The sequence below is a fragment of the Musa acuminata genome, chromosome BXJ3-1, assembly GCF_036884655.1.
Source record: "Musa acuminata AAA Group cultivar baxijiao chromosome BXJ3-1, Cavendish_Baxijiao_AAA, whole genome shotgun sequence".
NCBI lineage: Eukaryota > Viridiplantae > Streptophyta > Magnoliopsida > Zingiberales > Musaceae > Musa > Musa acuminata.
This window is the reverse complement of record NC_088349.1, coordinates 44,928,975-45,001,063: the sequence shown is the minus strand read 5'-3', so window position 1 is coordinate 45,001,063 and position 72,089 is coordinate 44,928,975. Positions and strand designations below refer to the sequence as shown.

Sequence of the window (72,089 nt, the reverse complement as noted above, 5' to 3'; positions counted from 1 at the left end):
CTAGACTTGTTAGAAACTATGACTAAAAGAAAATAAATATTATTTATTAAGAAGAAACTAGGTGGGTAGGAGAAAATCTAGCTATATTGATAGTGCATATTTAAAATTTGGTATAGAGGAAAAGTTAAAACACAAAAATGGTATAAGAATTGATATTCTTAAGGATCTTAAGAACAACGTTAGAGATATAATTATAATTATAAAATTTGTCTTAGGAGAAGAGGTTTTGAATGTTATAAGTATTTATGCCTCTCAAGTTGGACTAGATAACCAAACCAAAAGATAACTTTAAGAAAATTTTGATGATATCATTCGAGGAATACCTATAAACAAAAACTTACGAGTAGAGGAGATTTGAATGGTCATACAGGAAAAACCTATGATAAATTTAAAGGGGTGCATGGGGCATTGGTTATGGAGAGAGATAAAGAGGGTCGTATAATTTTGGATTTTGCCACCTTATATAATCTTAGAATGTAAATACTTACTTCAAGAAAAGAGATAAATATTTGAGTACCTATAATAGTGGTCACAACTATAGTGAAATAGACTTTTTTCACTAAAAAGTTGGATAAAGTTATATGTAAGAATTGTAAAGTTATACCTAGCGAAAGTTTGGAGAATCAAGTTTTTAGATATTTGTGGATCGTGTTAAAGCTAGAGAAAGAAAGTGTAAAGATTTAGGTAATATTAGATGCATTAAAGGCGAAGATCAAATAATACTTTTTAATGATAACAAGATTAAAGAAAGATGAAAAAGTTATTTTTATAAATTATTTAATAAATATTCCACATAGTTATTAATTTAATGATAAATATTAGTGGTAGATTTAATAATCATAGATTTAAAGGGCCCCTCCAATTGATATTAGTGGTAGATTTAATATATTTAATAAATCTATGATATTATATTAAATCATAGATTTAATATTAGTGGTAGATTTAATAATCATATGTTTTTAAAATAGTGGGAGAAAAAAAATTTGGTGCCAATTTACAAAAATAAGGGTAACATATAAAATTATTCAAATTATAGAGGAATTAAAATCATTAGTCATACTATGAAATTTTGAGGAAAAGTTATCGAAAATAAAATAAGGCTTGAAACAAATATCGTTGAAAATCAATTTGATTTTATGCCTGGAAGATCAACCATAAAAGCTATTTATTTATTAATATAATTAATGAAAAAGCATAGGAAGAAAAATAAAGATTTGCATACGATTTTTATTGACTTAAAGAAAACCTATGATAGGGTTCCCAGATATTTATCATGGTAGGTTTTAGAAAAGAAAGGTGTATCCATTAATTATATTAATGCTATTAAAGAAATATATAATAATGTAGCTACTAGTGTTAAGCTTATAGGGACTGTCTAGTGAGTTTCCTATTAGCATAGAATTACATTAAGGATCTACATTAAGTCTCTATCTTTTTACATTGATAATGGATAAATTTACTAGTCACTTACATGATAGACCTTCATAGTGTATATTAATTTGATGATGATATTGTCTTTAGTTGATAAGAGCCTAAGTGGAGTTAATTATAAACTTGAACTATGGAGGCAAGCCTTAAATGTCTTGAACTTTGTGCATGGTAGACTTCTTTGGACCGTTGTCACCCAACCGTTCAAAGCTTACGAAGTCCATATTTGTATAACGAAGTCCATCTTTATATTTTAAATAAGATGTTTATTTAAAAATTCGCCCCACTAAATCATCATTTCCTTGTAAGTCTCTATGGACTGCACAAGGTTATAGGAAGGTTAACCATTTTGAGGGTAGATAACCGGATACCACATAAGTTAGTATGGGGCTTGGTAAAACCAACTAGGTTTGTGAAAGCTTGCGCTAATAAATCTCCTCCCTCTTCCTTGTCCCCCCTCGACCTCCTCCAGCAATACCTTGGTATATTCTATCATACCATGTATCAGTACAACAGAATAGACTAGACCCATATCAGTTCAACCATAGACAAGCATGGGTCCAGTACCCGAAATTAAAAGCCTTATTATTATTAATTGCCTCTTTATTGATGATTTATGTTTTATTTATATCCAAAGTTATATTATTATTTTTTTGCATCACACATGCTTTTTCTTTTCCTATTACCAATTCAACCTAACATTGACATATGTGGATTTATCGTGTGTTGCAATCTTCTTCACAAAAGGTATAATGTCTTTGTCTAATAATTCAAAATCCAGTTGTATCCTTCCTATGGTGGTTCCATCTCAGTGAATTGAGATAACCTGCATCTTGGCCAATGTTAGCTAACTTAAATGGCAGCATGGTTACTCTAACACCATTGGTTTTCACCAAGTAGCTGCTGATTCAATAACCCACAATGTTCTATAAACCAAAATTATTTAAACTCAAAACATTAAAAGTATCCATGGTCATATATAACAATTCATCTCATTGGACATCTTTGATGCAGGACTATGCATCATTAGTTCCTATTGGTGGGAACATCAGCATAATACATTAAACCAAGGTTCTAAATTTCGAATGATACTGCCTGTACCAGACGGTACGCACCGATCCGCCAGCAGACCGATATGCAGACCACCCCTATCGGGCGGAACGCTTGATATAGCCCCGTATCAAACAATACGGGGTTGTATCGGATAGTGACGGTCAAAATTTCGATCGTTACCGACCTGCAACAGTGCTCCAATGATCAAATTGACCATTGGAGCCCTTTCTCACGGGTTTTTAAACTCATCCTCCCCCCTATTTCACTTCATTTCACTCTCACACTCTCTTAAACTACCTCAAACTCATTTTTTCTCATATTTTCACTCTCCTAAGCTCTACAAAAGAACGATTTGTGAATTCTAGAGAACTTAAAGAAAGCAAATTGATTAATCAATTTTCAGGTGATAAGATAAATCAGTTTGTGACATGTTCAAAAGAAGAAACACAGACAGCAAGAAAATAAAACTAAATAAAAAATGATATATACCTTGATTTCCTTATTGGAGAATCCTGCAAAAAGTCTCCCGTGCCAGTACAAAAGAGAAGTTATAACTGAGTCACAATTGATGGAAGCAATAGTACCAATGTCTGCGTCTAGTTCATTTTCTGACAACTCCTGTATGTATTGCAATAATACTTTCAATAAACAAATTCAGGAACTATGACATACACTGATTGATTCATTCTCAGTTTAAAACAGAGATTTTACTGCCATAGAACTTTTAATACACAAATTCATAACTATTGCATATACTCATTAATTCACTAGTTAAAAGAGAGATTTTATCCAAAATTTCTATACAAGTAACATCAAGTGACAAAACACAGACCTGTATGTGGATAGTTTTATCCCATCCTCCAGCGAAAATTGAACCTCTGTCAATGTAAAGTGCAAAAATTGCACCATCCTGAATTTGCTCCGATTTTACAAGCACATCATTACTCCACACCTGATGACATCAGTTACTAGAATGCCTAATCCTTAATGATTACGACCAATTGAAAATGAGCACAAAGAACTATAAATAAGCACAAAGACAGGCATGCAAGTGCATGGACAAAAAGCATAATTCTATGGTGGACAATGTTAAAGAGCAGCAGTCCAGTTTCCAATAAGGAGCAGAGAAAATATCAGTAACTCCTAAGAAGTACAAGATGAATAAAAAACAAGCAAAACTTTCATGAGAACTAAATACCTCATGAGTCAACACAATCTTTTCATTTACCTTCACACAGACGATAAGGAAGAATGACCAAAATGGTATGGCCATATGACAATGTGATGACAAAGCACATAAAGGAAACATAAAAGTTCTACTAGTTCTGATCTTAAAATTAAAATGGTTCACAATACATCATTTTTGCAGTTCCATTTGTCAATTTCATGAACCTGCATGCTAAAAATTTGTGTCCTTATGACATGTATGAGAAATCTGAAAAGCAATAGTGTACTTGAAGAACAACAGACTTCCAACTCAAGAAAAAAATTAAACAAAACTGTCATTGTCCACTGTCTATCTACAAACTAACTGCAAAATCCTAACAACCAACATGAGGCAGGCTTATTTTCTAATTGTGTTCATTGTAAATTGTGTGAACCACCTCAAACTTTATAGCTAAACAGATTTGTTTGTCTTTTTGCTTGAGTTGGAAGTCTGTTGTTCTTCAAGCACACTATTTCTCCTCAGATTTCTCATACATGCCATAAGGACATAAATTTTTAGCATGCAGATTCATGAAATTGAAAAATGAAACAGCAAAAATGATGTCTTGTGAACCATTTTAATCTTAAGATCTGAACTAGGAGAGTTGACAACAAATGCAGGACAGCCCACTGCAAATGATTGTGCTTAGCACATGGAAATCCACAATCTATTCATTTCAGAAGTAATCTTTTTTGTTTGTTTAGGAAATGATAATATAGGTGTAAATGTATCATGAACTCCCATAACAAGTGAAATAGTCGATTTTCCAAGAGTCAATTGGAGTCACAGCAGAAATCATCACGTGAAGTAATAATAATTTTCCAATTGTTACAGTTATACGAAGGCAGAGTTTTGGCTACATCACAGTATTCACTGTTCAACTTTATTAGAATATACTACAACAGTAGAAGTTCCAAATTATAGTATCAATTTTTCACTAAAAGGAAATGGAAAATTAAATGAACACGTAAGCAGCACTGACCTTTAGAACTCCATTTTCATGGGATGAAATAAGCAAATTGCTCTTGACTGAAAGCGATAAAATAGGGGTTGAATTTCCTGGTGCCTCATCCCCTAAAACTGCCAGGGGGCTGTGGTCATGGAGCCACCATAATCTGATGGTACCATCCCAACTTCCACTATAAAGAAAACCATTAGCAACTGCCAAAGAAGATACCGTTGATTTATGGCCAACCATGGTGAATGAAAGGGAGTAATCCTGGAAAGAAGAGGGGTAAGATACAAAGGTTACTTTCCAATTATAGTGGTACACATCTAACATGCAAAAGGTTGCTTTTTGGAAGAAGATGAAGATAACTAAAGTTCTAAATGAAGATTAACATTAACTTTATCAGAATGTAGATCTAAGCATAAAACCTGCATGGACCAAGCTTTTATAGACTTGTCTCCACTACCACTATAGAGGTATCCTGTTCCTGAAACAGCCAAACAGTGAATGCCACTATAACGCCAATCATTATGCTCATACCATTTCTTCCATGGCTCTTGACCGAGAGATGGACCAATGCTCCAAAGGAAAATACCACTTCCACTGTCACCACTTATGCAAAATGGCTTGTTTCCATCATCCGAAACAAGTAAAGCCGTCACTCTGTGTTCGTGGCCTTTTAAAGATTGAAAATGAGAAAAGTCCTACATGACACAAACAAAAAATTTTAAATAAAGAAGATTGATAACATATTCTCCTTAAGGAAAATTGACAATACCAACAAAGTATAACAGATAAAGGAGAGAAGAATTACAAGGGTGTCCATTTTCTTCAGCATCAGAGTTATTAATTGATTGAACAAGAAACAAACAATGCATATGATGTCCATACTATATATATGTCAATAAGTTGAAAAACATATTGTTGAAAGACATGTAAGACTTGGAAAATAGACCTAAAACCAAGAATGGGGAAATAGATAATATGATGTTAAGATTTAACATGTTACATTTGAATATATAACAAATATTTGTAGAGAAATATTCCATTTATAACATGTATACTTGAGCTCGTATTCCCTGATATCTGTACCTGGATTATCCAGGATCCCAGAAAATCAAGTATATAATCATGGTATTAAGAAGAACACGTTATAATGTCCCAACTATTGGGGTAAGCTACATTGATGTGTTCCTGCAATTGAGCTTTATAAAGGACATTGCTAGTTAAAATAAGAGCAGTCTCTTTTATTATTTCTAAAAAGGTTATCTTAGATCTTCCTCTCTCCCCTTGCACCACTAACCCTAATTGACTCCATCGTCTAATGAGGGCATCAATATGTCTTTTGTAGCTTTCATACCATATTAAAAAATTTCCTTCTTTTATCCCCTACCAAAAGGTCCATAACTACAATTAATTGTTCTTAAAAGAAAAATATTTTTTACTATATTTTTTAGTAACCACAAAAATTCATCTCAACTATAATAACTATTTATACATATTTCCTAAATGCTCAACTGATCGATCTATATAGCATGGGTGAGATTGAAATTCTTTATTTTTTTCCTTAAATCTAGGAAACACACTATATTCACACAAACTTTGATGTTCCTCTCCTCATCTTTAATGTCAAACCTTAACAAATTTGTGCTGGATTTTCAATTAGGCATATATTTATTTATTAACACATTAACATATTTTAATTATTTACCTACATCTCTTCATGATTCTAAGCATCCAGATCCTACCAGAATCAAGAATGAGCTCTTTTAATTCATCAAAGGTCCTAAATTACCTAAATATTCACTCGTTCCCTTGAGGAAACTTTTTTCGTTCATACAAGCTACATATACTCATTTATCATAACTCAGTGACCCTTCCAATAAGAAGACAATTTAACTTTTTTGCCTCATATTTAAAATCCTTGTGGGTCTTTAAAAGTTCAAAGCCAACAATAAATTCAGAATGGTACAAGGACTCAATGAAACGCAATTCCTTTAGTTAGTGCTTTAAATTATGTTTCCTTAGTCTGAACTAAGGTCTACAATGTGCTTCCATATTGTTTATTAATATAAAAAATAGAAAAGGTAAAAAGAATAAGCAAATTAGCATGCTTTCTTCCGCTTTATCGAGAACAATTTCACTATTTCTTTTCTAGACAAGGAGCAAACTAACGGATTTTCAAATTCAAAGTTGCTTCCAACTATTTTTCATATCAAAAAAATCATCATAGGGTCAGTTCTAAGAACTATGGAGATCAAGAAGGTTTCTTCTAAGATAATAAATTCCGCAATTGACTATCAGCCTGATGTCAATCCTTAAACCTGGCAATAAATCCTAACCAAAACATATTTTTGTGAGATATCTGACTGAAAACCTAGATCTGATGAAACAAAGTATATTTCCTAAGCATCTAAAATTCAATGAAAAAATCAGAAAAATATAGAAGAGGAGAGAAAGTTTAGCATTAGGATCAGCATTCATTTTAAACTCATTCTACAGTGGAATGATTATGCTGTTATTTGTCAACTAATAATTGCATCAGAGGAACAACAACAAGAATTTAGCACAGATTATAGAGAAGCTAATCGTGGTTTCCAATAAAGGAATAAAGCATTTCTATCAGATAACAATTGACTATCACGTAAATATACAATAATGCTATCATAGGTTGAGCAGCCTGTAGAAAATGTGCCATGCAAGGAGTTACCTGCAAGGACCACACATTGATTGTCTTGTCAAATGAAGAACTAAACAGAAAGCCCCCTTCAAAAGGAAGATATGTATTAGATAAATTTTAAACTTCAGTATCATAGAAAACTAGCAAAACATGACTAGAAAAAGATTACCTCAAATCTCAAGCAGAAAAATAGAGTTTATAACAAGAAGAGGGTACATTATATATACTGAGTAAGAAGCATATGGTGTAACAAAAGAAAACAAACATAAAACCAGTACAATATCGAACTTTTAACAGTAGAAAATTTTGTTTGTACCTCCAATAGCCAACCCAGTTACACAATCCTTGTGGCCCTGAAGAGACACAGATTTCAAGTGACCTCCATACAGCCCTTTGACAAAGTCTCCATCAATTTTCTCCTGCTGCAAATGCTCCCCATCGGAAACATTTCTCCCTATCATTGCAACATCTGAAACATTCTTAGAAACACTTGAGTTCACTTCCCTTGGGGAAACATTTGGGGAATTTTTATGTAAGGAAAACAAATTCCCAAGAACTAAGCAGCATAAGAAAGTATCTTTTGCTACAAGTCCATCCCAAGGATGAAGATCATAAAGAAAATTTTCTACAAAAGGACGCTGAATGCAGTGCCAAATATCATATACTTGAGGCCGGTTTTGCACCTCATAACTCAAACATGACGTGAGAATATGAAGCAACGGTTCAAATTGAGTGCCCAGCAAAAACATTTCCAACTTAGAGACCACTATAACCTTCCATGCATCATATGATTCAACAAAATTCTCGTGTTTCCCTTTATCAAAGACACAAAACCAACCGTTGAGTACCTGTGTTGCAGGCAACTCATCACCAGTAACAAGTATGACTAAGATGCAGGCCAATGACCACACATCCGAGCCATATCCAAGAGCACCTTTAAATCCACAATTGCTGGCATCCTCATCATACACCTGAAGAAGTACTTCAGGGCTTATAAACACTTGGTTCTCGGCCTCACCATAGTTATCCCCTCCTCCATTGGGTGCACAAGAACTGACAGCTTGCCAAATTTGCCTTCCTGTTAGCAAAACTTTGTTTAAATCAATAAGGCAATGTCCAGACTCATCGAAACAGATGCAGGAAGGCATCAAGCAACCACAGATGATGCCCTGCGAGTGCAAACCCATCACTGCTTCACATAGGTCCAAACTCGTCTTCCCAAATGCAAGAAAGTTCTCAACACTCCCTCCAGATAAAATAAGCTTCCTCTTCTTTTTCAAAACATCTGAAAGGGTTCGATCAAAGCTTTCAGAAACCAAGTAAAGATTAGATCTTTCTTTTTCCGGGTTCATCCAGAACCCGTAAACCCTACAAAGGCCCCGTCTTTCCTTCCAGGTGGCCTCCGCAAGAAAACGCAGTTCGTCTCTCACCCGATCTCCCAATTCATGCATAGCCTCCACCACGCTCGCCGTGTAACTGAGACGAAACCATCCAGGTTCTTTAGACGAAGACGAGGCCGTAACGATTGGCAGAAGACTCACGAGCTGATTCGTGGACGAGAACCAGGGACCGCCGAGAGGCGAGGACATGGTTGCCACCAAAAGCTCGGCCGTTGTACCTTCAGCGGGAACGGGAGAGATGGCGTCCGGAGGCAAGATTGTATATTTCCAGGTAGAGTAGAGGAGGCGTTGGTCCCCGGACAGGGGGGAAAACTGCAGAGCAGAAGACGGTTTGGATTTGGCATCGGACGCGGAAGAAGGGAACAGAGGGTGAGAAGAGGAGGAAGAGATGAGGCGGAGAAGGTCGATGTTTTTGGGAAGCGCATCGTAGCCGAGGGAACGGGGGAAGGGGACGACCTGGTTGCAGGCGGGGCAGCGGACGGCATCGGGGAGAGCGGAGAGCGGCGTGGGTAGGGCGGCGATGCACTGCTCGCAGACGGAGTGGCCGCAGGCGAGGACACGGGGCACCGTGGACCTCTCGTCGTACGGCTCCAGACAAACCGGGCACTCCGGCGACTCCATGACTCTTTCTCTTCCCCGAATGGAGCGGATCAAAATACTCGAGCCTTTCGGTGGTATATATATATATATATATATATATATATATATATATATATATATATATATATATATAAGATAAAGGACGAATTTTCCAAAAAATCCTTTATTAAACATAACATAAAACAATATTATAATAATAATAATAATAATAATATTTATATATTTAAAATAATATTAAAATTCTAATATTTTTAAATATTTAAAAATCTTCAAAATAAATTTGAAATGTTTAGATTACCATCAATTTTTACTTTTAGCTTTTTAAATAGTTTTTTACTGATTTTAGTCCTTAAAAGGTTAAATTTATATAATTTAATGATTCATATAGGTAAATATATATATATATATATATATATATATCTTAAAGAATTGTTTTATGTACTTTTGTTATTTTAATAATGACCTTTCTAGGAAATCGTCCCAAACTTCATGAAAGATCCATTAAATAGGATCTAAATAACTCGAATACAAAATATTAAGAGCTTCAGCAAAAACTGATCGATATCTCCTACTATAATAGTGTTCTAATGTCCTAAATCGCATTAACCCTTGCTGGTAGTGTTCTAATGTCCTAAATCTAGTGACAAAGTCCAAAGCCTCCTTGGCATCAAAGAATTTTCCCTCTTTCATCCCTTATAATATATGTCGAGTAAAAGACCCATCACATTAAAGGACTAATCCTTTAATTCTGTCTATAGCAGAACATCCAAATTGCTCCCCAGTCTACAGCTCTCAGAATGCCCCTCACAATCATAACTTTAATCTAAATAAGAAAATCTTGACAGTGGTTACGAAAATGGGAGTTGTTCTGAAGATTTAGCAACAAGACACCTTAATTGACAAGCCAATCAATCTCCTTCTCACCAAGTATTAAAAAAATAAAAAAAGCAAGTTAAGTACAACTGATTGTTTAAAAAAAATCCATTGCAAAATAGCATTCAGAAAAGACATATTTTAAAGAGTCATTATGGAGGTGACAAACTGGACAAAGAATAATAGGTGGGAAGCCTTCTCCATATCCATTTTCAAAGAAATATTTTAAATTTAGGGGTATTTAACTTCCACACTGCCTTCCAACCCGTCCAAGATTCCTCCTTAGAAAAGTTTTATCTACTAATCATGTTATAGGCATTCTTAGAACTGGCCAGGGAAAGGTTCCAAATCTATTTATCCTCATTGGGCTCTAGAGAAAGGTGTGGATTCTAAAATCTAGCTCACTGATTCAGGGTGAAAAAGTATATTAATGACATGTACGATCCAATGTTGATCCCCAATTAAATCAGCCTCAATGTCAAAATTCCTAATTTCAGTCGTGTTAATGTATGTAGGCCAAGTAAGAAGTTAGTATATTGTCAATCCAGAGTTCTTTACAGATATTAGTAGATCTATGATTTCCAAATGTTAGCAGATCTATCACAGATCTAAGTAGATGTATGATCTAACTTAGTGATTTGATTTGATTACGTGAGTCGAAGTTGATCTTTAAACCAAGATTGAACCACCTTATACTTAGCATTTTTACCCATAAGGTATTCTCTTGATTCATAAGAGAAATAGTTCTTTTGACATTAGGTGTTAAGGAGCCATGCACGATCCCAAAGGTGACCGGGCAAAGCTGTTGATCCACCTCGATCGGGTCCCGACAATAGGGCCGAGCGACCCAAGAAAAAACACAAGACCCTCGCATAGAGGGTCCCACCCTCTCCTATGGCACCCATAAGCGACTGAGGTCCTACATTTAAGAGTTCAGCTCGAGAGCCGGGAGGCTCCCCAACAGCGCCGACATGTGGTCGGGGAGGCTATGATCGATACGAGACTTATGGAGAGGGAAATCCTTGCCATTCATGGCATTGCAAATGGGTGATATTTCCGATGCCCCTCAACACTTCATTAAAGCCTCATTATGAGGGCCTCAAGTGTGTGCAGAAGGTATGAGGCGAGGGTGTGGCTACGAAACAATATTGTCGCAGATCGCTATACCCGAGGATGGCAAAGCAGATCTACTGTTCTCCCTCAAAAGTCTTGATTAACACATTCTTTAGTAATGAAGTGGTGGTGAGTCATCTCATGCCGGGCTCCTTTAACTTTTCCCTGATGCTAACTCGTTCTTAGTTTGTAGCATCATCACTATGTGATGGCTTTCATCAACCGAGTCTGAGACGTCGGTGCTTTAATGATTGATGACCTCTAGGCTGAGGTTAAGAATTTGAAGAAGGGATTGTCCCATGTTGCTGCCACTAAGGTGGAGGCTCTGGTGACAGAGTTGGCAGATGTAGAATGACACCTAGCTAGCTTCGCTAAGCAGTTGAAGGAAGTCCGAGGGAACAACCAGATGATGGAGGATGAGATGTTGTGAATTACTTGGGAGCTAGACTTGATGAAGATGGAAGTAAAGGAGGCACTAGACACAGTGAAGATGGAGGCCCAATCGGCAAAGGAGGCGCTAGACGCAACGAAGGCGGAGGTTCAAGAATACATCCATAAAAGTAAGAAGCTTGTGACGGCATCCACCAGTTAATTGATTTGAGGGAGAGAATAGGTATCCTTCGGATAGGTTTTGTTGAGATCAATATGTTAGGATCAAGAGCGGCACTAAAAGAGAGGGTGAATTAGTGCAACAAAAAACTTTCGTTATTTCAAAAAACTTGTTTCGATTAAAACTAATTCTGATGAAAATAGTTTCAATTCAATCCATTTCAGAAAGAATTTAAACTTGAAAGCTTTCGTGAAAATACAAGAGAAACTAATGTGATTTGCAGTAATGTAAATTGCATAAATAAAAAGTATCAATTTCATAAAGTCTTCGTACGATTAAAGCCGATCTCGGAAGGTATTTACTTGAAAGCGTATATAAACATAGTTAAAGCAAAATAAGGAGGAGAGGTAGTTTGCTATAAAAAAAGGTTGCTTAAAGTAAATATAAATCGAGTTTTAGAGTGGTTCGGTCAATGTGACTTACATCCTCTTTCGGATTCCTCCTTCGATGAGGTCACCAGCATCCACTAAAGACCTTCCTTCACTAGGTAAAGACCGAACACCTCTTTACGGCACTTTTTCCTTTTCCCAAGTTTAGGAGATAAACCCTTACAAGTCTCACTCCTCTTTCTTAGATAATTACAAGGCTAAGAGATGAAGGAGGAGAACTCTAACTTTTACAATACTTTAAGACTCAAGAATTCAAGATTAAGCCAATAGGTTTCATGCCCTTTTATATAGATAAGGGTGAGATTTTTATAGGCCCCAATGACTTCAAAAATGAAGCCAAAAAGTGTCTAATCCTAGATTTCCGGGGTCCTAGCGGTACCACCGCCATTATTGGGCGGTACTACCACTTGACACCTGACACTGAGCGGTACTACCGCTTAATCTGGGCGATACTACCACTTAGTCTAGGTGGTACCACCGCCTGACAGAGCTCGGAGACTGAGCTCTAGTGATACCACCGCCAAACAAGGGCGGTACCATCGATGGCAGCAATAACTATCGGCGGTGCCAACGCCTGATAAGGGCGGTACCACCACCTAGAATTCCTGGGAGATCGAGTCTCCCAAGCAGTGCCACCGTCGGTTGAGAATTTAGGGTCATGATTGGGCCTTGAATCCGACCCAAACCAACATAACTTAGGGCCAGTTGCCCCCAAATTAAGTCCCTTCATAATCCAATACATGGTACCTAGTTCCATTTGGCTTACTTCATCATGATGATATTACTTTAGGAGAATGATACTTATTAGGATGTGATGAAGTATTTTGATGCTTAAATGTAGTAAATGTTCATAACTTTTTGGAAGTATCGTTAAGTTAGGATTGCCAAAAATTATTCCTAAGGTATCAACTTAAGTGGTCCCAACTGTTTCATCATCCCATTGTCTTCTAAAATAATACCCTTTTTTTTTACCAGGATTCCTATGATGTCACAAATTGATCTATCTGTAATAGATATATGATGTCCTAATAGATAGGTAGATACCCTTTCTTCTTCATCTACATGTAAATTATTGTAAAATAGCCTAACAAGTCTATGGTAGATAGGTTCACTTATTTGAAGAATTGAGAGAATGTTTAGATTTGTAAACCATTGAATAGGTTCCAAATCACTTAATTCGTCTAAATCAATATATTTTCCCTTATGAACATGTCTAGATTCTATAGATAAAAATTTTAGGGCATGTTGATTAGAATCGAAAAGTAGGGTCATAATTTTCTTCTAATCTCCTCTTCCCTTTGTCTCTAGAGGATCTTCTAGAACTCATAAACACTGCTATGTGAAGATAGATAATGAGCAAGAGTAGATAATACAAAAGAGAAATCAATATTATTTAGAGAATACCTTAGTTGTGATCTTCAAGAGGATGTAGGAGATTGATCCTTGATCTAGTAGGAAATATGAATTTTTTTTTTTGGACAGCTAGAGGGAGAGAATGGTGTTCAAAGGGGGTTTGGAGCTATTTGGGGGAGTGGAGAATGAGTTGGGGTCAATTCTACCGCCGACCCTAGCTTGGATTTATAAAGGGGTAGGTTGCAGGCGGTGGCACCACTGGCTGGGCAGTGCTACTGCCTACAACACTTGTTTGCTGGCGGTGCTACCGCCTACAATAGGTTCCAGCTGGGCGGTGCTACCGCCAGTCGGGGCGGTGCCACCGCCTACAGGCAGTGAACACTGCTCACAAAATTTACTCATTCATATTCATATCAAAATGTAACATAAGGGGAGTGGATTCATGTCAACACACAAATGCATACCACACGTGCATGATTCATATTGACGCAACGATTCATCACAATGATTAATATCTAAACCTCATATAGAACTCATAAATACAGATGATTCATATCAACTCGTCAAAACTCATAAAAATATATACTATAAGTTCATGATTCATCATTTGTATGCAAATATTGTAAAAACTCGTATGGAAAAATGCATATGGCTCATTGCGCACACTATAAGAACATGATTAAAATGAGTGATCAAAAAAGTCCGAAAGCGAAAATTTAACACATTCATGATCTTGTTAGATAGAATTCGATCTGAAAAAAAAATTATGAGGGATTGTATCCTAGAAATTTAGAAATCCAAAAGAAGTTAGAAAGGGAACTTGTGCATAAGAATTTTCAAGTTTAAGAGATCAAGATCAAGTGTTTATCACACGAGATTTTAAATAATTATTGCATCATGATCTTATAAGTATTATTTTATAACTAACAATTTTAGTTCTTATGATCCCCATTTTATTATTTTGGCTAGAGAGCTTTATGAGTTATTTTGGATCTTTGGTTAAGTCTTGAGCATTCAAAATCAAAGTATCATCTCTTGCTCCTAGCTTATGATGGCATACGTTTTTACAAAAGATGATGATGTTTAGGTACCCATTTGACCTTGGGTGCCTCAAAAATCGATCGGTTTAATTTATCATTTTGCATAGAATTCTTTACGGTTCCTTTAGGAACCCAAATCAACTTGTGTAGACTACACTTCTTAAATGGACAATGATAAGCTATATGTTCAAATTTGTAACAAAAATTACATTTATTTTGGGGTGAAATATATGTACTTGACTCTATCAAAATTGCTAATAAGAGAAGCATGTTCCTTTTTTAAAGAATTATACTTTTAAAAAATTCTACATTCATCAAATAATTAATAAAAAGCACTTGAAAGCTCATTGAAAGTTAAATTTGTGTCTAATGAACTTGTTACCTTATCTCCAATAGTCATTAGTTCATAGTGAGCAACTTGCTCAGTGTTGGTTGGCTCCTCTTCTTCGGAAGCACTTGAGTCATCCCATGTAGCTTCGAGTGCCTTCTTCTTTGGTTGCCTCCTCTTTGCTTGGAGGTATTCACTCTTGAAGTGTCCTGACTTCTTGTATTCACAACATATCACTTATTCTTTTTTAGGTTCAAATTTATTTTTAGTATCATTTTTAAATTTATTTCTTTTATGAATCTTTTGAACTTCTTTGTTAAGAGTGTCAAGTCATCATCAAAGTCCTCATTACTTGAGTTTTCTTTCAAGTGGTCTTCTTGTGTTCTCAGTGCTATGTCATTTCTATTCTTTGGAAGGGTGTCCTCAAGCTCTTCAGGAGCTTTATATGTCATTTCATAGGTCATTAGTGACCCAATTAGTTCTTCAAGATGAAAATTATTTAGATCTTTGGCCTCTTGAATGGTCGTTACTTTAGGATCCCAACTTTTTGGAAAGGATCTTAAAATCTTATTAATGAGTTCAAAATCCAAGAAACATTTACCAAGTCCTTTTAGACCATTGACGACATCCATAAATCGGGTGTACATGTTTCCAATGGTCTCACTCGGTTTCATTCGAAACAACTCGTAAGAATGCACTAAAAGATTAATTTTTTACTCCTTCACTCTACTAGTGCCTTCATGAGTCACTTTAAGTGTGTGCCAAATGTAAAAAGTCGTTTCACAAATTGATACTCGATTAAACTCATTTGTATCTAATGCACAAAACAAAGCATTCATAGCCTTGGCATTTAAAATCAAAGTCTTCTTCTCCAACTTGTTCTAATTGTTCATTGGAAGAGAAGACTTTTGAAAACCATTTTCGACAATGTTCCAAAGCTCAAAACCCATTCAAATTAGGAAGATCCTTAGTCTAATATTCCAATATATGTAATCTGTCCCATTAAACATGGGCGGACGTGTAATTGAATGACCCTTTAGGTTGTCGGTAAATACTATCTCTCTTGGGTTTAAAACCAAATGAGAGTGAACCTTGCTCTGATACCAATTGTTAGGATCAAGAGCGGCACTAAGAGGGGCGGTGAATTAGTGCAGCAGAAAACTTTTGTTATTTTAAAACACTTGTTTCAATTAAAACTGATTCCAACAAGAATGGTTTTGATTCAATCTATTTCGAAAAGAATTTAAACTTGAAAGCTTTCGTGAAAGTGCAAGAGAAGACTAAGGTGATTTGCAATAATATAAATTACACAAATGAAAAGTGTCGGTTTCGTAAAGTCTTCGTATGATTAAAGCTGATCTCAGAAGGTGTTTACTTGAAAGCGTATGTAAATGTAGTTAAAGCACAGTAAGGAGGAGAGGTAGTTTGCTATAAAAGAAAGTTGCTCAAAGTAAATGTAAACCGAGTTTTAGAATAGTTCAGTCAATATGACCTACATCCACTTTCGGATTCCTCCTCCGACGAGGTTACCGATGTCCACTAAAGGGCTTCCTTCAATAGGTGAAGACCGAACACCTCTTTATAGCACTTTCGCCTGTTCCCGGGTTTAGGAGATGAACCCTTATAAGTCTCACTCTTCTTGGATAGTTACAAGGCTAAGAGATGAAGAAGGAGAACTCTAACTTTTATAACAGTTTAAGATCCAAGAATTCAAGATTAAGCCAATAGGTTTTGTGCCCTTTCATACAAAAAGGGTGAGGTTTTTATACGCCCCAGTAGCTTCAAAAATGGAGCCAAAAAGTGTCTAATCCTGGATTTCTAAGGTCCTGGCGGTACCACCACCAATACTGGGTGGTACTATCGCCTGATACCTGACACTGGGTGGTACTACCGCTCAGTCTCGGTGGTACTTGTTGGGAAATTTTGGGGGCGACATCATATGCATAGCGGAAGAACAAGAAAACAAAATCCTCGATTCCCAAAGAGATGTTCGTCGTCGTGCGAAGATTGGTGCGTAAAATCCGTGAAACTTAAAACTGCGTATAGAGTAGATTGTGTTACCTAGGGAGATCATATATCCTTGTTTCATTGCAGATCTTTAGGAGAGAGTAAAGGAGGTCAAGCATCCTCCTCTCTAGCAATGATCCACACAGTAGGGTTGCGACGACGCTCCTCAAATCTCCAGGCCTGCTCTGAGGTGGAGAGGGGGAGGAGAATAGGAGAGGCAAGCAAAGGCTCTAGCCTATGAGACTCTGAATCCCTCCTATTTATAGAGGTCCCCTGTCAAACCCTAATGGGTCCTCCCCTAGTGGGTATTGGATCTGTATCCAATAAGACAAGGGCTCCGTCGGATATCTCATATCTGAACCTCTACTCATCGCAATGCCTACCATATGTGTGTGACCCTCTAGGCCCAATATTGAGCTGGTCGTGAGTCATACCTGTCAGAACTCCTTCTAACTCAGTGAATTATTATCTCTATAATAATTCACTTAACTCATTGACTATGGACGTACTAGGCCACTACGCCGTAGTCCCCATATGATACAGGGGAATCCAATCCATTAGACATGTCTATCCTCAGTTACCGTGTACCTATAGTCCCGCATCCATCTAATATCCCAGAGACCGTATATCAAGCATGGTGCTGTCAGACCCATATGGTTTCTGCTAGTCATAAGTGCCCAGCAAGCCAATCACGTGAGTGATGGCACGTGTGACTTGATACAGAATCTTTTTGCTTATTATATTTTGGCGTATATCACTTTATAACTATTGCATAAATGCATATATATTGTGATGTCCTTGGATTTGTACAATGGGAATCGGATCGTGATGAGATCACGATAATGAGATCGATTCACCTTTAAACACATATCCTAAATAATCCCGGTCATAGGTTACTCGAGAGGGACATCGTGATAACCGGATAGACTGGTGTGCTGTATACCCGTCCATATGATGGATGCAGCTGGTCTCATAGCTGCTCGTGTAGGGACACTAGGGATACAGTACAGGTGCTCATTGGAGAATGAGTTCACTGATTGATCCGCTTACGGAATGCTGGATGGTTGATGATGCCTTATTGTCAGACAACAATTCCGTAGTCCTAGTGGTGTATCTGGTTCTTAGACTTGAGACACCAAGGATGTCCTGTATGAGTGCTCCACTCTTTGATACCAGACTTATAGGTTTGGCTGTTCCCAGATCTAGTACAGCTGGTCATTGAGAGTGGTAGTCGACCTTACGAGGGCTATTGAGTGTCGATAGAGGATCATCCACTCTCGGTATCATGAGAGGAATATCCCATGTGTTCTTGCTGCTAGTCATAAGTGCCCAGCAAGCCAATCACGTGAGTGATGGCACGTGTGACTTGATACAGAATCTTTTTGCTTATTATATTTTGGCGTATATCACTTTATAACTATTGCATAAATGCATATGTATTGTGATGTCCTTGGATTTGTGCAATGGGAATCGGACCGTGATGAGATCGCGATAATGAGATCGATTCACCTTTAAACACATATCCTAAATAATCCCGGTCATAGGTTACTCGAGAGGGACATCGTGATAACCGGATAGACTGGTGTGCTGTATACCCGTCCATATGATGGATGCAGCTGGTCTCATAGCTGCTCGTGTAGGGACACTAGGGATACAGTACAGGTGCTCATTGGAGAATGAGTTCACTGATTGATCCGCTTACGGAATGCTGGATGGTTGATGATGCCTTATTGTCAGACAACGATTCCGTAGTCCTAGTGGTGTATCTGGTTCTTAGACTTGAGACACCAAGGATGTCCTGTATGAGTGCTCCACTCTTTGATACCAGACTTATAGGTTTGGCTGTTCCCAGATCTAGTACAGCTGGTCATTGGGAGTGGTAGTCGACCTTACGAGGGCTATTGAGTGTCGATAGAGGATCATCCACTCTCGGTATCATGAGAGGAATATCCCATGTGTTCTTGCTCAGACAAATCCCTGGCCAGGGTCATTCGGGTTGAGAGAGAAAGAGTTCTCCGGGAGAATCCGATTAGAGCGAGACTCGAGTAGAAACCGTATGGGTCTGACAGCACCATGCTCGATATACGGTCTCTGGGATATTAGATGGATGAGGGACTATAGGTACATGGTAACTGAGGACAGACAGGTCCAATGGATTGGATTCCCCTGTATCGTCTGGGGACTACGGCGTAGTGGCCTAGTACTTCCGTAGTCGATGAGTCGAGTGAATTATTACAGAGATAATAATTCACTTAGTTAGAAGGAGTTCTGACAGGTATGACTCACGGCCAGCTCGATATTGGGCCTAGAGGGTCACACACATATGGTAGGCATTGCGATGAGTAGAGGTTCGGATATGAGATATCCGACGGAGCCCTTGTCTTATTGGATGCAGATCCAATACCCACTAGGGAAAGGACCCATTAGGGTTTTGACACGGGATCTCTATAAATAGGAGGGATTCACAGCCTCATAGGCTAGAGTCTTTGCTTGCCCTTCCTATTCTCCTCTCCCTCTCCACCTCAGAGTAGGCCTGGAGTTTTGAGGAGCGTCGTCGTAACCCTGCTGTGTGGATCACCGCTAGAGAGGAGGACGCTTGACCTCCTTCACCCTCTCCTAAGGATCTGCAAGGAAACAGGGATATACGATCTCCCTAGGTAACACAATCTCTATACGCAGTTTTGTGTTTTTGCGGATTTTGCGCACCAATCTTCGCACGACGATGAACATCTTTTTGGGAATCGGGGATTTTGTTTTCTTGTTCTTCCGCTGCGCATATGATGTCGCCCCCCCCTATGATTTCCCAACAGTGGTATCAGAGCCAGGTTGTTCGTGCGAATGATTGGTTTTGAACTGCGTGTGTTGTGTTTAGGAAGAATATTGACGTCAAAATCGTTGACGCAAAAGCGAGGAAGGGCAGCAACAGTTGCTGCCCTCGATCTGCATGCCTGCAGCCACCTGCAGCCGCAGCCAGGCAGCACAGCGCCGGCGCAGTGCCTGCAGCAGCCGGCCAGCGGTCTGCTTGCAGCAGGTTTGCTGCCGGCGGGGCTGGCAACCCACGGGCAGAGGCGCCGCAGGGCAGCGGCGCCTACCACCGAAAGGAAGCGGCGCCTGCCGCCGCAGGGCAGCGACGCACGACGCCTGCCGCCGCTGCTCCTGCGGGCGAAACCCCCCCCACAGGGGCGGCCGCCCGGCGGGACAGCACCGCCTGCGGAGGCAGCGACGCCCGAAGGGGGAGCCCACCTGTAGCGACGCCTGCCGCCGCTACTCCCGCGGGCGAAACCCCCCCCACAGGGGCGGCCGCCTAGCAGGACAGCACCGCCTGCGGAGGCAGCGGCGCCCGAAGGGGGCGCCCACCCGCAGCGGCGTCGCCGCCAGCGGGCGTGCCGCCTGCAGGCGAGGGCAGTGCCCTCGCCCCGCCGCACAGGCTCCGCCGGCAGGGTGGCGGCGACGGAAGCAGCAGAGGGAATTAGGGTTTTGGGCAAAAAGACAGTTTTGCCCCTGTGAATTTGAGAAATTCCAGTTTCTATCTTTTGTCCAAATTACGAAAATACCCTTAGGAATTGAGAAATTCCCTACATGTCCCTGATTTCAGAAAATATTAATTAATTAAAAGGTTTAGTTGATTATTATTTTTATTATTATCTAGTAGTCCTACATGATGATGATTATTTATACATATGATGTATGATGAGTGGACGGATGATCATGGACCGTGTGATGTGTGTACTTGTGATTATTATTATTGAGGTCTGCGAACCTCCATTATATTTCTCGTTTATTGTCGGGCCTGCGTGCCTATGATTAAGTTGTAATCACATGAGGAGGCGCAGCGGGAGCGTGGAAGCCATAGCGGGACCCACGAGACGGACGATCGTGATGCATGAAGATGTCGACGAAACCGACGAGGACGAGATGGACGATCACAGGGCATGGAGATGCACCGTTGCACACATAGATCTTGATGTGAGTGATTAGGCCTACTGGCTCGGGCCTAATCATATTAGGTTGTGGTCCATGATCATCTGGTGTGATTGCTTATACACATACTAGATATGTATATATATTTGCATGCGATGTAGATATATATTAAATATGTATATGTGTGACATGTCATATTAGGAGACCAAATCATAGAAACATCTCTCGATAATATTAAGTCGGTAAACGTGAGGCAATTAGATTGACCCACGTGGCCTTCCATCGTTATGAGTAGGAACCGAATCCCGGTGTAGGTTGAGTTGGTCGAGTCCCTCGAGACTCACCTATATCGCGATTCGCTATCTTGCTTACGACATAGAGATGTCACCGGTGACCTGAGGGCATGATATGCTTGGTCGAGTCCCTCGAGAGTATATCATCAAATCAGACTCATCTTGTAACGAAGGTGTTGACTTAACCGAGCATCATGGTTGGTCGAGTCCCTCGAGGCCATGGTGATTCGGAGGCCGAACAGGATGGGAATCACAAGGAGTTATGATCGGCAAGAGTTGTCTACCTTTTAGGCTTAGTGTGATTGGTCGAGTCCCTCGAGGTTACACTAAGACGCTGATTGGATCCTGATCCCCACTAGAAGTCTGCCGGAGACTTCCGTTTCACGTGCTGAGGGTGTCGCGTGACTCGTTAGCAAAATAGTGGGAGCATATTAAGATAGAAGTCCATATCTTGATAGTTTATTTCTTGCAAAATCTGCATGTTATTCATTTTTGCTACATCTTTATTTTCAGAAAATGTCGCTTTCAAATCCCTTACGTGGCATACTTGATGTCAACCGCCTCACTGGTCCAAATTATACAGATTGGCTCCGTAACTTGAGAATTGTTCTCACAGCGGAGAAAATCGTGTACGTCCTTGATATAGTGATGCCTACGCCCGAAGAAGGGGCAAGCGAGGATGAGATCGCTCGCTACGTGAAGTACATTGATGACTCCACTCTTGTTCAGTGCTATATGTTGGGCTCTATGACTCCAGAGTTACAGAGACAACATGAAAAGATGGATGCCAGATCCATTCTCCTACATGTCCATAAATTGTTTGAGGAACAGGGAAGGACTCAACGATATGAGATATCCAAGAGCCTTTTCCGCGCTAGGATAACTGAGGGGACACCGGTTCAGAACCATGTCCTAAAGATGATTGAGTGGATAGAGAAACTCACAGGTCTAGGAATGGTCCTAGAGGATAACTTGTGTGTGGACATTGTGCTTCAGTCCCTACCAGATTCCTTTTCACAGTTCATAATGAACTTTAATATGAACAAGCTTGAGGTGACTCTCCCAGAGCTCCTCAATATGTTGAGGGAGGCAGAGAGTACTATTAAGAAAGAGAAGCCAGTTCTCTACACTGGTGAGACCAGAAAGAAAAGGAAAGCAGAAAGGTCCCTTAAGAAGGGAAAGGGCAAGGGCAAACAAGGTAAAGCAAAGGTTGCTAAGAAAGACCCAACAAAGGACAAAGGCCAGTGCTTCCACTGTGGTAAAGATGGGCACTGGAAGAGAAACTGCAAAGAGTACCTTGCAGAAAGGGCGAAACAAAAGCTTGATGAAGCTTCAGGTACATTCATGATCAGTCTCCATTTGTCAGACTCTTATGATAACACATGGGTATTAGATACCGGTAGTGCTTATCATATATGCAATTCGTTGCAGGTTCTGGCAAGGCCTAGGAGACTAGAGAGAGGCGAGATGGACCTCAAGATGGGTAATGGAGCAAAAGTTGCTGTATTAGCTGTTGGCGAGGTCGCCCTACATCTGCCTAGTGGAGCTTTTATTGCATTAGATGCATGTTATTTTGTTCCTTCTATTATCAAAAACATTATCTCCATTTCATGTTTAACAGTTAGTGGATATAAATTTGTTTTTGAGAACAATGGTTGTTCGATATTATTAGATGATAAGATCATCACGAAAGGAACATTGCATAATGGTTTATTTATGTTAGACACCACTCCACATATCATGAATATAAATGTGTCCAAAAGGAAACGAGATGAGTTGAACAGTGCATACCTGTGGCATTGTAGGCTAGGTCACATCCATGAAAGAAGGATTCGAAAGTTGCTAAATGATGGATATCTAGATCCATTCGACTATGTGTCATATGCAACTTGTGAGCCTTGCATTCGTGGAAAACTGACCAACTCTCCATTTAGTGGAACTGGAGAGAGAGCCACTGAGTTGTTGGAACTCATACATAGTGATGTATGTGGACCCATGTCAACTCATGCCATTGGAGGTTACTCCTACTTCATTACATTTACTGATGATTTCTCAAGGTATGGATATGTGTACTTAATGAAGTACAAGTCCGAGGCCTTTGAGAAATTCAGAGAGTATAAGAATGAGGTGGAGAACCAGACTGGAAAGAGTATCAAAACTCTTCGATCAGATCGAGGAGGTGAGTACTTAAGTACAGAGTTTACTCACTTCCTCAAGGACCATGGGATATTATCCCAATGGACACCTCCTTATACACCTCAGCTCAATGGTGTCTCTGAAAGGAGAAATCGTACATTATTAGATATGGTACGGTCCATGATGAGTTTCGCTGACCTACCCATCTCATTCTGGGGATATGCCCTAGAAACCGCAGCTTACCTTCTGAACAGAGTTCCAACTAAGTCGGTGGTGTCTACACCATATGAGATATGGAAAGGGAAGAAGCCTGATCTTAAAGTAGTTAAGATTTGGGGCTGCTCTGCCCATGTTAAAAGACACAACCCCGATAAGTTAGAATCAAGGACAGGGCGATGTAAATTTGTGGGATACCCCAAGGAAACTTGTGGGTATTACTTCTATCATCTCGAGGACCAAAAGGTCTTTGTAGCTAAGAGAGCAGTGTTCCTTGAGAAGGAACACATTCTTGACGGAGACAGTGGGAGAATGATAGAATTGAGCGAGGTTGGAGAACCAAGCTCAAGCACCACTCTACAGCCCGAGTCTGTTCAGGTATCTAATACACAAGTTTCAACTTTACGCAGGTCTGATAGAGTATCCCATCCTCCTGAGAGATATGTGGGACATATTAGAGCAGAGGATGTAGAGGATATTGATCCTCAGACCTACGAGGAGGCTATTATGAGTATAGACTCTGGGAAGTGGAAAGAAGCCATGAATTCTGAAATGGATTCTATGTACTCCAATAAGGTTTGGAACCTAGTTGATGCACCCGAAGGTATTGTACCCATCGGTTGCAAGTGGATCTTTAAGAAAAAGATCGGAGTAGATGGAAAGGTAGAGACCTATAAAGCAAGGCTAGTGGCTAAGGGGTATCGTCAAAGGCAAGGTGTTGACTACGACGAAACTTTCTCACCCGTAGCAATGCTAAAATCCATCAGAATTCTATTGGCTATTGCAGCACACTATGATTATGAGATCTGGCAGATGGATGTGAAAACCGCATTCCTCAACGGGAACCTGGAGGAGGAGGTGTATATGATGCAACCTGAGGGATTCGTGTCCAAGAACTGCCCAGATAAGGTGTGTAGGTTGCTTAGATCCATTTATGGACTAAAGCAAGCTTCCCGAAGTTGGAACATAAGATTTGATGAGGCAATCAGATCTTATGACTTCGTTAAGAACGAAGATGAGCCTTGTGTATACAGAAAGGTAAGTGGGAGCGCTATTAGCTTTTTGGTGTTATATGTGGATGACATCCTCATCATTGGGAATGACATAGGAATGCTATCCACTGTAAAGACTTGGTTATCTAGACACTTCTCCATTAAGGACTTAGGGGAAGCATCCTATATCTTGGGGATTAGAATCTATAGAGATAGATCCAAAAGGATGCTTGGCTTATCCCAGTCTAGGTACATAGAAACTATTGTCAAAAGGTTTGGCATGGAAAATTCCAAAAGAGGTCTCATACCGATGAGACATGGGATATCGCTTTCTACGAGTATGTCCCCAAAGACTCCAGAAGAAAGGGCGAACATGGATATGATACCTTATGCCTCAGCAATAGGGTCTATCATGTATGCCATGCTATGTACTAGGCCTGATATAGCGCATGCTCTGAGTGTCACGAGCAGGTATCAGGCGGATCCAGGCTTGGAGCACTGGAAAGCAGTAAAGTGTATCCTTAAGTACTTGAGAAGGACTAAGGATCTTTTACTAGTATATGGAGGTAATAGCCTTAAGGTTGAAGGCTACACTGACTCAAGTTTTCAGTCTGATGTCGATGATAGCAAGTCGAATTCAGGGTATGTGTACACCTTGAATGGAGGAGCAGTGTGCTGGAAGAGTTCCAAGCAAGATACCACTGCTGACTCGACCACAGAGGCGGAGTACATTGCTGCATCAGATGCAGCAAAGGAGGGAGTTTGGTTGAAGAAGTTCATCACAGATTTGGGAGTCGTGCCGGATAGTGAGGAGCCGATTTCCCTATATTGCGACAACAACGGGGCAATTGCTCAAGCGAAGGAACCTAGGTCTCATCAGAAATCTAAGCATGTTCTGAGGAGGTTCCACCTTATCAGAGAGATCGTGACCCGAGGAGATGTAGCAGTGGAAAGAGTTCCATCCGAAGATAACATTGCAGATCCACTAACAAAGCCATTGTCTCAGATTGTCTTTGAGCGTCACAGGGGTCTGATGGGGATCAGACACATAGGTGATTGGCTTTAGGTCAAGTGGGAGATTGCTAGTCATAAGTGCCCAGCAAGCCAATCACGTGAGTGATGGCACGTGTGACTTGATACAGAATCTTTTTGCTTATTATATTTTGGCGTATATCACTTTATAACTATTGCATAAATGCATATGTATTGTGATGTCCTTGGATTTGTGCAATGGGAATCGGACCGTGATGAGATCGCAATAATGAGATCGATTCACCTTTAAACACATATCCTAAATAATCCCGGTCATAGGTTACTCGAGAGGGACATCGTGATAACCGGATAGACTGGTGTGCTGTATACCCGTCCATATGATGGATGCAGCTGGTCTCATAGCTGCTCGTGTAGGGACACTAGGGATACAGTACAGGTGCTCATTGGAGAATGAGTTCACTGATTGATCCGCTTACGGAATGTTGGATGGTTGATGATGCCTTATTGTCAGACAACGATTCCGTAGTCCTAGTGGTGTATCTGGTTCTTAGACTTGAGACACCAAGGATGTCCTGTATGAGTGCTCCACTCTTTGATACCAGACTTATAGGTTTGGCTGTTCCCAGATCTAGTACAGCTGGTCATTGGGAGTGGTAGTCGACCTTACGAGGGCTATTGAGTGTCGATAGAGGATCATCCACTCTCGGTATCATGAGAGGAATATCCCATGTGTTCTTGCTCAGACAAATCCCTGGCCAGAGTCATTCGGGTTGAGAGAGAAAGAGTTCTCCGGGAGAATCCGATTAGAGCGAGACTCGAGTAGAAACCGTATGGGTCTGACAGCACCATGCTCGATATACAGTCTCTGGGATATTAGATGGATGAGGGACTATAGGTACATGGTAACTGAGGACAGACAGGTCCAATGGATTGGATTCCCCTGTATCGTCTGGGGACTACGGCGTAGTGGCCTAGTACTTCCGTAGTCGATGAGTCGAGTGAATTATTACAAAGATAATAATTCACTTAGTTAGAAGGAGTTCTGACAGGTATGACTCACGGCCAGCTCGATATTGGGCCTAGAGGGTCACACACATATGGTAGGCATTGCGATGAGTAGAGGTTCGGATATGAGATATCCGACGGAGCCCTTGTCTTATTGGATGCAGATCCAATACCCACTAGGGAAAGGACCCATTAGGGTTTTGACACGGGATCTCTATAAATAGGAGGGATTCACAGCCTCATAGGCTAGAGTCTTTGCTTGCCCTTCCTATTCTCCTCTCCCTCTCCACCTCAGAGTAGGCCTGGAGTTTTGAGGAGCGTCGTCGCAACCCTGCTGTGTGGATCACCGCTAGAGAGGAGGACGCTTGACCTCCTTCACCCTCTCCTAAGGATCTGCAAGGAAACAGGGATATACGATCTCCCTAGGTAACACAATCTCTATACGCAGTTTTGTGTTTTTGCGGATTTTGCGCACCAATCTTCGCACGACGATGAACATCCTTTTGGGAATCGGGGATTTTTGTTTTCTTGTTCTTCCGCTGCGCATATGATGTCGCCCCCCCCTATGATTTCCCAACAGTTTCTACTCGAGTCTCGCTTTAATCGGATTCTCCTAGAGAACTCTTTCTCTCTCAACCCGAATGACCCTGGCCAGGGATTTGTCTGAGCAAGAACACATGGGATATTCCTCTTATGACGCCGAGAGTGGATGATCCTCTATCAATACTCAATAGCCCTCGTAATGTTGACTACCACTCCCAATGACCAGTTGTACTAGATCTGGGACAGCCAAACCTATAAGTCTGGTATCAAAGAGTGGAGCACTCATATAGGACATCCTTGGTGTCTTAAGTCTAAGGACCAGATACACCACTAGGACTACAGAATCGCTGTCTGATAATAAGGCATCATCAACCATCCAGCATTCCGTAAGCGGATCAATCAGTGAACTTATTCTTCAATGAGCACCTGTACTGTATCCCTAGTGTCCCCACACGAGCAGCTATGAGACCGGTTGCATCCATCATATGGACGAGTATACAACACACCAGTCTGTCCGGTTATCACGATGTCCCTCTCAAGTAACCTGTGACCGGGATTATTTAAGATCTATGTTTAAAGGTGAATCGATCTCATTATCGTGATCTCATTACGATCCGAGTCTCATTGCACAAATCCAAGGACATCACAATATATATATGCACATGTGCAATAGTTATAAAGTGATATATGCCAAAATATAATAAGCAAAATAGATTCTGTATCAAGTCACACGTGCCATCACCCACGTGATTGGCTTGTTGGGAACCTATGACTAGCAATCTCCCATTTGACCTAAAGCCAATCACCTATGTGTTTGATCCCCATCAGACCCCTATGATGCTCAAAGACAATTTGAGACAACGTTTTTGTCAATGGATCTACAATGTTATCTTCGGATGGAACTCTTTCTACTACTATATCTCCTCGGGTTACGTTCTCTTTGATAAGCTAGAACCTCCTCAGAACACTTCTAATGAGACCCGGGTTCCTTTATTTGAGTAATCGCCCCATAGTTGTCGCAATATAGGGAGATCGACTCCTCGCTACCCGGCACGACTCCTAAATCTGTAATGAACTTCTTCAACCAGACTCCCTCCTTTGCTGCATCTGATGTAGCAATGTACTCTACTTCTGTGGTCGAGTCAGTAGTGGTATCTTGCTTGGAACTCTTCCAGCACACTGCTCTTCCATTCAAGGTGTACACATACCCTGAATTCAACTTGCTATCATCGACATCAGACTAAAAACTTGAGTCAGTGTAGCCTTCAACCTTAAGGTTATTACCTCCATATACTAATAAAAGATCCCTAGTCCTTCTCAAGTACTTAAGGATACACTTTACAGCTTTCCAGTGCTCTAAGCCTGGATCTGCCTAATACCTGCTCGTGACACTCAGAGCATGCGCTATATTAGGCCTAGCACATAGCATGGCATACATGATAGACCCTATTGTTGAGGTATAAGGTATCATATTCATGTTCGTCCTTTCTTCTGGAGTCTTTGGGAACATACTCGTAGAAAGCGATATCCCATGTCTCATCGAGACCTCTCTTGGAATTTTCCATGCCAAACCTTTTGACAATGATTTCTATGTACTTGGACTGGGATAAGTCAAGCATCCTTTTGGATCTATCTCTATAGATTTGAATCCCCAAGATATAGGATGCTTCTCCTAAGTCCTTCATTGAGAAGTGTCTAGATAACCAAGCCTTTACTGTGGATAGCATTCCTATGTCATTCCCAATTATCATGATATCATCCACATATAATACCAAAAAGGTGATAGCGCTCCCACTTACCTTCCTGTACACACAAGGCTCATCTTCGTTCTTAACGAAGTCATAAGATCTGATTGCCTTATCAAATCTTATGTTCCAACTTCGGGAAGCTTGCTTTAGTCCATAAATGGATCTAAGCAACCTACACACCTTATCTAGGTAGTTGTTAGACACGAATCCTTCGGGTTGCATCATATACACCTCCTTCTCGAGGTTCCCATTGAGGAATGCGGTTTTCACATCCATCTGCCAGATCTCATAATCATAGTGTGCTGTAATAGCCAATAGAATTCTGATGGATTTTAGCATTGCTATGGGTGAGAAGGTTTCGTCGTAGTCAACACCTTGCCTTTGACGATACCCCTTAGCCACTAGCCTTGCTTTATAGGTCTCTACTTTTCCATCTACTCCGATATTTTTCTTAAAGATCCACTTGCAACCGATGGGTGCAATACCTTCGGGCGCATCAACTAGGTTCTAAACCTTATTGGAGTACATAGAATCCATCTCAAAATTTATGGCTTCTTGCCACTTCCCAGAGTCTATACTCATAATAGCCTCCTCATAGGTCTGAGGATCAATATCCTCAACATCCTCTCCTCTAATATGTCCCACATATCTTTTAGGAGGATGAGATACTCTATCAGACCTACGTAAAGTTAAAACTTGTGTATTAGCTACCTGAATAGACTCGGGCTATAGAGTGGTGCTTGAGCTTGGTTCTCCAACCTCGCTCAACTCTATCATTCTCCCAATGTCTCCGCCAAGAATGTGTTCCTTCTCAAGGAACACTGATCTCTTAGCTACAAAGACCTTTTGGTCCTCGAGATGATAGAAATAATACCCACAAGTTTCCTTGGGGTAACCCACAAATTTGCATCGCTCTATCCTTGATTCTAACTTATCGGGGTTGTGTCTTTTAACGTGGGTAGGGCAGCCTCAAATCTTAACAACCTTAAGATCAGGCTTCTTCCCTTTCCATATCTCATATAGTGTAGACACTACCAACTTATTTGGAACTCTGTTCAGAAGGTAAGCTGCGATCTCTAGGGCATATCCCTAGAATAAGATAGGTAGGTCAGCGAAACTCATATTGGACCGTATCATATCTAATAACATACGATTTCTCCTTTCAGAGATACCATTGAGCTGAGGTGTATAAGGAGGTGTCCATTGGGATAATATCCAATGGTCCTTGAGGAACTGAGTAAACTCTATACTTAAGTACTCACCTCCTCGATCTGATCGAAGAGTTTTGATACTCTTTCCAGTCTGGTTCTCTACCTCATTCTTATACTCTCTGAATTTCTCAAAGACCTCGGACTTATACTTCATTAAGTACACATATTCATACTTTGAGAAATCATCAGTAAATGTAATGAAGTAGGAGTAACCACCAATAGCATGAGTTGACATGGGTCCACATACATCACTATGTATAAGCTCCAACAACTCAGTGACTCTCTCTCCAGTTCCACTAAATGAAGAGTTGGTCAATTTTCTACGAATGCAATGCTCACAAGTTGCATATAACACATAGTCGAATGGATCTAGATATCCATCATTTAGCAACTTTTGAATCCTTCTTTCATGGATGTGACCTAGCCTACAATGCCACAGGTATGCACTGTTCATCTCATCTCGTTTCCTTTTGGACATATTTACATTCATGATATGTGGAGTAGTGTCTAACATAAATAAACCATTATGCAATGTTCCTTTCGTGATGATTTTATCATCTAATAATATCGAACAACCATTGTTCTCAAAAATAAATTTATATCCACTAACTGTTAAATGTGAAATAGAGATAATATTTTTTATAATAGAAGGAACAAAATAACATGCATCTAATGCAATAAAAGCTCCACTTGGCAGATGTAGGGCGACCTCGCCAACAGCTACTATAGTAACTTTTGCTACATTACCCATCTTGAGGTCCATCTCGCCTCTCTCTAGTCTCCTAGGCCTTGCCAAAACCTGCAACAAATTGCATATATGATAAGCACTACCGGTATCCAATACCCATGTGTTATCATAAGAGTCTGATAAATGGAGACTAATCATGAATGTACCTAAAGCTTCTCCAAGCTTCTATTTTTCTCTCTCTGCAAGGTATTCTTTGTAGTTCCTCTTCCAGTGCCCATCTTTGCCATAGTGGAAGCACTGACCTTTGTCCTTTGCTGGGTCTTTCTTAGCAACCTTTGTTTTACCTGGTTTGCCCTTGCCCTTTCCCTTCTTAAGGGACCTTTCTGCTTTCCTTTTCTTTCTGGTCTCACTAGTGTAGAGAACTGGCTTCTCTTTCTTAATAGTACTCTTTGCCTCCCTCAACATATTGAGGAGCTCTGAGAGAGTCACCTCAATCTTGTTCATAATAAAATTCATTATGAACTGTGAAAAGGAATCTGGTAGGGACTGAAGCACAATGTCCACACACAAGTTATCCTCTAGGACCATTTCTTGACCTATGAGTTTCTCTATCCACTCAATCATCTTTAGGACATGGTTCTGAACCAGTGTCCCCTCAGTCATCCTAGCGCGGAAGAGGCTCTTGGATATCATATATCGTTGAGTCCTTCCCTGTTCCTCAAACAATTTACAGACATGTAGGAGAATGGATCTGGCATCTATCTTTTCATGTTATCTCTGTAACTCAGGAGTCATAGAGCCCAACATATAGCACTGAGCAAGAGTGGAGTCATCAATGTACCTCACGTAGCGAGCGATCTCATCCTCGCTTGCCCCTTCTTCGGGCGTAGGCATCATTGTATCAAGGACATACACGATTTTCTCTACTGTGAGAATAATTCTCAAGTTACGGAGTCAACCCGTATAATTTGGACCAGTGAGGCGATTGACATCAAGTATGCCACGTAAGGGATATGAAAGTGACATTTTCTAAAAATAAAGATGTAGCAAAAATGAATAACATGCAAATTTTGCAAGAAATAAACTATCAAGATATGGACTTCTATCTTAATATGCTCCCACTATTTTACTAACGAGTCACGCGACACCCTCAACACATGAAATGAAAGTCTTCGATAGACTTCTAGTGGGGATCAGGATCCAATCAGCGTCTTAGTATAACCTCGAGGGACTCGACCAATCATAGGCACGCAGACCCGACAATAAACGAGAAATATAATGGAGGCTCGCAGACCTTAACAATAATAATCACAAATATACACATCACACAGTCCATGATCATCCGTCCACACATCATACATCACATGTATAAATAATCATCATCATGTAGGACTACTAGATAATGATAAAAAATAATAATCAACTAAACTTTTTAATTAATTAGTATTTTATGAAATCAGGGACATATAAGAAATTTCTGAATTCATAGGGGTATTTTTATAATTTGGACAAAAGATAGAAATTGGAATTTCTCATATTCCGAAGGGCAAAACTATCTTTTTGCCTAGAAAACCCTAATACCCTACTCCCCTTTGCTGTTGTCACCGCCGCCCCTGTAGGACAGCAATAGTTGCTACCCTCGATCTACGGGTGAGGCGGTCGCTTCTCCGTGGGAGGTTCTACCCGCGAGGTAGCGCCCGCAGGCCGTGCTGCCTCGCCGGGCGGGCGCCCCTACGGGCGGCGCAGCTCCCACGGGAGCAGCGACGGCATGTGCCGCTGCCCTACGACGCGTCACCCCGCGGGAGAAGTGACCGCATGCACCTCTGCCCGTGGGCTGCCAGCCCCGCCGGACGCATGCCCGCTACAAGCAGGCCGCCGGCCGGTTGCTGCAGACGCAGCCCCTATGCTGCCTACCTATGGCTACGCTGCATGCATGTAGATCGAGGGTAGCAACTATTGCTATCATTTCTCGCTATTGCATCAACGATTTCGACATAAAAAGTTTTTCCTAAACACAGCACACGCAGTTCAAAACTAATCATTCGCACGAACAACCTGGCTCTGATACCACTGTTGGAAAATTTTGAGGGCAACATCATATGCACAGCGGAAGAACAAGAAAACAAAATCCCCGATTTCCAAAGAGATGTTCATCGTCGTAAGAAGATTGGTGCGCAAAATCCGCGAAACTTAAAACTGCGTATAGAGTAGATTGTGTTACCTAGGGAGATCGTATATCCCTGTTTCCTTGCAGATCTTTGGGAGAGGGTAAAGGAGGTTAAGCGTCCTCCTCTCTAACGGTGATCTACACAGCAGGGTTGCAACGACGCTCCTCAAATCTCCAGGCTTACTTTGAGGTGGAGAGGGGGAGGAGAATAGGAGAGGCAAGCAAAGGCTCTAGCCTATGAGGCTCTGAATCCCTCCTATTTATAGAGGTCCCCTATCAAACCCTAATGGGTCCTCCCCTAGTGGGTATTGGATCTGCATCCAATAAGACAAGGGCTCCGTCGGATATCTCATATCTGAACCTCTACTCATTACAATGCCTACCATATGTGTGTGACTCTCTAGGCCCAATATCGAGCTGGCCGTGAGTCATACCTGTCAGAACTTCTTCTAACTCAGTGAATTATTATCTCTGTAATAATTCACTTGACTCATCGACTACGGACGTACTAGGCCACTACGTAGTAGTCCCCAGATGATATAGGGGAATCCAATCCATTCAACCTGTCTATCCTCAATTACCGTGTACCTATAGTCCCTTATCCATCGAATATCCCAGAGATCGTATATCGAGCATGGTGCTGTCAGACCCATACGGTTTCTACTCGAGTCTCGCTCTAATCGGATTCTCCCAGAGAACTCTTTTTCTCTCAACCCGAATGACCCTAGTCAGGGATTTGTCTGAGCAAGAACACATGGGATATTCCTCTCATGACGCCGAGAGTGGATGATCCTCTATCGACATTCAATAGCCCTCGTAAGGTCGACTACCACTCCCAATGACCAGTTGTACTAGATCTGGTACAGCCAAACCTATAAGTCTGATATCAAAGAGTGGAGCACTCATATAGGACATCCTTGGTGTCTCAAGTCTAAGGACCAGATACACCACTAGGACTATGGAATCACTGTCTGACAATAAGAAATCATCAATCATCCAGCATTCCATAAGCGGATCAATCAGTGAACTCATTCTTCAATGAGCACCTGTACTGTATCCCCAGTGTCCCCACACGAGCAGCTATGAGACCAGTTGCATCCATCATATAGATGGGTATACAACATACCAGTCGGTCCGGTTATCAATATATCCCTCTCGAGTAACCTATGACCGGGATTATTTAGGATCTGTGTTTAAAGGTGAATCGATCTCATTATCGTGATCTCATCACGATCCGATTCCCATTACACAATATATATATATATATATATATATATATATATATATATATATATATATATATATATATATATATATATATATATATATATATATATATATATATATATATATATAAAGTGATATATGCCAAAATATAATAAGCAAAAAAGATTCTGTATCAAGTCACACGTGTCATCACTCATGTGATTGGTTTGCTGGGCACCTATGACTAACAGTACCACCGTCTGACAAAGCTCGGAGACTGAGCTCTGGCGGTACCACCGCTTGATAGGGGCGATACCACCGCTGGTAGCAATAACTTTCGACGGTGCCACCGCCTGATAGGGGCAATACCATCACCCAGAATTCCTAGGAGACTGAGTCTCCCAAGTAGTGCCACCACTAGTCGAGAATTCAAGGTCTTGGTTGGGCCTTGAATCTGGCCCAAACCAGCCCAACTTAGGGCCTAGTTGGCCCCAAATTAAGTTAGTAGAATTACCTCCCAATCCTAACTTAATTTATGCTCTAACTACGATAATTAAGATATGATTACTGCACTTCATATTCCGGTGCATCAATTACTCTTTCGGTGAGCTTTCGGCGTACTTCCGACGAACTCTTAGCAATGCTCCGACGGACTCCCGGCAAGCTCCTAGACTTTGTGAAAATCTTCTTGGCGAGTTCTGACGAGCTTCTATAGTAAGCTCCTGGACTTCTCGGTTGGTTCTCGCAGAACTTCTGACGAACATCCGGACTTTCGTCGAACTCTCGAACTCCTAATGAGATCTCGATTTTGACTCTAGCACGGCACCTGCTTTATAACTTAGTGTCATTGTAGTTAATCCTACACACTTTTTTAAACATATAGATTAGATCAAACAAATTACAATTGACTTCATCATTAAAATCTGAGATTCAACACAATATAATCAACGTATATTCTCTAGTTTCCATTAGATTTCTTGACTAATATAACATTAGAAAGCTACTTAGGGTACTAAAATTTAGTAATGAATCTCACTCCCAAAAGCTTGTTAACCTCATCACTAATTGCATATTGGTGCTCAAAAGCGAACCTATGATGCCTCTACTTCATAGGTCAAGCCTTGCTGGAGATGTTCAAGCGATGTTGGGCGACATCGGAATCATTGCCTAGCATGTCCCTCAATGACTAGGCAAATATCTCGGCATTATTCCCAAGGAAGTTGATAAGTTGTATATGTTGAATTTTAGATTTTGATGATGAAACTTATTAATAAGTTTATTGGACTAAATATATTTTTGAGATAAGTGATGTCGAAAATATTTCGATCACGGACTTGGATCACTAAAGGGCTAACTATCGAGAAAGAGAGTCAGATATTATGTTGAAAAATTATCGTGCCAAAAATTAGACGTTGAGCCAAAGGATTGATTGGCGTATCAAAGATTTGACTTTGTGCTATAGGTTTGGGTATCATGCCGGAAGGATCAAATAATATGCTAGAAGATTGTATGTCGTTAGAAAGTCAACATGTCAATGGAATGGGTGATATGCCGAAGAAAAGAATGATATGTCAAAGGTTCAATGAAATTCTAGATGAACGGATGACATGCTGGAATAGCATACAATGTGCCGAAAGTTTTGTTAATATGTCATATGTATGGTTGATATGTGAAAGTCTTGATTGAGGTCATTATGAGTCAATTTGAATTGGTATTGGGTCAAAACCATGCAACTTGTCAAGGAAGCATTGGGCTTGAACTAGCTCTAAATTGGGCTTATTAAAAGGTCAAATCGTTGACCTAAACTGGGCCTAGGTAGTGGTACCACCAAGCTCAAGTCATAATACCACTTGAGCCAACTGAAAATCACTATTTATGCTTTTTTGACGTTGTGGTACTACCTATACCAATGGTAGTACCACCTAGTTCGATAGTAATACCACCTAGGCCATCAATAGTACCACAAGAGCCACCTGGTTATAGTGGTGGCACCACCTAGTGCTAGCGAAAATATCGCTAGTATCCCGAAAAATTTTAAAGATTTAAATTTTTAACTCCATTCTTAAAGCCTTTTGGGGCCTATACATACCCCACTTAGGCTTAGATTGATGGAGAATCTATTTTTAAGAAATAAAAGTATTGTAAACTCTCATTTTGAGCATAGTTTAAGTTTCCTTCTCCTCTTGATTTGGTTATAGTTCTAAATTGTAGGAGGTGAGAGATCTTATGTAAAAAGAGAGCATGAAGGTTATTTTGAAAAAGAAGAAAGTTATAATAAGGATAGTCAATCTTTATCCATTGGAACGAAGATCGATAGTGAAAGCCAATAGCCTATTGGTTTGTCTTTCTTTACTTGCCCTTTCTTGTATTTTATTTACTTACAACTTTAACTTAATCAATCAAAATTTTAAAATGTGTTGATTTAATGATTAAGTTTAAAAATCGGTTAAAAATATTATTGTACTAATTTACCCCCATCTTAGTGTCATTAAAATCCTAACAATTGGTATAAAAGTAAGATTCTGTCATTTGGTTTAATACTTAAGAAAAAATAAATGATATTTTTAAGCAATTAAGAGGGACACTTCATCACATGTCCTCCCATATTCAATGAGAGGGATTAGGAAAATACAAATAAGGATTTTTCTTATTTTCTATGGATTTTGATTTATGAAATATTGTCAAGTTTGATTTTCTTTAAATACTAAAGCTATGAGTATTTTATTTTATGTTTTAGATAAAAATAAATTTAATCGAGTTTCTACTTGTGACCTGCATATGCTACATGACATATCCTTGAAGTCACATATGAACGAACAATAGAGTAAAAGAATCTAAAATCAATCTTCTTATTTATAGTATTGAGTTATTTAAAATAAAGCTAAGTGAATCTATTAGTAACGTTAAACCCATTTTATAGATGTTATCAACAGATTAAAAGCTCTTAATAAAAACTATACTAATCTTGAATGGGTGAGTATGATTTTAAAGTCTCTTTCAAAATCTTGGAATCCAAAGATAATGACAATCCAAGATGCTAAAGAATTGAATAATTTTCCTCTTGAACAATTTATAGGATCTTTAATTATATATGAAATTACATATAAAGCACATGATGAAGAAGAAGTGGTAAATTATGCCTTAATGACTTTCAACAATAAGGTATTTAGCTCTCTCAAAACTTTTAGATCCTATGATGAATTACGTAAGGCATTTCATTATTATATGATAAACTTAAAAAGATTAGTAAAAAATATAGTTTATTAAAAAGTGATCATGTCTCACTCGCTAATGAATTTGATATATTAAAAAATAAATATGATAATTATATGTCAATATCTTGTGCTTCTTATACTAAATGTGAAAATTTAGAATTATCTAATCTTGAACTTAAAAGTAAGTTAATTCAAAAACCACTAGAATTGCAAGCTTTGAAAAATATAAAGAATGACTTGTCATGAATGAAAAATTAAAATATTGCTTAAAGGAGTCATTTTAAAAGGATGCATATTTTAAAAGGAGTAATTTTGAAAAATTAAAATAGTAACGATCTAATAGAATCATTTTAAAAGGAAAACATATTTTTATGACAAACATTAAAGAATTTTAAAATTGGATATAACTCACTTGATATAATTCTTACTAAACAAGGATGTGTATTTAGAAAAGAATGTACTGATTTCACAAGTCATAGCACACATCAAAAGCTACTAAATTTACATAATGACCTACACTACATATTTCTCCTAAAGTTAAATGTAACTTTTATGAAAAGTTTGATCATTATACTTACACATGCTCTCTTAAGAAATATAATCATCCCAAATTATTTTGGGTTGCTAAAGAAACCATAAATAATTTAAAGCCAAAAATAAATCTAATCATAAAAGAAACAAAGTTAAATGAATACCTAAAACAAACTCTCATTGTTGAACGTATGTCTCCAAACAAGAGCTAAGAGCAAAATATGATATATTGATAGTAGATGCTGAAGGCACATAATTAGAGATCCCACAAACTTCTCAAAGCTCATTAGTTGAGGTGAAGAATATGTTAGCTACGGAGACAATAATAAAGAAAAAGTCATTGGTATTAGAAATATTAGTAACAAATTAAATCTTTTAATTAAAAACATATTTTTGGTAGATGGTTTGAAATATAACTTAATAATAAGCAATAGCCAACTTTGTGATGAGAGATATAATGTTAAATTTGAATTTCATGCTTACATCATGTAAATACCAAATAAGAATAAATATATGATAGTTTTAACAAGTGATAATGTTTATACTATTGATCTGGATGATTTTTGTAATGAAACTTATTTTTTAATTTTAAATGATGAAATGACGATGCATGGCTTGGGCATAGGAGACTCAGACATGTTAATGAAATTAATTTCATAAATTGAAACTAAAAAACCTTGTAAGAGAAATGTTTAAAATTAAATTTATCAAAGATAAAATTTATGATTCATGCCAACTAGGAATATATATATAAGGAGTAGCTTCAAACCCAAAAATGAAGTATCTCTAAACCATTACAACTAATTGATTTATTTGGACCTATTGATATCACAAGTCTATGAAGTAGCAAATATACTTTTGTGATTATTGATATACTTGAACATACTTCTCGGTACATAAAAATGATTATTTCAAATATTTTATCAAATTTTATAAACAAGTTTAAAATAAAAAATATTTTAAGATTTCTTCTATTCATAGTGGTGAATTTAAAAATTATTTTTTTTAATAATTTTATAATTTGAATAAATATGACCATAATTTTTTCACTCCAAGAAATCTATAACGAAATAGAGTCGTTGAGAGAAAGAATAGGAATTTACAAGAGATGACAAGGACTATGCTTAATATATACTTTTGGGCCCGAACCATCAAAGAGTAAATTATCAAAGTAAGAGAATTAGACATTTGTGCCGAGAAAAGTGTCATGTTAGAAATTGGATGTCAAGTCAAAGGATTGGTTGATGTGCCAAAGATTGGACTTCATGCTATTAGTTCGAGCATCGTGCTAGAAGGATCGGGTATTGCACTAAAAGGTCAAATGTCATGGGAAATTCGATATGCCAATAGATCAGGCGATATACCGAAGGAAATGATGATGTGCCAAAGGTTTGGACGAAGTACTAAAGATCGGATGACATGCCGGAATGGCATACAATGTGTTGAAAGCTTTATAATTGTGTCAGATATATAGTTGAATTGTTAAAGTCTTGATCAATGTCTTTTTGGCTCAAATTGAGTTGGTATTGGGTCGAAACCATACCAACTTATCGAGGAACCCATTGGGCTTGAACCAAGATCGAATTGGGCCTGTTAGAAAACTAAATTGGTGACCTAAAGTAAGCTTGGGCAGTGGTACCGCCAGGCCTAAGTGGTAGTACTACATAAGTCAGTCAAAAAGTATTATTTGTGCTTTTTCAACGATTTCGATGATAGTACCACCCAGGGCGATGGTAGTACCACCCAGGGCGATGATAATATCACATAGGCTAGTGATAGTACCATGAGAGCGTTGATTTGTGGCCCCGTTACAGTGGTAGTACTACCCGGTGCCGATGGTAGTACCACCAATACCTCAAAATTTTAAGGATTTAAATTTTTGCTTTATTCTTGAAGTCTTTTGGAGTCTATAAATACCTCATTCATGCTTACTTAATGGAGCATAAATTTTTTAGTACAAAAGTATTGTTTTAAACTCTCTCTTTGAGAAGTGTTTGAATCTCTTTCTCCTTCTTGAGTTTAGAGATATTCTAAGTTTTAGGAGGTGAGAGATCTTGTAAAAAAGAGAGTGTGAATGTTCTCTTCTAAACCAATTAAAAGCAAAAAAGTTGTAACAATGATAGTTGATCTTCAACCGTTGGAAAGAATATCGATAGTGAAAATCAGTGGCCTCGAAGGAAATGGATCGGGAGTGGACATAGGTCGGAAAGACCAAACCACTATAAATATTGCTTATTGATTTACTTCACTCACTACCCTCACTTGCACTTTTGATTAAATGTATTTCTGATACAGATTTATCGATCTAACCTTAAAATCGTATAAAATTACTATAACACTAATTGAACACCCCACCACACCCCCCCTTAGTGTCATTACGATTCTCACAACAATAACATACCTAATATCTCATATTTTAAAGTTTTCTATTATAAATATTTTATTTTAAATGACAAGAATGTCTTAGAAAAATTTAATGTAAAATCGGATGAATTTATTTTTCTTGAATACTCCTGTATCTCTAAAGCTTATCAAGTTTTCAATAATCATTAAATAATCTATTCATGTTATTTTTTATTAATCATTGAATAATTTTAATAATTATTTTAAATTTAATAAATTAAATTTGAATGATGATTCTTCTTCCGAAAACAACTTGGATATACCTACTTCCAAAAAAACCTTACCTAATGAATTGAAGTATATATAAATGCACATTCTTAAGAGTTAATTATTGTAGATAATTCAAAAATAGCTAATTATTGTAGATAATTCAAAAGTGTTCAAACTCATTTTTCACTAAAATATATTTACACAAATACTACCTTTTTTTGGCCTCAAATTACTCTTAAATATATGATGATCTTCAAAATGACTCATATCTCAATTTACTCTTAAATGCATAAAGATGACTCATGAGTTTCAATAATATATAATTAAAGACCATTTGCTATTTATTCTCATATAATTTTTTTTATTAATTACTAAAAAAATTATCCAAATAAATCATGATCTTTCATTTTATTTTATATAAATCATGACCTTTTACGGCAATAAAAGAATAAAACAAAGAGACTTGGCAAAATAAATGTTACAAAACAAAGAAATACAAATAAAATGGATGTAGATACAATAAAACATTACTTAAGATATACAATAAAACGGATGTAGATAACTAAAGGGAATTTTCATTACTGCAATGCCAAATATCAACACTTTAATTACAACACCACGACCCCTTTTAAGTTAGATATGACAATTTGCTGACAGTTACACAGGAAAACCAGCTCCCATAGAGAGATAAGAACATGTACATGTTGCAGCTCATGAAAGCAAATGCTTATGAGGGGTAGCTACTTGTTGAATAACTGTTAAACGGAGGAAAAGGATGGCGCATCTATCAAAAGATGATCAAATTGTAATACACAAAGGGATTGGTTGGTGGGAAAGATTAAGAAGACTAGGATTCAGATTTAAGGTCATACAATAAAGAAACAGAAGAAATCAACTAAAACCTAAACTAGCATATTACTTTTGTAAGTGTAAGCTGCAACAAATCAGCTTGGCTCGTCAGAACCTGAAGCACTTAATAGTTCAACACCAGTTCACGCTGGTGACTCAGGCTTGTGTCATCCAGAAGCTTGGGAAATTTTGTTTCTCAGTGACAAGCTGAATAGGAACTCTCTGGGAATGAACCTGAGTTTCAGCCAACTCAGGTTCTAACTTTTTCAATTTCTTCATGGAAGCTTTGCTTGTGTCCTCAGAGTTTGTGCTCACTTTAACAGCTCTAACCTTGTTGGGCTTTTTTGATACATGGTGTCCAGAATTGGTAGGTGGGATACAATCCATTGATCGGCCTGTTGTAGCAGCAGTTCGATTGCAACCTAGCTTCTCCAAGGGAGCAAGAAACTGAGCAGTGGAATCAACGATTGGAACTGGCTTCTCTTGTCTGGCTTGTAATTGAGCAGCTGGATTAGTCTCAGCCACTCGCACTGTGGAAGCCAACTTTCTCCTCTTGATCCTCTCTTCATTGTGAACCTAAGCAAAGTAAATGAGAATGATATATTACATGCATATTCCAAAGCATCGAAACCACAATTGTAACAAAATCAGGATAAACATAAGCATCAACGAAAGTAGAGCTACAAGAGAGACCCTGCTTTGTGTCAATCCTCGTAACAAATTGGAAACCTCTGGAACTGAAATAAATTAGATGTCAGAATAACATTGCTAATTACTATAATATCCCAGGCTTAGGAAAGAGAGTTTTCATTACTTGTAACTTTACATTGGCAATTGTAACTTTTCATTTTTAAATGTGACTTCTGAAAATAAGATTAAAATTGTGCAGTGCCCCAGCAAAAATGTTCACAGATTAGTTCAAAAAAATTGGTGATTAACTTGGTACATATGTTTGACACCATAAAAAAAACCCAATTTCTTGTATCAGATTACACAATTAACTAATCATATGGAAAGGAATCTACAAGTTGTAAAATTCATTAGCAATTAACAAAATCTTTATCACACAATCGCTAGTCAAGAATGAGATTGGCAGCTCTATTGGCTAGCACCTTCTTACAATCACATCTATAAGAGCTCGACAAAAAGATTATTATCCATTACTTTGACCAGTATTTAGCAAGAAAAGGTATATGTTCAATTTAGTGCATGCTGCTGTTTCCAAGCAAAAGGAATCAGGAAAGTGATGCAATACTTTCCCGGGGAATGGAATTGCCCGGCACTAGTGGGAGCACTAAGTGGAATACACAAGCAAAATGAGAAACCAGAAGTTTACAATATACCTGGACCTAAATACCAAAGATATCAATTTTCATATTCCATAGTATTTATCAAGGCTTTAAGGATAGAACCCAAAAGAAGAAATTATCCATGTGAAAAGAAGCCCAGGCTGTTTCAAGACTATCAGATGATCAATCAAGTTTTAGTTGGCATTACTGACAACATTTATCATTCTCAAAACATAAATATCATTAATTTTATCAAGACCAAAATTTCAGATATATGATCTCACTCGCAACTTCCATAACAATTTAAAGCATGAGTTAGTGTTAAATGCTAATTACACAAGACAAAAATGTTGACATTTAAGATTTTACTGTGACAACATTTTAGTAAAACTAAATAAGAATGTCAAAGATTGAAAATTAAATGGAATCCAGAATCTAGATGATAGAGATGTGCAAATCATTACATATAAAGAAGCTTACACAGAGAACATGCTAATTAAATAACACATAAAGTTTAGCTCAATAAAAGAACTAGATGCATAAAGTCACATAGATACAACAGGGATATCAAGACCTTATTGTGACTATAAATTGCTCTTTTCCTTTCCTTTGATCTCTGAATGGCATCTTTAATTCCAACATCATCCATGTAACCACTGGGCCACAGTTCTGCAAGCTGGAATGTAGGAATAAACATGTAAATAAAAAAATAAAAAATAAAGTAGCTTAAAGATGAAAATAACCAAAAAAGAAAATGACATTATTAAACTTTACTTTCAATTGATGATTTGACCTATAGGCAAAATAAATGATAAACTAGCTGGCTCTCATTGACAGTAACCAACCGAAAACAGATGCACATACAGGAAGAAAATCAAACTCCTGAGTACAAAGAGAGACTGATAATCTGTATCAAGAGAAACTTTTCCAGTAAAATCAAAATTCTGATTAAACAGAAAATTCTTAAACATATGAAACAAATTTTATTGAAAGCTACAAAGTTTCTAAAAGTAGACTTTTACTAAAAATATATCAAGAAACAAAAAGTATAATAAAACATCAAATCAAGAGAAACCTTGAACTAGTAACACTACCTCTACATAGAGCTTCCTGCTTTGAGGGCCTTTGTCTTCATTCATTCCCTGAAACAGAGAACATAGATAAAGACATTTACCTAATACGTCTACATAAAATGTCTAGACTATATTGGGCTGTCAGCATTTAACTTCTGATCCGCAAAAGAAAATGATAAAGTATAAGACGAGACTCCAAAATTAAAAGCCAATTGTTTCTAACAATGCCTTAAGAAGATCCAGTTCTACAGAATATATCATCTCAAAATGCTCTCCTCAACCAAAATCCTCTCTTCCCATTGGAAAATAGGTTTCCAGATTTCATCTTGATACAAAATATCCTTGAGATATTAGTTACATTTGGTACCTCAACATAAAGATCATAGAGATCACAGATCTTGTCTTCTAGAGCAGAATCCATACTATATCTTCCTTTCAAAACTCTTTTTTCATCATTATTAATTTTCTGAAAATTATCAGCTGAACCATCTTGTAGCTCAGGTAACTGTCACAGAAAGACATCATAAGAAATGAAAAGGCAATAGCTGAAGTGGAGTTCTAAAAATAAACCAGATTCAATTAGCTTGTCAACCAGTCAATGAAATATGGTTCCATTAACATGATAAGCATACCTTGGACTTCAACTGAGAAACACGTGCTCTGATCATCTCAGTGACTGCCCCTTTTACTTGATGGAATCTATCAGCTTTCTGCTGTTTTGCTGAAAGACCTAATTCAACCATCACTCTCATATTTCTCTACAGCAAGAAATATCAACTATTAGACTGTAGGAAACAGAAATGGCAGAAACCTTAGAAGTAAACCAAAATACTACATACAATCAAGGCATGTTGTCTCGTGCACATATAGGTGGAACAGTATGTACCGATGTTCTTTTCTCCTAAATTCACCTTAAGAGTCTTTTTCTCCTAAATTCTCCATATATAAAGTATATTTAGATAAATATAAAGTATATCTAAGACATAAATGAAAAAGAAGTTTAGGTTATAAGGATGAAAAATTATCTAGGCTATTGTACATACTAATAACAATATATGATTAGTATATTTCACTAATAACAAGAGCATTCCACTCACTTCGGACCATTTCGGGCCATACATCAGACCATGCATACAACCATATAATATCCATCAACGACAAAGAAAAAGCCTGCACCATCTCCAGCTAAATCTTTGTGATGGCACAACAAAAATATAAAAGAAAAACTCCATAAATTATCTCATCAACATGATTATTTTTTTAAAAACAAGAGTACCTATTTTATCTTTTATTAATTATTACTATCAACAGCATTGCAACCAAATTAACTAGATCTACAAAATAAGTTGCCAAATAGATTTTGACCAAAACTCTTTATGCACTTTGTAAGATCACAATGTATATTAGAAGTATTTTGAAGCCTTTAACTAGATAAAGTGGACTGCTAACAGTAAAATCATAAAATAAAACGTAAAGTGACCAAAAACATTGAATTATTAATTTCTATTTTGACTAAGATTTCATTTCTAATAATTGTACAACAACATGCCAACAGCGATGCATTATTAGCTTTTGTTTGTCCCATGTGACAAATGTTTTGCTATTTCATTGATAAATGCAGAAGTTTTTGTTAAAAGAATTAAATCTATCTCGGATACTGATTTGCGAAACTGACCAGTACAATACAGGATGTCATCCAGTATCACCAGAAAAATAAAAATAAAAAATTTTATACCAACCAGTACTGGTCCTTGGTCAGACCAGAAAATACCGGTTGTATATAACGATCCAACAGTATTTAGTTCCTTGTATCTATTAGTTTGCGGCAGTAATTCTAATTATCCACAGGCTCGTAAACAAAGGAATGTTGAAAATTTGGAGTACCAATTTACACATTCTATGGTATTCAAATGATATAATATACAACCACTGTCATAATTCCCTTAGCAAATCTTTTCTTGCAGTAGAAAATCATCGCAGCATTTTCAATTTTTTAGCTTTTAAAGCAAACAAAAGGACTTCCAAGTAAAATTTTGTTGGCACATGTTGTTTTCAGATGCAGTAAGGAGACTTTTTCCTAATCCAAGTATGACAGAAACATTCCAATATCATGAGTGACTACTGTTAGATCACATTCATGTTTCACATCAGTCAATTCATGATTGTTCCATGCTGAAAGCTTGACTATCTTCAAGATGTTTCTAACAAGCATGTGTTAGTCATTTGTGATAGTTCACTTGAACCTACATGACACAGTAGAGAAGTAATTTGTAGAACAGAACTTTTCCCACATCCAAGACAATATATATTAAGGTAATATTAATCAAGGCTACAAATATGTTTCTTCTATGTTAGCGTTGAGGTTAGGTGTCTTCTCTTATGTGTACACTAAAGGTCTAACATTATGTTAAGGAGAAAATCCTTTGTAAACATCCAGCTTATCCTTTGAGTTTAGGGAATGATAATTAGTCCAACACGGAAATTTTGATAAAGCAATTTTCAATTTTGTAACTTATTTTATCCATGTAAAAAGAGTCTAAAAAAATTCCTGAAGATGAAAAATAGCATTTTTTTTTTCAACCAATTTTATCCCTTAGGAATTAGAACTTAATGACAGAAGTGGATTTGCTTGTCAAACTATCAAGACCAACTTTTCTCAAAAAGATGATCTCTATATTGGCCAAAGTGACAGCAATGATGTAAGCCTTCATTACTCGAGTGATCTTAAAGGAAAACAGGGCAAAGTGGGCTACGGAAGTTACTAATTCAACTGTGCCATGTGAGGCACCCCTAATTGGCAAACCCATTCATCTGGCTATGAATTAATGAGGAAAGAGATAATTGTGAGTATAAAACAACCAAACAAAATTCAGTTGCTTCTTGAAAGAATAACTACCCAAATGTTTGAATAAATATCAATAATATTATCAGCATAGATCTTTGTATGTACACTGTATGGGAAACCTATTAAATGATGCCATATTATCGCACAGAAAATGCAAGATGAAGTTTCATGACTAGCATAATCTAGATATAATAGATGAGCAAACTTTAGCTCCTGATAAACAGTCAAAAACAAGGCTTAGATTTTCTAAAATGTTACCTTTAATGTCCTGCGCTGTACTAGGTGACCTAGAATACCCATAAGCCGATCAACCAGCTCATCTTCAGAAATTTTACCTTGGCTTGCCTGCAATAACAATAGGCGTTATTTGCTTTTATGTTGCCAAAAATTCAATAGGCAAAGCTAAGTGTTTGTCAAATCATAACTAGGAGACAAGAAATCTCTAAATCCTAGCCAAAATACATTTGGTAGAAGCTATTTTTGTACAGATTGAAGGTACAATCGAAAACATACTTTATGGGGAGTGCATAAGGGAAGAGCAAAAAAATCAAGTATTCGAATGCAGGTCAGTGTTCTACAGCGTCATAATTGATACACTAAAAAGTAAGAGGTTTGACTAATAAGTTATATTTACCCGTTCTATCACGGACAAAGCTGCAAACAGGTGTTTGATGTAATGCTCATGCATGTCTGTATCTTTCGGTTTTGTTCATACTTTGCATAGCATGTAGTGGGCTTGCAGTAGACTTGGCAACCCCAGTTTAGTTGGCTTTTATGGTTGTTTCAAGTTTGTAAATGTAGGTTATGTGCAATCATCGCGCAAAGGCAAAACTGCCCAGAAACAAAACATCCAGGCAGCCATTTTGGGTTTCTAGCTACGTAGAGTGGTACAGAGTGTCAGTCAGTACAGCACCCAATAGGTATCCTAGTGGCACTTGGCTGGATGAGCCTTTGGGATAGTGTATAGGGCTGGTTCGCTGCGTTGTTCTGCAATAGTGTCATGTGGGCACTTGCGCAGACTTTGGGCCGCAGCGAACCACCTTGGACCCTTTGTCGCGAGACCGTTCAGAGCTTGTGAAGTCCATATTTGTAATTTGCATTGTCTATCAAGTGTTTGCTAAAATGGTTGCTTGCAGATCCCGAGTTAAATGCTTTCTCTAACCCATCTTCTCTTTTGCAGGTCCTCAAGGGACCTTAAGAGATTTCAGGGATTTTAACCCTTTGTGGACGGACACGCAAAGATGCTACACGACAGTGATTTAAATTAACGCGCGGGCGCTTGCCTAAACGCTCGGGTGACACGAGGCGAGGCCCAAGCGCCTCGTGTGCGCACTAGGCGACGCGCTTCAATGAGGCGCCGCCTGGGCGCTCGCCCAAACATAGGCGTTGGGCACTTTGAGCGAGCACCCAATTCAATTAAGCAAACCGAATCGGTTTAAGGTTGGTTCAATTCGTAGTTTCTTACCTCAAAAGTCATGCTTCATGCTCGTGCGACCCCGAGGAACCCTAGCGTTGCTTCTACCTCCGCCGCAGACGTAGCGAACCAAGCCTTCCTCTATTGTCGACGAACGAGTTTGACGGCCCTAGTAGCTTCCTTCCGCTTTCGCTTCCTTCCACTGTCGAGGGAGAGGACCGCAGGTTCCTCCACCACCAACAGATGTCGTCTGAAGCTTTTATCGCTTGCGCTGCTGTTGTCTGCAACTTCCGCCATTGGCGCCGCTACTGTCCGCAACTTTCGCCGTAGCTGCTACTACTGTCCACAGCTTTCGACGCTGTCACTGCTACTGTCTGCAGCTTCCCTCGTTGCCGCTGCTACTGTCCACAGCTTCCGTCGTTGCTATTGTTGTTGTTGTTGTTCACAACGCTATCGTAACTATCTTAAACTAATCCTCCGCTGCTGCTGCTATCTCCCTTTGTTACTATTAACATTTTTTTCTCCCCCCTCTAACTTTAAGTAATATCCTGTTAACAGTATATTTTTAATTTAATATCATATTTTAATTTAAATAATTATATTTTTTAATTATATTATATATTTTTTATATTTTAATATTTTAGAGAATTTTTTCCCTCTAACTTAAGTAATATACTGTTAATAGTATATTTTTAATTTAATAATTTTTTATTTAAATAATTATATTTTTAATTATATTATATATTTTTTATTATTTAATATTTTAGAGTGCCTGGCTTTGCTCGAGCAAGCGTCTATACAAGCAACTAACGCCTCGAGCATTTTGAGACCTTGGTGCCTACCGCTTTTTTAAATCACTATCACACGACTTACGTAAAACTAGCTAAGTTCATGATAGATGGTATCAGAGTAGGACAAGCATATTTAGAAACACTTGGCATGCAAACATGAGGGACCTAACGGGGCTACATTGAGGGCAACTAGTACATGCGATCATTTAGGGGAAATGAGCGTTGAGGTGTAAGGAAAGGAGTCGCTCAGAGGAGCCGACATCTAAGATTGGCATTCAGAGGAATGACCAACCTTTCGCGCGAGAGACACCACGAGGACAATCGAGCTAGAAAGAGCGCGTAGCGCACAAAGGTTGGGATGGCTGAGTTCGAGCTATGGCTCAACGTTAGCAACTAAACTTGACGGTGCTCAAGGCCAGCAAGGTGCTTGGCAAAGGATGAGACTGTGCAAGATGGGATGGGTTGCTCAATGATCGAAAGAATTATGCAAAGCTCACAAAGGTGAGGGAATTGCTAACTTGAAAATTTTAGTACTCATGCAAAGGCTTGTATGCGGACAATAGATTATCTATGGTCATCCTAAGGCGACCAAAACTCGACGCTATGGAGCATTGAAACTCTCTTCGGCATGGGAAGGATACGTCCGTAGGAGGCTGAAGTGTGCAACAAGTTCAGCATGTTGCTAGGCATTAAGGGTTGCAACGGAGGTTGTATTGGCGGAGAGTCGTAATTTAGCAAGTGCGTTCATAGGGGTAGAACAATGAACAACTTGTTCAGCAAAGCGGAGTAGTTTAAGGGGATAGTAGTCTTTGAAACTTCTAGAGGAAATAATGCAAAGAGAAAAGTTGTCTCAACGGAACAGATATCCAAGAGAGATAAATCTCGGTTCTCCAAAGGGAGAATCATATGCAACGGATCGCACATGTTGAGAAATACCTCAAGATAGTAACTCCAAAAAGCTTAACGAACTGAGCAAGTGGCAATGAGTCATCGTATGATCTCACATGAGGTAATGCGTTAGTGGATGCATTGTGAGATCAAGTGGGGCACCGACCCAAGGCAACACCAAACAAAGACACACTTGGAGCCAATGTGGAAATCGGACTCAACGGAGGGCTAACCCGTAGAATGATGGATGGGAGAGCCACCATCATCTCAATGCAAACCAAGGGACGAAGCAACTTAGGTGGCACTTGATAAAGTGCCAAAGTCGCATGAAGGGAGTCGACATAGAAGACGAAACATGGAACAGAGGCACGAAGCTTTCCTTGGACAAAGGTCAAAGACATGAACTCTTACAGAGGCAAGAGCAGGATCATGTCGTTCCATAGGTCCCTCATTCTAATAGAGTGGACTCATCCTGCATGGTGCCAAAGATAAAAAGAGCTTCGAGACACATGCACCTCATCTCGACAAAGCATTTGACGAAGGAACTAAGGCAGCTCAACTTACAGAGGCAAAGTTAGGGTCAGAAGGCCTTGGCACGAGGCAAGAGGACACAAAGGCGGGTACTTTTGAAGAATATGCCACAGTGCTACCATTCGAGTTGTCATGATGGAAACAATGCACAGCGGAGAGTGTGCTAGGGGAACAGAGGCCTAGGATCCAAACAATGGCGCACCAATTTCAACGAAGTCAGTGGACTTCGAGAGCTGCTGGGTGACGGTCTATCCTAGAGCTATGCTTTGTCCGGGTGTAACCCAAGAGCGGGTGGACGAAGGTTCGTTGCTATAGGAGCGAATACAATCAAAGATGACGGAGGCCCTGCAATATGTTGTCAGAGGCTACACATGGAGAGATGGTAGTCCGAATTCATCCCACAAAGATCATAATATAATGGAGATGTCACCAAGAGGCAACACATAGTGCAACGAATCGTGGTAGAACAGTTCGAGACAATACGAGACACAAGATAAGTCCCATGAGGGATTTGGTCATACGAAGGTATGATTAAAAGTTATTGGGAGCTCCACTTCGATGAACAATATGACGACAAGAAAGGCTATGGATTCAAGGAGTGAATGTCATGATACTGTAGAGGCGGTTCTTCCGTGCGTTGATCGAATTTTGCATCGGATGAAAGCCTTGGTCATCAGCATATAGGGGCTATATACCACCGAGGGAGAATTTCGAGTGCAAGTTCTAGTGAGTCCCATAGGGGGGATTAATCATATAGAGGTATGATCAAAGCGGTTAAAGAGTTAGACTACTCCAAGGTTCATATTCTCTTAAGGAAGCCCGGCAAGTCAAAGGACAAAGACGAGTAAACGAACATTGCTACCAATAAAGCTAGGGAGAACAGAATCGACGCGAGCCCTGCAACATAATGGCCGAAACCATACATAGGATGATAGGAATTGCAATCTATCTTTCCATCAACCAAGGGAAACTGCTGAAAGAACATAAATGTGTTGAAGCAAGTGGTTGAAAAGGGCGAGGAAGCGACGACGAGTCCAGAGGGACTCAGCTACTCAAAACTGAGAGTTGGCTAGAATAGAGATGAACTCGGAAAAGTGTCACGATGTTGTAAAGGCAGATCTACCGATCGCGAAGAAAAGAACACAGGTGTGAGGCAACGGATAGTAGGGCCATGGGCATTATAGTGCCATGGTACCACAAAGGTGGGACTTTCGTGGAGTCATTAATCCCTTGCTCATATGAAGGGAGAGTGTTTGGTCACAAAAGGGACCAAGGAGGTAAAGAATGTCGATGCAAACTCTAAGCACCGAAGCAAAGCTAAAGGATAGAGGCCTGGGAACTTCGTAAGACCAGTGTCAACAGGCTTCTCATCAAAATACTCGAAAATGGAGGACTTTAGGTCGACGCAGGAATGCTTGACTAAAGGATGAAGTAAGCAGTACATGGTGTTGTATCTTTTATACTCAAAAGAGTAGGCGACAAAAAGTAATGAAGATGATGGTATAATCCTATATACGACCAAAACTATTAGAGGCTTGCTCCAAGTTGGAGTGAAATTTTGTTCTTTTCGGGCAAAACTTCTTGCATTCCAGAAGTTCGATAGCAATGAGAAGGCGAATCGCAGTAGCTAACTCAACATTAGGAGTGCAAACATTTCGAGTGCTTCAGAAATGCAAGAAAAGAGTAGACAAAGGCTAGTAACCAACTCAATGCATAGAATACAACCCTCAAGGAGGCAAGCAAAGTCGAGTAACCTTTGCCTTCTCAACTCTTGAGAGAATGGGCGAAACTAAGTAACCCATTTCTCTTATTTACCCAATAGAGAAGCTCTACACAGGTTCAAAAACCCTTCAAAAAACTTAGTAGAAGACAACAGTTGTTAAATCCTCATCAATAGTGATCGGTTCTATCGAAAGTAGATTGTCCGCTTCATTTCCCAACAGAATGTCAATCGAAAGCGGAAGTGGTGCAAACCTACTTGGAGGCGATAACTAAACAGAAGAAGATTCGATGGGCAAATTTTATGAAGGAAAGACCCCAAAAACTCCAAAGTTTACGAGGCAATGCTCATTAAAGCTCTAATAAGCATTCACATAGTTCAAGCAACATGAGACGTTTGAAATATTGGCGCATAACAGGAAAAGTCGTTTACTTCATCTAAAGGATCCGCACGAACCAACAAGGATCAGCACAACTCGGTCGACCCCACACTAGAGTCAAAGCATTGGAAAGTTAAAGCAACGTAACGGATCAAAGCTCAACTACTCATCAACAATAATGGAGTGTAGCGAGAAGATGCAGCATCCGCAAAGGCTTCAACGAGGATGTCGAAGGAATAAATTGGGGAGAATGTCACAGATAAAGTTATAAATAGGGTGTTTGATGTGATACTCATGTATGTCCATATCTTTCGGTTTTGTTCATGTTTGGTTGGCTTTTATAGTCGTTTCAAGCTTGTAAATGCAGGTTGTGTGCAGTCATCATGCAGAGGCAAAACTACCTAGAAACAAGCCATCCAGACAGTCATCTCGAGGGTTTTCTAGCTCCGTAAAGTGGTGCGGAGTGTCAGCCAATACAGCACCCAGGTGCTACTCGGGTGGCACATGACTGGATGGGCCTTTGGGATAGTGTCTAGAGCTAGTTCGCTGCGTTGTTCTGCAATAGTGTCATGTGGGCACTTACGGGGACTTTGGGCTGTGGCGAACCACCTTAGACCCTTTGTCGCATAACCGTTCAGAGCTTGCGAAGTCCATGTTTGTAATTTGCATTATCTATCAAATGTTTACTGAAATGGTTACTTGTGACTCTCGAGTTAAACACTTTCTCTAACTCGTCTTCTCTTTTATTAAGTCCTTAAAGAACCATAAGAGATTTTCAGGAGGCTGACCCTTTACAGACGACCACTCAAAAGTAATAATCTGACCGCCAATCTGTACACAAACCAGCCCAAACTGAGAAATCTAGTGGTTCAAATATTATATATATATATATATATATATATATATATATATATATATATATATATATATATATATATATATATATATATATATATATATATATATATAAACAGTTTTACCCCCTTTTAGTTATAGTTCCACAACCCCTCATGCTCATGAGCCACACGAGTTGCATGGCCACTGCTTGTCACTCTCATAGCCGCAACTCGTTGCTCGCACAACCATCGCTCGCATGGCAAACGCTCGCCACTCGTGGCTCACCATCCCTCCTCTCCTTGTCTTGTTTTTTTTCCTTCTTCCTTCTCCTTATCCTCATCCTCATCCTCAGCCATCCTCCTCTTCCTTCTTCCACGTTCCTCTTCTTCATCCTTCTTCCTCTTTTCCTAGTTCTTCTTCCTTCCCTCAACCTCCCCCAAAGGTTCACGACATGTCCCGATGCACTGACATATGGTATGTTAAAATGGACCAAACCCATACCAGTCCGGACATGGACTAGGGGATCGCCACAAGTGAAGGTGCAGACCTTGCAAAAAACAGAACATAAAAAATAGAAGGATGCAATTAGGTCGATTGTGCCTAAAACCCATCATCAAATCGCCAAAGATTGTAATCGTATTTTGACTATTTATTTCTTATAAATCTCTCAAAAATTAATGCAAGAATGCCTGAAATTATTCTCAATTTCATTATAAGGGAAGTCAAGGACAATGACGAAAAAGCAGGAAAAACCTAGTGAGAAACAGAAGTGTGGTATAGAGCAGATTTGGAGATCTTGCAATGTGAGACCTAGAAATTGATGCAATTTCATCTTAAATCTTTTTTTCTTATATATTTATGGGTAAGATCCAAGAGCATTCTGGTGCCATTTTCATAGCCTCATAAACTTAATTTTCACTTCTTAGTTTCTCCATCAACTATATAACATTTTTTATTATACTTGAATTGCTTTTCTTCAGATGGATCAATAATAGTTGAAAGCTTCTACTTTAATAACTCAACCGAACCTCAATGAACAAATGTAAGCCAGTCTTATTTGACTACTTTTACCCATGGAATGCGAATTCGGCCAGTTCGGTACAGTATGGCCAGTACGATCTTTGTGAATCAAGTCCTCATTTTGGTAGGAATATGAATTTGGGGATCTGGTTATAATTTGACAACTTCTTCATAGGAAAATAGCCCCAAAGCAATAATCTCACAATCTGGCATGGTAGCATGCTTGTCACTTGGGGAAATGCCATCATTGGCAATGCATCCATTACAATTATATCAATAGGAGTGGAGGATTAATCCATTTGAAGCAACATGTAGCCAATGGATCTCCCAATGTTGCAAAATGCATATAAGTTTCTCAAAAGATAAGAAGGGCCCTCCAAGAAGAACATGATACCTGAAAAGCATTGCAGCTGAAGGGGAAGGCCAACTGGAGGGATTTGGTAAGTGTTCTACAAAGCCACAAGTCTATGATGAGAACAAGGTCACAACAATGATGTTGACCCAGACCTCACAGCTCTCATACAGGCTTCCTTGGAGTACCAACACAAATGAGGAAGCAATGAGACATCAGTCGGGGGGACTCACAGTATGGCAGTGGTAGCAGTAGTGGTAGCGTATTGAGTCAATCCAACGGATCATCTATAGTGATAACCACATTTCAACTGGTGCACCAGGATTGGGTAGGAGTTCTAGCATAATTTGAACCAGACTGCCTGAAATGGTGGCGGACTGCATCTCGGTTGGCAGTCGGAATGATAGATACCGATTGAACCATACCGACTACTACGACTGGTTTTGCATTCCCATTTGATAAACCACTCTTAAGTCATAACATGAATTATGCTTTTCAAGTTCAACGCAAAGATTTCTTAGAAAGTCCTGTTATTCTAACAAGTAAAGGCTACTAACTCCAGGTGCCTTGCAGAAGACTGAAGTATATCAAACTGTTGGAAAATATTTCAGTAGTAAGTGTAGGCATCAAAGTACGAAACATGAAGTCATAGGTTTTGAGTACACAGCCCGATGATAGCTGTGCAGATCATTAGGTCAATCACTAAGCAGCAATAAAAAATAAGGGTTACTCAGTAATACCGATAATCTTGCAACTTTAGCAAGCTTCTGCTTTACTTCCTTCGGAAGTCTCCTCTTAATGCCTTGAAATGCCAGATCCACCTCCTGAACATCAAGACTTGGTGGTCTACCTATAAAGATAATTTCAAATTAATAACTAATTACAAATAAGGAAAATTCTTGTTAACAACAAAGCAAAATGATATTCTCAGAGACATAACACTCAGCCACTATCTTTTCGAGGTCATAGATGGCTCGTTCAAGTGTGGTCCCTTTAGGCCTAACAGAGGAACTTCCTTTCGCCCTTGTGGACAGATGCTGCTGCAGTAGATAAGATCAAATAGCAACATAAAATCGTTGAACATAGCACATAGAGAAGAACATTGTCATTCTTAGATGATGAATAACAGGAACTATATCCAACTGAAGGGTCAAGAAACAAAAGAAACCACTTGCTTCTATTTATCATAATAATAAATTGCTCCAGCCTCCATCCAAAGTTCCAAACTGTACCCAAACAATGATAGAAGATAACTACATAGGCAGTCATGTAAGAATTAATTCACTTGTTCCAAAGGACAGAGCCAAAGAGCTAATAGGAGCATCATAATTTATCACAGTTGCTAGTGTGTGCAAAATATTAATCTTTCAGGAATTCTATTGGGGGGAGGGGGTTGTCATTACAGGTTGCCCATGTTGATAAAGATAAATGTCCCTGAAGACATAGAATAATATATGGGTCAACTTTTGGCAGCAGCTACAAGCATGCCAACATCTTATATTAGTTCCTTTCAAATTCTTACCCTTTTGGGTGGGGGGAAACATGAAAGATTTAGCCCATTTAGATATTAATAAGATCCATAATTCTTCCCCTAACTGACTGACTCACTATAAGTTACAGCAAACAGGGACATTGTAGAATTCTTGCTCCAGTAATGAATATATTCTGACAAGAGAACAATAAATAGTCATTCAATTTATAACTACTTCACGGTCAATGTTGACTAGTCAGATCAAAGCTAAGAAAAGCACATAACACAAGTATAAGACTAGAGATAGGACTTCATTGGTCTTGTAAAGAAAGAAAATGGCATTCAAAGAACCACAGCAATCCTTCCAAGAGCAGTTTTCTTCATGTGCATGATCTTGAGTGGAGATATGCAGGTACCAAAACATGCCTCTTTAAATACATACATTATTAGATTCAAGAGTTATTATTTTCTTTGTGAAAAGAGGAAAATGGAAGAAAATGTAGATAGGAGGATTAGCTCTTTATACAAAGAAGCAGGTCACAGTGAAGGTAGATGAGTAACCTAAAGGCTGCAAATTTATCTATTTGTTTCAGTTTATTTCATGATCCTATCAACAACTCCAAACAAAAGGAAGAAATAGGAATTTTCATTTCAAACCATCCATTGTGGATTTGTACCATTACTACGGATACTGATTTTAGTAATTTTTTAGTTGTCAAAAGACTAAAAACATCTGTTCACAGCCATATATATTTAGAAAGATAATCATAACATATAATAATATTACTAGTTTAGAATTACTGTGAGGTCATTTACTTCATGTACATCATAATATCTGCAGCTATCAGCAATTAACAGGATTGTAAAATTGATATTATAAAGATATTATCACATATGAAGTATTTTATAGACAACAGATCAGTTTAACTAGAATTTAAAAATTCAGATTGACACCAAATAGAGTTCCTTAACTAATAAAAAATTAAAACACTTAAAACTAATACAAAGCAAGTTTAAAAGAAGTAATTTCTTAACATAAAGTGTATAACAAACATAATACGTAACAACTCAAAAGTACTTGTAAAGAAGAAAACTCACTGCTTCATGCATAGGATGGGCACTCCCAGGAGAATTCATAGCAAGAAAATCACTGGAGCCATATCTCTCCTTACTTCGAATTGTAGCATATACTTCTCCAGCATCACTATGTAGCGATTTTTTTGACTGAAATTCCATGTGACCTTCATTGCAGGATACTTGGTACAAGGGACCAAATGAATCACTTGCTCTTGACCTGTGGCCAGTATTTTTTAAAGCAAGTACTACATCTTTATGCTTATCAAGACACTTTAGTTCCAAAGGTCGCAAAAAACCATCCTTATATGGCACTCTCGTGATTGATTGCAAGGAATCAGATACCTTGGTTGATTGTTTTTCTGATTTGATGGTGAAATCAGAAGATTTACGTTTGTAGGCTGTTGTAGTGCCTTTTGATTTATATTTTATATGTCTGCCTTCTTCACTGTAATGTTCACCAACACCATATGTTGCATAAATTTTTCCAGGCTTTGGTTTCCTTCCTACCTCTGGTGCATTCCTAGCAGCACCCTTGATGTGCATATTGCCAACATTTACAGGGCCACTGGGAACAAGGACATTACCATCACCATGCAGATTTGTGGAGTCATTTCTTCTTCTTTTGCTTGGTGCCTCCTTAAGTGACGTGCTAGGCTCACTATTACATGGAAGATCAAATAGAACACTTAGAATTGTTGTTTGATTGTTTACAAACAAAATTTCACTAGATGATACTGTCACAGGGACAGAGTGAACGGTCAAAAAGTACACGCAGTTCTAAAATCTTGTCTGAAGGAAAAAAAAAATCATAGGTGAGACCACAAGTAAACACATGGTTAACGTGAATTTCTATTTTAAAACAATACAGAGAGATAAAACAAAAAAAGCTAATGGCCACTGAAGCTAGAAAAAATCAAACAAACCAGAATATCTTGGCAAGAATACAACTATATTAAATACGTTGGACTTTCTTGATGTCCAAGTACCACACTTTTTTAGGGCAGCCTCCCTCACATGTTTACACATGATATCCGACCAATGGTACCAACAGAATGAAGTATAATTGATGCTTCTCCCAGCACAATCACTAGTGGTGTACTGCCAAGAAAAAGTAATTCCAAAAGAAGACAAAGAAAATAGAAGAGAAACTCTGCTCCAGTAATTGATGTTTCCATATTAGATAAAATTTACCATCTACAAATTGTTTTAAACCAAACCACCAATTTACTAAAATGTCCTCAATATGCAGAAGATCAAGGCAAAACATACATAATACAGATGTATATGTGGGCAATTGGTACACATGAAGTAAATATTAAAATATCAAAAAGTTATATATACAATCAAATGTAAGAAAAACACTGCAAAGAGATCAAGTGAAAAGATATAATATATGTGCAAAGGCGTATATAATCAAATTATTAAATGTTATCAAAACAATATAACAGTAGACAATAACATATTTCTTGCTTATGAGAACTGCACATGCAACCACATGACTATTCATGGGTGTGAACATAGCTACATATACATGTCTAGGTAGACCATATATGCAATCACTGCAGTCAGTCAAGCTACATAACCCAAAGAAATATGGTGATATAACATCATAGATCACATTTTGGAATATCCGCAACCACCATCAATGGAGCACTCCCAATATGCAAAACTATTACATGCTACTTAAATTCATTCTCTAGAAAGAATAGCTCAATGAACAAGGCTGTTGCCAATGCAAGGTTCAAGCAGAGTTCAGATTGTTATGTACTGACTGGTTTACCTGTTTGATCATGTATCAACATTGGATCATATGGCTTGGGTATTCAGTTTTTATTATAATTTCAAATATATCAGCTGGTGCAAATCAACATATCACCGAGTATGGAACTGCATACCAATCCAACAGAGGTAGGCTAAAATTAAATATTATGATGTGCACAATCCAACAGCCCTTGCAAGAAAAAGGCACATTTTTTTAACTGGAACCTAGCTTACCTAAATCATAAAAGGCCAAACTTACCAAAAACCAAGGCTGTGTTAATAGGCACCTCCAGTACCCAAATTCAGTTAGCTCATGTCTATGTCAATAGCAAATCAATTAAGAAATGAAAGACAAAGCTTTAGCAAGAGCCTTTTGGTTAGGAACTACTTTGGAAAAAAAGAACCCATAAAAAAGGAGTAAATCATACCATTCCCCTCATCAAACTCTTAAGTGTTGTTATGGATTATACATTATCCTTAAATTATCGTCAAAGACAATGACAATGTCAATGAAAAAAGAAATAAAATGAAACAATGAAAGAAACTAGTCAACGTGGCAAATGCCATAATTTTTAGCATGGCACATTCTGACTTTGTCAATCAGCATTGTTATCCTTGCTATAAAACGGAGTTGAGAAAAATGGCTCTGAAAATATGAAGACAACATTCTAGTGAAAAAAGGAAAAAAAAGCATATACAAACACAAGAAAACCTACCAATAGAAAGATTGATCTAAAAGTAGAAAACAAATAAAAAGCTTTGCATTAATCAACTAACCAAAAGAGTGATTGGCTTAGAGAAATATGAAGGCGATCGTAAAATTGAACCATGTGGAGAAAACTTACATCTGCTCTAACTTTCCTTTGTTGACAAAATACCCATTGTGCTTGGTTGACATTTTGTCCACTTGAAAATATTCATCCTGCAAAATAGTATTACCCATAAAATTAAATGTTAAAGAAGTAAAGGTGGCAAAAATAAAAAATTAAGTCATGTGATCCATAATAAACAATAAATCGTTCATTCACAGTTGTTTTGCTATATTAGATCCATTTGGTGAAGTCACCAATCACCCAGACGCTCGTCTAGGTGCCCAAGCGATGCAAGGTGAGGCCCGAGCGCCCGATAGATGGGTCAGGCGAGCAACTTTGATCGAGCGCAACCTAGGTGCTTGCCTAGGCCCAAGTGATTGGCAGGCCAGGCACCCTCTTGATTCAAATCAAGCTAGGTCGAGTCAATTGTCAGTCATCTGGTTAGATTGAACTATATGAAATAGTGTCAACACCATGGCCCCCTCCCCCCCCCCCTCTTCCAACGCACCCGAGCCCTAATCGTAGCATGTCTTCTTATCCAGGAAATCCAGTGTTTTCTTCGGCAAACCATGGTTGTGAATGGCGGTAGCAGTGGCAGCATCTTTCTCCAGCGAGCACTTCCTTCACCATTGCATTCTCCCTTCTCTTCCCTCCTCCCTCTTCCCCTCCTTCATCGCAGCTTCTCACACTATCGAAAGAAAACTGTGAAACTCAGCTCTAAACTACCAAAATTGGAATAGAGAGATCAGGCCACAAGAGAAAGTGTTTCCATGAAGATACATGTGGAACTGATCTCAGAATCTCTTAAAACATACAACCTCCAAACAGAACTAACCTGCTAAACAATGAAAATGTACATAACTTACCAGAAGAATCAGAATTTTCACAACATTTTTTAATTTTTGAGTTACTCAAGAAAATTTTAGAAACATTGGAGAAGCAAATTTCTCTTTTCTATGTCCAGAGTAGAGGTGCTTCTTGATAGGACAGATTCAGCATAGTGAAGAACAAATCTGATATATTTGACTTTCCAGCTACTCTAGTGTAGAGAGATCATAGCCACAAAAAGAAACCTGTCCAGGTAATTTGGAGCCTCTTTATCCTTGTCACTCCTCACAGTCCCAGCTTCAATAGCATTTAAGTTAAACTTGAAAAAGATTAATTATTCAAAGCATTCATAAGATACTGCTTTTTTTCCAAAAATTTAGCAAGCACTTTCATTAGAAAACAGCAAATAAAAAAGTTCATTAGTGTAATATAGCAATGGTTCAAAGATCATTGGATTTAAAAAATAAGTCAGGAGTTTCAGCAATCAATAGCTTATAGAATCTGACCATATGCCAATAATATTTATACGTAGGTAAACAGCACTAACCAACTCAGTATCATCTATAAAAGAATCCTCGGTGTCATATTGATCGTCACATGGGATATCATCAAGTTCTTCATCACTGCTTTGTTTGCCCTGAATCAAAGAACTTTCAAGATTAGCTCCTGTATCAAAGAACTTTAAAGATTAGCTAAATCACCAAATCACAAACCAACAAGATTTATATTCAAAATAACAATAATCTTTTCATAAACCATTTGACCAAAAAAGCACTTCATAGTTCATACCACGTACAGGCGTTCAATCTTCTCAATAACTGCACTAAAACGATTTGTAGGTGGAACTGCATCTTCTAATTCATTTGCTGCAGGCTGAACTCAACAATTAGACAAATTTAAAAAGAATTCTCAAGGATGATAGCAAATACACAATAACATTATAAAACATGGGTCATCAATTTTCTCATATTTGGTACATTGCTATGTCTATGTTCATGCATATAGATAAGAGGAAATGTAATAGGGAGATATAAAAAGCTCAATGAAGAAATATGGCTTTTGCATGGTTGCACATAAGTAGTTCAGCCCGCAAAAAAAAAAACCATAACTCTCCTAAGACAATTAAATTCTTCAATGTGCATGGACACAAGATTTACATATTAAAAATTTGAAAAATAATAACTAAACTGAATAGGTAACAGATGACTTTAGATAATTCAGATACATTAGTTAATTGCAATATGAGTGTCAACACTGGAATGCTCATAATAACAGCATCAAACATTCAACTACAGGTATTGGTGCTTTGCTGAAACTTAATTACTATCGGCATAGTCATATATTCGGTCATTCTTCTTTTAGCAGTGAACTAGTGCAATCATTGTCGTATTCAAGAGCCGATGACAACTAATTAATATGTTAACAATGTGACATTCACTAGTAATTGAGCATCTAGAAGCTGAAGAACAAAGAAATGCATATAGCAATTAAGCGTATTGACCAGTCAGAAAATAAAGTGTATGCCATCGATGTCAGGTAGCACATTACAAACACTTTGAGCATGACTATAACCTAATCAACAAATATTTTACACACTCAAATGGCAGAGGAGGAAGCAACATTTAAATCAGCAAAACCCTAGAATTTGCAGGAACAAACAAACAAGAAGCCAATAATAATAATAAATTCTCGAAGGCAGGGAAACCCTACCGGACCACCAGCTTGGGCGAGGGAATCAAGAAGTGGGTCAGCCGCTAAAGCATTGGGAGGGAATCCACCCCCGCACCCTTTACTGGACTCCTTAAGCAGCCGCTTCCAGGAAACGATGGTGGTCTCCCCGGGCTTGAGATCCACCGAGAACCGCACCCTCTGGCCGCCGCCTACGGGAGGCAGCAGCTCCTCCTTCGGGGGCGCGGCGGCAGCGAAAGACGAAGCTGAGACAGAGGAGAGGGATAAGGAGGCCCTAACGTGGGCCCCTTTCTGGTCATCCATGGTGGGTGGGGATCCTAATGCAAAGAAGATGAGAGACTTTTAGGGTTAGAAGTATGGGGGGAGAGATCGATCGGACCGATCGCTTTGGCTCGCGAGGGAAGGCGCGGTATTGTCCCAATGTCAAGGTCTTAATCGGACAAAGATACGCCGTCGTTTCAAGCCGCCTCCTTATTTTAAATTCGATCATATTTGGACTCTCCCCCCGTATTAAGTGATAAAGTATAGGATTATCTCATTAATTACCTTTAGTATTTCGATCTATATATATTTTAAAAAAATTATATTAATATTTTTTAATTATAAAAATAAAATATCTAAGCTTATTTATCTTAATTCTATCGATTTTATCAATGAAAATATAAAAATAAAAATAAAAAATTAATTTTAACATTCTAATTGATGATAACGGATGACGTTGGTAGTTGGGACAACGATGACGTTGTAAGTCATGGGTAGGTGTTGTAGATGAGAAAAGCGACGACGAGATATAAGAATCACTTTATATCTGCATCGATATTGATGTAGTTGTCGAGCGACTATTTCGTCGCTCAACATTTATATTGGTATTAATGTAGTTTTCAAGCAATGAAAGAATTACTAGGCATTTGCATTGATAGCCATTTTATCACTCAACAACCATTCGTTGATATTAACACAGTTGTGAAACGACCCTCATCTCTCATTATTGCTCTCCTAATACACAATAACCATTCATGGCCTCCGATGATATTATCATATATCATCATCAATTAGAATATTAAATTTTAGTTTTTATTATTTATTTTCATATTTTTGTTAGTAAAGCCAACGACGTTAAGATAAATGGATATAGATGTTTTATTTTCATAATTAAAAAAATTATATTAATTTTTTAAAATATAGGGACTGAGATGCTAAAGATAACTAACTATATATGTAATATGTAATTAGCCCTAAGTAAACTATATATATATATATATATATATATATATATATATATATATATATATATATATATATATATATATATATATATATAGTATGAAAAAGTAAAAAAAGCATAAACCATCATGAAAAGGTTGCTAATGTCTGATGTAGATCTAAATTATAGTGGATTATAACTGTTAAATTAAAAGAATACGATAGTTGATTTACAAAAAAATTATAATAAAGATGCTATTTGTGAATTTTATATTTTTAAAAAATAGTACAAAAAATCCTTGGAGAGCCAAGGAATAATTGCATATTATACATAAAAAGCTGAGCCTTTTTTGTTTTTTAAAATTTCAAAACTTATATTGAAAAGCAACTAAAAACTCATACATATTGATAGAGGAGGTGAATTCATTCTTTTTTTTTCTTTTTTTTTAATAAAAATATAAGGGGAATTGACTACAAATTACAACTAAAAAAATATAATATTATTTTTAACGAAGAAGAAGTCTAAAATTATAATATAATTAAAATTTCAATAGCTGTAGGAGAATAAGAAATTTACAAGGCATATGATACGTTGTCTATTATTAATATCTCAATTAAATATTGTATTTTGAGTGATTCTAATTCTAGTGGCTCTAGTGATAATAAAACACCTCCAAGGAAATTTCATAATTTTTTGTAAATATATCAATTTAGTGATTGCAAGTGTTGGTTGCTTTAGAACCTACTTATTTTGATGTTGTAGCTAAAAAAAAGGAATGAGTATAAGCAATGAATGATAAACTATAAGCTATTAAAGAAAAACAAGACTTGGAAGCTAGTAAAATTGCCCTTAGAAAAAAGAAGAAATTGAACTCAATTGGGTGTATAAGTCAAAATTTTATATTGATGGTTCGCTGTAAAAATATAAAGCTTATTTAGTTATCAAAGGGTATGCTCAAATTTTAGATAATGACATTTCAAATATCTTGACTCCAATTGCTAGAATTGCTACAATTAAAATAGTGTTAGCTTAGGCAACCTAGAAACGATAGTAGGTTTATCAATTTAATGTTAAATCAATTTTAGTGAATGAAAAGTTGCAAGGGAAAGTTTATTTCAAGTAGCCAGAAGGTGTTGAAATCAAAAGGTAGAAAGATAAAGGTTTATAAATTGAGAAAGCATTGTACAGTTTGAAACAAGTATGGAGGCTATGGTATAGTAGAATCGACAATTACTTTCTTAAACATAATTTTACAAAGAAAAATTTAAGTGAACTAAGTATATATATAAAATCCCAAGTAATAAAAATTATTCAAGATGCAAATGAATTTGTTTTGTGCCAAGAAAAATATGTTAAGAGATTTATTAAAATTTTGTAAGAATACAAATAATAAATTTATATTAGATGATGGAAATTGAAAAAATAGATGAGAAGCAGCACATATGCTAAATTGGAAAGCTAAACTATCTCATATAATTACTTTGTTGTCCAGGTTTATTCATAGACCTAGCAAGTATTATTTTGGAACAATTAAAAGAGATCTTAGATACATCAAGAAAATTTTTAATAATGACATTTGTTATGAGTAGATAAATTTTTTTAAATTATATTTTTATACTAATAGGATTGAGTTAATTATACAGATGATAGAACACTCAAGGATTTATATTTTTATCATGAGTTATATTCTTATAACAACCAACTGAATATAACAAATATTAAGTTATATTCGTATCATCAATTTCATTGACAACTAAAAAATAAGAATATATTGCTCTCTAATTTCTAGACGGAGTATGTAACGGCTACAAGACGACATATTAAACAGTTACGCAGGAAGCCCAACAGTTTGTATGTATCACTATCAAATTACAACACAAACGGAACAGCAGAAGCAACAGCAACAATGGTAGATCATAACAATCCAACATATTCTGTGTGGACCGTGAGACGTTAATTGAATGGCCTGTAAACCTTGAGATCGCTTAGTACTCCGGCGATGGAGCCGGCGGCTGAGGCGATAGTGATGATAAGGCACGCGAAGCTCAGCAGTTGTAGGCACACCCATCTCGTGCTCCACTTCGGGACCTTCGTCTGCACAATGTACATCTCTATGGGGAAGTACACGGTCAGCGGCCAGAAGCCGATCGCGCCAAGGAAGCCGACCACGTCGTTGAAGAAGGGCAGGAGCATCGAGATGACGGTGGTCACGATCACGAACACGGCGCGCCATGTTAGTCTGAAGAGGTTAAGCTTGTAAGATGTGCCGGAGGCGATGGGCACCTGGATCTCTTTGGTGACGAATTCCGAGTTCGGCCACGCCCGGGCAGCCCATTTCTCGACGAATGCGAAGAGCGGCTGGCAGAAGACCTGGTAGGCGCCGACGAGGTGGATGACGATGGCGGTGTTAGCGATGTCGAGGAGCCAGTAGGGTTCGTAGAATCCGAATCCGGTGAGGAGGTTGCCGGGAGCCAAGTCTCCGAACGCGGCGTAGCCCATGAACCCGCAGAGCATGTAGAAGATGGTGGTCACCGCCACGCTAACAAGGGTCGCCTTCTTCATCACCTTTGCTTCCGATGGTGGCGGAGCCTTTATCGTGTCCTGAGCGCACACCAGCACGACGATGCGAGTTAAGGATACGGCTGAACTTTACTGTTGGATTGAATCGAGAGTAGGGAATTAATACCTGGATCTCAATAAGTATAATGGAATAAGAGTAAGCGAAGGCGATGTTGCCTAAAGCTTGCAAGATCCGCCAGATCTTGTCCATCTGGCTCACGGTGCCGATGCTAATACCCGTGAGGCGGCCTCTAAATCCTCCATTCTCTGTTAACAGGATCTCAAGTGTAAAAAACGGAGTCGGCATGAGCTGAACTCGGGCAGTGCAAAAGCGACGGTAAATTGGCTTACGGATCACTTGGACGATGCCAAGAGCCAGACCGATGGAGGAGTACGTAAAGGACATGATGGCGGCCACGATGGAGAGCCACCAAAGCTGGTCGAACTCAGGAATCTGAGACAAGAAAACCTCCGCAACGCCGAACATGATCATGTAAGGATTGCTGTTTACTGGGCAGAGTCCGTCGTCCCCAATCTTGTGGAAGCAATTCGACCTCTTTATAGCCCTGCTCCAAGAAATCCAAATGACCAAACTACACAAAAGAAATCTACTAAACGAGTGAAGAACATGACTGCAAGTTCTTTCCCAACTTACACCATGCTAATGGAAGCCGCGATTGTGTATCCAATGGCGACTCCAACAATATTGAGGTACTGGAGGTAGCCACATATCTTGACCTTAATCCCATCTGTTTATCAAAAGAAAACACAAGTTGCTAGATCTGTTCGCTTGTTTGGAAGAAGGAAGGAACAAAATGCGAGAGGGAAGTTACTGAGATTAGCCTGGACCGCGTCCATGTAGGTGTAGTTACGCTTGCCCGTGAGGGGATCGCCGGAGCGGTAGCAGTCGGCGAGAAGCGCAGATGTGTAGTATGTCACAAAGGAGAAGAGGAGCATGACAGCAGGGCCGGCGACCCATCCGAGCTGACCCATCGCCCAAGCTAGGGACAGCACCCCGGAACCGATCACCGCTGTTATGATGTGTGCGCTTGCAGTCCATACGTTCCCTGCATGCACACAGCGTGAGAAGCACATGGATAACAGAGAGGGTAAACCAAGACGAAACACAAACAGGTTTCCTTTACCAGTTCTCTTGAGCCGGCCATCGTCATCGAAGCATTCCGAGGCTTTATGTTGCAGCCTAAATTCTAAGGACGCCTCAGCGGGTGTCAAGGCTACATGACGGTAATGATTGGCATCACCACTCTCGCCCATCTTCATCCACACCACCGCAAAACACAATGTACCTCTCCTTGCTCGTACTAATAGTTCTACCGCAGTGGAGCAGCGGAAGAAGAAGCCCCAACAAGAGATGGAGAGAGAGAGAGAGTAGGAGCGTGGCCTTTTTATAGGGAGAGAGAGAGAAAGAAAAGGTTGCCTTCAAGCAAATGTAACACAGCATACGAAGCGTCGCATTTCCACCCTTGAGTGCGGGGGAATAAGTGTTGGTACATAAATCTGTCCGAATTCCAAGAGGCTATTAATTGCATTAAAATGTGAAAAAGTGATATCTCATGCAAAACGCAAATCAAATTCAAGTTTGATGAGAAGAGTTTCACATTCAATGTAACGTATTCGATGCAATTCATAGAATCTAGTTCTGCATTGTTTCATGATCACATGACGTGACGTAATATAAAATCTAAATTTACGCTTGATTCTCAAAAGTAGAAACCTTCTAAGAGAAAAAGATGTGTTCATATGTTACGTCACAGAGATAAGTAACAAAAATTTGAGTGAAACACGGAAGAAGTTGGTCCGGTCCCTTTTATCTAACACCACAATTAAGTTTAATAGAAACAATTAGTTTATTGGGACATGTTATTAATGTAGACAAACATTTTAGAATAGTGAGTGAACATCAATAAGATTAGTTCATCAATTATACTGTTGAGATAGGAATTCTGATAACAATGAATTATCCATGGATTCAAATGTATTTAAAGTCGACCTAACACTATATAGATAACAATTTAGATAGATAAGGAATGGAGCCATTGTCACATTGTCACATTGTGATATGGAGCCATTAACACTATAATCTTGTATGCACTATACTAGAGTCTTATTTTGAATCATATAAGTTTTTGACAAAGATATAAAACCATTACTAGGGTCTCATTTTGAACCATATTAGGTACTAGATGATGATGGGGATATAAAGCGGAATAACCTTTATATATGAACAAATAATAGCAGGCCATAATATATAGCGGAATTAAATGAAATCACAATCAAATAGAACACTAAGATATACGTAGAAAACCCCTCCAATGTAAAGGGTAAAAACCATGGGGCAAACTAGAGATAATCTACTATGAGAATAATGAATATACAAATCTAAATCTCTTGCCATAAACTCTAGCAACAATCACAAGAGAACAACTGAGATATAAGGATCACGTCACTGTCCACGATATCTAAAACCTCTCCAAGTAATCATAGCAAGAGTCTACTGTAGATTTGATCTAACTTGAGATGAGAACACTACTAGATGATTGAGAACAACTTCTCTGCGTTGTCCTTATCTTCTTCCCTTTTTTTTTCTTCCTTTTCTGTCTTTGTTTTCCTCATTTTCTTTGGAATTCTGTGACTTTTTCTTTCCCACGTTGCTGCCCTATTTATATCTTTTTCTGCTTCCAAAACGTAGTCACCATACCCCCTCTAATGTTAATTATGGTTAAGTTAAGTGGGGGTATGGGCTGTGAGCTGTCCAAGCCCACTATAGACTGAATTTGTGGACTACCAACCCAACACTAGATATAAAAGAATTGTAACTTAAGGTATCAAGTTTTTACTATTGATATAATTTATACACATTTTTTATTCTGAGCATATCATAATATTTTGGAGTAGACTTTAAGAATGCCTTTGGGAATGAAAGTCTCTCTGGTTGCAAAGGACTAGCAAGCTCTAGTAGTACCTATCATTCTTCCACATGAGTCTGTCTGTGAGGGTGAGGCCATATTTGGAAGCCCAAATCTCATTTTAAAGATCTATCACAATGAATATTATAGTTAAAAGTTTTGAGGCAGTAAGAAAAAGTTTGAATTAATATTACTAATCGTTCCCTTAATAGTAATTTCATGAAGGAATAAGTCATTGGTGGCATAAACCATCTTTATACGAATAGTTGAGGCTTTGGCACCAAGGTTGCAAAACACAAATCAAGACTCCTTTACTTTATAAGAACGTAAGAATATATTGAAATAAAGATGGATACAATATCCAAAAGGTCAATCTCCATCACAACAAAAGTGTGCGATGATAATAGATAAGATTTTTCCAGCTGTACGAGAAAATCATATGATCAGTTGAGGAAAATCCTCTCTTTCAATATATATAAATAGCCATTATACTTAACTAATTTAAATATATTTTGTAATTACATTTTATTCTATTGAGAAAAATCTTCTCTTCCAACATATATAAATAACCATTATACTTAACTAATTTAAGTGTATTTTGTAATTACATTTTATTCTATCGTATCATCGTCTCTTTTCATCGACGAGAAGCTATGTTCTTTGTTGCAAGCATTCCCCACGGATGTAATCTGCCGCCGCTCCCACGACAATTGCAAAATCCTCGAGCAACAGCGCCACCACTCTGGTCGGAGCTCAGAAGGTTTCGAATCGGCATCCTTTGTTGCTCCAATGGCCAGCATTGCACTCCCTGTCGAGAGTCTAAGTGCGAGTGTCGCAGATGACGCTATCTTCTTCTCATCGTCGTCTGATCCGTATAAGCGGCTGCCCCGCTTCTTCATCGGCGAAAAGTCCCTCTCCAGCAGATCTGCACCCTCTCTTCCAGCAGCTACGATCAATTGGTCTGGACCCCTCTCTCTTTTCTTTTTCTCACTATTGCAGATCATTGCAAACAGCTTCTCTATCGCATTACAAACAGTGCCACACTGTTGTAGCTCTCTTCAGCACTGCAAACAGTGTTGCAACTCTCTCCACCACGACAAACAACACCGCACTGCTGCAGCTCTCTTCAACACCGCCAACAATGCTGCAACACTCTCCAACACTTCAAGTAGCACCGCACTGCTACAACTCTCTCTCAAGAGCAGTCTCCAGATCAGATCATTTCTAGGTCCCGTGCTAGTAGCGTGGTCTCCGAAACCCTCACCAACTTTGCTGTCATTCAATGAGAAATCTATGAAGTGGAACTTAGCCATACCCGTGAACTCCTCATCTATCACATTCGTGGGAGCATCGAAAACAAAGCTAAAAGAACTATGGCAGATTCATCCTTATCCTCGCAAAAGGGGACGAGGCTTGCTTCAAAGGTGTCAGAGAACAGGGCAGTGAGGCCCCTCCATGCACCATCAACCATGATGCTCCGACCATCGTGTTCTCCACTGGCGAACATGCCGGTAACCTCCTGCATGACTTCAGCGACCTGCTCGTTCTCCTCTTCTTGATCACTCGTCCAGTCGTCGGAGAGGTGCAGTTCGTGGTGACCGACTACAAGAAGGTAAAGATGTTGCATCACCCTCCTTGTTATGGCAGAATTGCCTGGGAGACGATGATCTGCCACCTTTGGTGATGTTGATCAGATCAAAGCTTTCCTCGGCGAACGACGATTGTCCTCTCCCGCTGCCGCTCTGCACCAGAGTTCGTTCTCTCCCGTTGCGATGCCTCTAGTGCTGTGCTCACCAGCACTGCTCCCCCTTCTCCCTCGCTGACCGCCATCACCTAATCTGCAACAAGCGGTTGATCGCCTCCCCTCCTCACCAGTGAAGAGCTCTTCGTCAACAGATCTCGGTTGAGATCTATTATTGCTTCTCTTCCTCTAGTGGCTGCAATTCTCTGGTCGTAGGCCACAATATGCTCATCCTCACCGCTCTGCTACCCTCTACAGACATCCATGCCAAGCAAACACAATTGTGGCAGCACTCCAGGAGGCGATTGAGACTCAATCACTCCGTGATTAAAAAAAAAAAAAGGTACAAACAAAGGCTGGACATCAACATAGTGCATTTCGACAGTTGTCATGATTAGCTGGGCCGACCAAGAAGAAGCTACCATTGCCTGAGCATCGGGTCTAGTGTTACCGTTTTGTATATCCATTGACCTGCTGCTGTACTCCTCCATGATGTTGGGTATACTCCTCTTGGGTTCAGCTCGTGGACCGGACAATTTGACCTATTAAACTCAAATCATTAATTAAAAAGTAAAAGAGTTGTAGGGCGAGCAGGAAAGGTGAGGGAGAGAGAGAGAGAAAAAAGCAACGAGAGAGAAGGAGAAGTTTTACAGGCGAGGGAGAGAGAGAGAGAGAAAAAAAAAAGCAACGAGAGAGAGAAGGAGAAGGTTAACTGTAAACCTGTTATGATAATGAAAGTTTGGATTACGATCATTAGTTTTTTCCACAGAGTTTTTCACGTTAAAAAATTTAGTTTAATTATGTGTTTACGTTGTTCTTGTTGATATTTTCATTTTGATAAATTTTGATATCAAGTTGATATTTTGATAAGGAACTCAATTTGATACATAAAGAGGGAAAAAAATTATTCCGCTTTAACATGTTTTTCCCAACAAGTGGTATCAGAGCAACAGGTTATTTATTGCTAGTTTTTCTTATGTGATTGAAATGGAACAATCAAATGACATGATCAATCAAATGACATGATTAAATTGAATTCATCAAATTATTCTACTTGAAGACTTATGACGGAAGATCTGTTTTATTGTAAAGATTTATATAAGTCTATCAAGGTTAAAGATAAACCTTCTACTATGAACGATGAAAAATGAGAAGTTCAATATAGAAAAGTTATTGTCTATATTAGAAGATAAATTAATATAAATTTGCATGAGCATATTTCTGATGAAACCAGCTGATGTTGTTTGGCAAAGGTTAGAAAACCTCTTTGCGAAAAAGACAAGGAAATAGAATTTCTCTCCTCAAAAGACTTATAAATTTGAAGTATAAACATTATGGTAACATTATTGAGCATATTAGCCTATTTCAGAGTTTTGCAAATAAGTTGGTTGCTATGAAAATGAATATAGATGATGAGATGCAAGGACAGTTTGTTAAATGAAGATGTTAGAAGGAAAGAACATGGTGAATCTTCTTCTGAGGCATTTATTACTGAAAAACAAAAGAGACATGAAAGAAATCATA

General features: G+C 38.5%; 3 protein-coding genes across 8 annotated transcripts in view; all 3 read right to left on the bottom strand.

Annotated features, from left to right (window-relative positions):
* LOC135629639 (uncharacterized) overlaps positions 1 to 9,381 on the bottom strand; it is a 14,265-nt gene extending 4,884 nt beyond the window's left edge. For 2 of the 4 annotated variants that reach the window (XM_065137319.1, XM_065137321.1), the window contains exons 1-6: positions 7,634 to 9,381; positions 7,348 to 7,403; positions 5,036 to 5,341; positions 4,671 to 4,907; positions 3,314 to 3,433; positions 2,971 to 3,099 (exon numbers count right to left, since the gene is read on the bottom strand). In XM_065137319.1, the coding sequence (XP_064993391.1) occupies positions 2,971 to 3,099; positions 3,314 to 3,433; positions 4,671 to 4,907; positions 5,036 to 5,341; positions 7,348 to 7,403; positions 7,634 to 9,338 (2,553 nt within the window). In that variant the 5' untranslated portion in view covers positions 9,339 to 9,381. Of the gene's footprint in view, positions 1 to 2,970; positions 3,100 to 3,312; positions 3,450 to 4,670; positions 4,908 to 5,035; positions 5,342 to 7,347; positions 7,404 to 7,633 lie in introns of those variants that run through there. The other 2 variants (XM_065137320.1, XM_065137322.1) reach the window with 2 other exon arrangements.
* A 31,682-nt stretch (positions 9,382 to 41,063) lies between these two features.
* LOC135629689 (ubinuclein-1-like) lies at positions 41,064 to 62,567 on the bottom strand. 3 transcript variants are annotated; one of them, XM_065137466.1, is made up of 13 exons: positions 62,156 to 62,567; positions 61,235 to 61,318; positions 60,993 to 61,082; positions 59,651 to 59,727; positions 57,066 to 57,702; positions 55,437 to 55,536; positions 55,237 to 55,346; positions 46,823 to 46,909; positions 44,352 to 44,477; positions 44,087 to 44,224; positions 43,741 to 43,788; positions 43,221 to 43,322; positions 41,064 to 41,933 (listed from the first exon to the last, which is right to left on the bottom strand). In XM_065137466.1, the coding sequence occupies exons 1-13, from the start codon at positions 62,435 to 62,437 to the stop codon at positions 41,514 to 41,516; spliced, it is 2,301 nt and encodes a 766-aa protein (XP_064993538.1). In that variant the 5' UTR covers positions 62,438 to 62,567; the 3' UTR covers positions 41,064 to 41,513. The 3 variants fall into 3 exon arrangements, with proteins under 3 accessions (XP_064993538.1, XP_064993540.1, XP_064993541.1); XM_065137468.1 differs by having other exon boundaries at positions 55,437 to 55,533; XM_065137469.1 differs by lacking the exon at positions 44,087 to 44,224.
* A 2,724-nt stretch (positions 62,568 to 65,291) lies between these two features.
* Positions 65,292 to 68,486, bottom strand: LOC135629291 (amino acid permease 3-like; the record flags this gene model as incomplete). Its single annotated transcript, XM_065136469.1, has 7 exons — positions 65,292 to 65,939; positions 66,025 to 66,164; positions 66,249 to 66,463; positions 66,553 to 66,646; positions 66,731 to 66,964; positions 67,043 to 67,072; positions 68,477 to 68,486. Coding segments are annotated over 7 exons (1,371 nt in total), but the record flags the coding sequence as incomplete, so codon positions are not given.
* Between the last annotated feature and the right edge of the window lie 3,603 nt (positions 68,487 to 72,089).

Excerpts from the sequence above, each read along its gene's own strand:
- LOC135629689 (XM_065137466.1), bottom strand. The coding sequence starts at position 62,437 with ATGGATGACCAGAAAGGGGCCCACGTTAGGGCCTCCTTATCCCTCTCC. Across the intron at positions 59,728-60,992 it reads TTATAGATGATACTGAGTTG|GATGAATATTTTCAAGTGGA; the intron begins GTTAGTGCTGTT and ends ACTATTTTGCAG. Across the intron at positions 44,225-44,351 it reads TTTCTCAGTTGAAGTCCAAG|TTACCTGAGCTACAAGATGG; the intron begins GTATGCTTATCA and ends TTTCTGTGACAG.